At 44.7% G+C, this 62,132-nt stretch overlaps 4 protein-coding genes across 7 annotated transcripts; 1 reads left to right on the forward strand and 3 right to left on the reverse strand.

Moving 5' to 3' along the window:
• Positions 1 to 3,135: 3,135 nt before the first annotated feature.
• LOC142109212 (E3 ubiquitin/ISG15 ligase TRIM25-like) lies at positions 3,136 to 4,805 on the reverse strand. Its single transcript, XM_075193309.1, has 2 exons — positions 4,076 to 4,805; positions 3,136 to 3,858 (listed from the first exon to the last, which is right to left on the reverse strand). Exons 1-2 carry the CDS (start codon positions 4,749 to 4,751, stop codon positions 3,794 to 3,796), a joined length of 741 nt encoding a protein of 246 aa, XP_075049410.1. The 5' UTR covers positions 4,752 to 4,805; the 3' UTR covers positions 3,136 to 3,793.
• A 7,856-nt stretch (positions 4,806 to 12,661) lies between these two features.
• Positions 12,662 to 23,860, reverse strand: SCNM1 (sodium channel modifier 1). Its single transcript, XM_075192036.1, has 8 exons — positions 23,549 to 23,860; positions 22,674 to 22,744; positions 22,046 to 22,134; positions 17,955 to 18,052; positions 17,086 to 17,186; positions 16,180 to 16,337; positions 14,556 to 14,688; positions 12,662 to 13,582 (listed from the first exon to the last, which is right to left on the reverse strand). Exons 1-8 carry the CDS (start codon positions 23,597 to 23,599, stop codon positions 13,483 to 13,485), a joined length of 801 nt encoding a protein of 266 aa, XP_075048137.1. The 5' UTR covers positions 23,600 to 23,860; the 3' UTR covers positions 12,662 to 13,482.
• On the forward strand, positions 23,772 to 29,250 carry LYSMD1 (LysM domain containing 1). The gene is made up of 3 exons (XM_075192037.1): positions 23,772 to 24,237; positions 26,586 to 26,887; positions 28,230 to 29,250. Exons 1-3 carry the CDS (start codon positions 24,067 to 24,069, stop codon positions 28,396 to 28,398), a joined length of 642 nt encoding a protein of 213 aa, XP_075048138.1. The 5' UTR covers positions 23,772 to 24,066; the 3' UTR covers positions 28,399 to 29,250.
• Positions 29,251 to 31,755: 2,505 nt separating this feature from the next.
• TNFAIP8L2 (TNF alpha induced protein 8 like 2) lies at positions 31,756 to 54,597 on the reverse strand. Of its 4 annotated transcripts, XM_075192039.1 has the most exons (3): positions 54,176 to 54,597; positions 49,270 to 49,340; positions 31,756 to 35,098 (listed from the first exon to the last, which is right to left on the reverse strand). In XM_075192039.1, the coding sequence occupies exon 3, from the start codon at positions 35,093 to 35,095 to the stop codon at positions 34,535 to 34,537; it is 561 nt and encodes a 186-aa protein (XP_075048140.1). In that variant the 5' UTR covers positions 35,096 to 35,098; positions 49,270 to 49,340; positions 54,176 to 54,597; the 3' UTR covers positions 31,756 to 34,534. The 4 variants fall into 4 exon arrangements, with proteins under 4 accessions (XP_075048140.1, XP_075048139.1, XP_075048141.1 ...); XM_075192038.1 differs by lacking the exons at positions 49,270 to 49,340; positions 54,176 to 54,597 and adding an exon at positions 46,832 to 46,921; XM_075192040.1 differs by lacking the exons at positions 49,270 to 49,340; positions 54,176 to 54,597 and adding an exon at positions 46,814 to 46,834.
• Between the last annotated feature and the right edge of the window lie 7,535 nt (positions 54,598 to 62,132).

Here is a 62,132-nt window from a genome sequence, read left to right on the forward strand (position 1 = left end):
GTCTGTTTTACCCAGTTTGTTTCTTACTGTGTTTGTCCCCAATTGTAAAGCACTACGGAATATGTTGGCGCTATATAAATAGATGTTGATGATGATGATACGATGTATTAACTAATACAGCAACATCGTATACGTGGTGTGAATTTAACCTGTACGATGAGACACTAGATCAGACAGATATAAGATGCACTTAAGCGAAATAACTATGAACTAGATTGCTGTAAAAAACAACCCTCATCAATAGGATCATATAAAATACACTTTGATACTTATTTAAGATTACCCCATTATGAAAATTCTAGATTACGGGGGGAGAAAATGGAAAAACAAAGTTAAACATACAATCGGTCAGTAGAACTACTTTGTGTAACAATATGACTGGACAAATTAAGTTGGAAAAGCAGGATGTTTTGCTACTATATTTAAAGCCTTGAAAAAACTATACAGCGAAACGCGTTGTTGGAGTTTGTGCTTGTTGCAGCTTCTCCTATCAGGCTGCATTGTGGATGTGTGTGTGTGTGTCCCTACATTTAGGACTTAGAATCCACCCCTAGCAAGTGGGAGGACAGAGCATATTGTATGTATGAGTTATGCATATAACTATATATATATTCTTAGAACCGACAATGAGGGGTCTTTATCTACAGCAGCCGCCTTTCCCGTAGAGGGCAATATTCTCACTGCTACTTGGATGCCCCCAGGACCTGAACTCAGAGTAGTAAGAATTTATCTCAGATGCCAGGTAGTGAAGACGTTTGGAGACTCAGAGTAGCTGGTGAATTGCGGAGGTGCACCAAGGGGTAGACAACGGTTGAGGCAGGCAGCGTACAAGAACAAACAGGAACTAGCCATGGTCGGGGTGGGCAAATGACAAAGGGATCACTAGGCACAGGCAGTCAATCAAAATGGACTCATCAAACAGCAGGCGAACGAGGTGCGAGCGCAGCGCTATAACCGGCTGGGGGGCTAAGCCCTCCCTGATATTTTAATTATAGAGAACCAATCAAAGCCCTCCCTAAGAGCGAGCCCCCCGGCACACTGACAGGGCAATTGCAATCATATGACCTCTGAGGAGAGGAACTAGGTGGATTGGGGTGTTTCTAGGTCGCCACAGCAATGCCCCGATACTGGGACCAAATGGCAAAATTAGGAGTTTTGTGGTGCAAGGACATTTAAATCTCTTTCACGCAGTGGAGAATGCACAATTGGGTGGTGGTGGTTGGGGGGTCCCTAGTTCAGCAAGGGCAGAAGAACGTGAAACGGGACCCAGGAGGGACATTCCTGGAGAGCCGGCCATGGGCCAATTACCCCTTGTATCAATGACAGTCATTTCTGGGGGCATTGAAGAGAATAGATCGAGGATGAGGTTTTAATGCAGATCCCTCAAGTCCCAAAATGTAAAGATAGAAAATCAGTTCTGTTTTGTGGACGGTACTGAAAACCGGTGCACACACAAAAAAAAAAGCTGCTGTAACCCGTAGCAACCAGACATTAACTCTCATTTGCTAAACAAGCTGGTTCCTAAAGGTTACAGTACATTTTTTGCGCAGCTGTGCACCAGTTTTTATGAATGCCTTAACCCCCCCCTTCCCCCGATCCGGGTAAATCTGATTATAACTTTGAACATGAGGTAGAGGCGGCTCCTCATCATATTGATGTCTGTCGTTCTCCATATAAATATATTGGTAAATAAAATACCAATATGTTGGTAAATCTTCAATATCCCATAGCAACCAATGAGATGTCTGCTTTAATTTACTAACCTGTGGCTCTCCAGATGTTGAGTAAACTACAAGTCCCAGCATACCTTGCCAGCTGATGACTGACTGTCTACTGGCAAAGCATGCTGGGGCTTGTAGTTTCACAACACCTGGAGAGGTATGAAAGCGGATTGATGATTGGTTGGTGCAAGTTACTGTCCGATTATCAGGTTTTTTTTATCTTTTTTTTTCACTTTGCTAAGTGGAAAATACATAAAACCTCCGGATTCAGTGGAATTTATTTTAGATCAATAGATGAGAGTTGCTATAATTTAGAAACCCTTTTTTTTTTCCTTTAAAAAGTAACTGGGCACATCTTTTCTCTTACGCCGGCCTATGGCCCGATGTCGCAGCGTGTAGCCACAGCTCAAAGTCTCCGCAGTGCGCCGTGTTGTAGCGTTGCCTCGGGTCTAAAGACCGCCCACAGCGATTGCCCGCGTTTGGAGGAATTGCTAAAATTCTTTATTATTTGTGGACAGTGAATATCAGAAGTGAGACACAAGTAAGTGGAGGGTGTAATGTTATTGTTCTCGGTGCCCACTAGAAGTGAGCCTGCCTTGGAAAAGCAACACAGAAAAACCCCAGTCCTGTTTTTTTCTGTCTATTTTCAAAAACCACTGAAATCCAGTGAAATCATCCAGATCCAGTGGAAGTGATCTGAAATCAATCTTACTGAATCTGGGTGATTTCAGCTGATTTTCCCTGATTTCAGTGAATTGAAGAATTTTGAAGAAAAAAAAAACAGGACGGGTTTTTGGTTCATATTTCCAGTCTTATTTGATTGATTGCTAAAACTCAATTATTTGTGAACAATGGATATCAGACATAAGGAAAGGAAGGTGTGCAGAGGTACATTTGTATAATTCCATCAAAGGAGGACTTTTTAAAGCCAGTCCTGTTTTTATCTGTAATTTTCCCTAATTCACTGAAATCAGGAGAAATCTAGTAAAATCACCCGGGTTCAGTGGCACTGATTTGAAATCAGTGGGTGACAGTAATGATTTTATTTCAATTTGTCGGAAATCTGGATGAATTCAGTGGATTAAAGAAGATTCAAGATAAAAAAAACAGGACAGGCTCATACTTGTTTATGGTGAATTATATTCCCCTAATCCCCAAGTTCCGCTCTTAATATAGGACATGACGTTCCTAAGGCTTCTGTGGAGGATTAATATTATCAAGATGAACACCCTACTAAAAGTTTTATACCTCTTCCTACCCCTCCCAGACTTGCAGAAATAAGTTTATTTAATTTGGGTTGTGAGGACAAACATAGGGAGACCATACAAACTGAACACAGATAAGGTTTATACATAGTAAACTCCAAACAGCTTTATATTGTAAAGAACACAAAATAAAAACATTAACTAGAAGCCAATATTAATAAAATATTTAATACAATATATAAGAGCTAGTAACTGATGCAGCATATACAGTGTAATAAGCAATCATAGGTTCCTAATATCTATTAGTACTTATTATGCAATGATTATTATTTATGTTTCATTAGCTCCAACTCTTCCTATCCCCATAATATACATGGGCAATGCTGCGTGCACTACTGTTAGGTGCACGCAGCTCTCCCTTTTCAAGAAGAGCCGTGTGAAGCGGGAGCAGGGTCCAACCCCCTCAATTATACAGTGCCCCAGGCTTGGAGGGGGTTTCCAGGCACTAGGAAACCCCCCCCCCCTCGGTTTGCCTGTATATATATAATATATATATATATATATATATATATGTCATGCACAATATTTATATATTCCTACCAATCCCGATTATCTAAAACGTATCTATGTACTATAGTATAGTATAATATAATACCAAACATGCATAATAAAAGAAAAGGATATTGAAGGTCACCCATGACCTGTATAAAACATGTGTTAATACCTGGGACACGGATTGGCCTAACCATTTTGTTGTGTGATATGAACACAGATTCGGCCTCTCTCACCAATCGCACAACTAGGTATCAGATGATTAATTAGACTTTTGTAGCAAGAAAATTAGTGACCGTAATAACTTGCTGACCATCAAAGTTGGATCCTGAGACGGCGGCCTCGGTTCTCCCCGTTAGAGGCCAAACCCGGTGACAAGTCTGAAATACAGGAAATCTATGGATTACGTTTTTTTCTCCTTGTCACTAAATATCACCACGACCAGCAATACCAATGCAAAAATGCAAAACTGAATTGGTGTTAACTGCCTTTCATCTTGTCTGTTTATCTTTATATCATCAATCTCCCGAACATGACAAAAGTCCTCTCTTTCCGATTCCCTTTCTTCTAAGACCGCTAAGGGATCGCCCGTCTTACACAGCGAATCAACGTGACGCATCTTCCGGGCCAGCTCGGTACGGGCGGATTCCAGTTGGCGGATTTGGTCGCAGACTCTCTCGTTTTTTGACGTCAACGTCTTCAGGATATTGTCCAGCGTCTCCTTCTTTACACCGGAGGCCTCGTTCAGCGGCACCATCCGGTGTCCCCGATGCTCGTTCCCCAAGGTGCAGTAGACGCAGACGCAAGCTTTGTCCTGAAAGCAGTAATACTCCAGCACCTTCTTGTGAGCGGGACATTTCCTGTTCCCAATAGTGGAGGTGGGTTCAGTTAAGACGTGTTCGACCGACTTGCTGTGTACTCTCAAGTGATTATCACACAGAGAAGCCTCACACAGCACGCAGGTCTTAACGGCAGGTACGGAAGACTGGATGCAGTAAGTACAGAAGACTCCGGTGTCCTCCGGCTGTGCCCGAACATGGCGGAAATGTTCCAATATGTTGTGTAGCTTCATGTTCTTCTTAAGCTGAGGCCGCTTCGGGAACACTTCTCTGCATTCCGGACAGGAGTAATGTCCGTGTTGCCTCTGTGAATCCAGCACTTTTCCAATACAGACCCGGCAGTAATTATGTCCACAGGTCAGAGCTACAGGATCGGTGTAAACACACAGACAGATGGAGCAGCTCAGCTCCTCTCTCATATCAGAAGACGCCATTGCTGGAAAGCAGGAACCGAAAGTTAAACATTCTACTTTCTATTTCCAGAAAACCGGACAGACTTGTTTTCCCATGATGGATCTCTTCTCGGTTTAACTATTTGCTTGGTAACTCTTTAAGTTCCAGCCTGACCTGTATATAAACCTTTGCGACATCATTTTGGGAATCCCAACATTCCAAATCATCCTTAAATCACACATGATATAGATGATAATAGGAATTTGTTATCTATTGTTGTTTTGTTATCTATTGTTCTAACTTATGTCTTCTATTTACAGAAACCAGCCTGACCTGTTTTACATTCCGCTTTTTTTCCTGGTTTAAAATAAATCTATTCCCTGTTAACTCTTTAAATTCCAGCCTGGACTATATTGAGGTTTAAACCATTGGGACCACTACCCGTGGCTCCGTTGTGTGTCTGTATATTTCACTACAAGGCTCGGAGTACAGTGGTAATGTGACAATCAACAGGGAAACTGCAAAAGGCTTCCTATTAAAGGCAGAGGACCCCAAGACCACCAGCTCCAAGATAATGCAAAATTCAAGTCCCTTTGGAGAGTGAAAATGACGGTCAGCCCCCCCCTGCATGACAAGGAACGCAGCTTAAAAATACAGCCCGAATCTCACTCGCAAATAAAGAATATCCCTAATTTTTTTCAGGACAGTCCCTATTTATAGCGCCCTAAAGGGTTCTGATTGGGGGAAAAGGTTTTAACTTAATCCAAAAAGGGTGTTGGTGTTGGTGGGTGTGGCCTAATCATCAGCTATTTCCATAGCGCCACTAATTCTGTGGAACTCAGTCCCTGCCCCTTCGGAGCTTCTTTGGAGCAAAGACCTGAATGGGGATGAGGGAAATTAAACGACCGGCTGTAAGAGCTATATGGTTAGGAACCTGAGGGGTTAAATTGTAGAGCTTTACATTGACCAATAGGGGGTATGGATGTAGTCACACAGTGAACTGTCTGTCGCTTTCTTGGTGGAGACAGAGAGACACCGCACAGCATTGTTGTCAGATCATTATATTTGTGTTATTGAATTTACTTTTATTCTTCTGTTTGTTTTACTTTTCCTTATTTTGCCCCCTCGTTTTTCTTTTCCCTCATATCCTTCTATCCTGCATTTCATTTTATCCGTTTATTTATTACCTCCTCTTTCCTTCTCCCTAATTCTGTTAAATTTTTCTTTGTCCCCCTTCCTTGACCGTTCTGTCCCCCTGTGTTCTGCACAGCGATGCGTCGTCCACAGAGACAGACTCAGCTGCTTACGCCAGCGCTCTTCTCCTTCTATCCCCCCCTTACACCCCCCGTTGGTTGTGATAACTGCGAGGCAGTGCGGATGCGCTGTTGGCCGCGTATCCCGGGGAGAGGGGGGTTCCAGGACCCCTTCTGCCCCCCCAATTGCTAGGGAGAAGTTTCAGGCAAAGGAGGGTAAGTCGCAGACCTTCCACCCCTGCTCCTCGTCACCTTAGCACAACGGCTCCAGACGTCATTCCCGCCAGAGTTAGCACCGCCCCCCTGCGCTCCGGCCGCCAAGTTTTAATCCTACGTCGGAAATGGGCACAATGAGTCAGCATGGTCGGTTTCCTAATCCGTTACCTGTGACCTCTTCGATGCAATGTTCCTCTCCTCAAGCTGCGTTTTCACAGAATGTTCCCCAAGGATCTTATGCAAATGTTCAATCTTTTTCACCTTGGAATCCAAATATATTTGCAGCCCCTATGGACTCAGCTGGTAAATCCCAATTTATACATCGCTTTTATTCCGGGGAATCTTTGGCAGCATCAAGCAGGATCACTGCAAGGTCACCACTTTACAACGCCCATTACGGGTGGTGTCAATGCAACTGTTCCGCGTAGCAGTACTACAGTTTCCCAAGATACGTTAAGGCATTGATTAGAGTATTCGGGGTACCTATCGCTCGTGAGAAAACAGAAGGTCCCAGGGGCAAACGCAGGATTTGTAGAGGGGGGGTTTACACACCACGCCACCAGTGGGCGTGACCAGCATGCATAGGGGCGTGGCTATAATATTAGACAGTGTTTGGCTGTTCTCCAACTCTTCCTATCCCCATAATATACATGGGCAATGCTGCATGTACTACTGTTAGGTGCACGCAGCTCTCCCTTTTCAAGCAGAGCCGTGTAAAGTGGGGGCAGAATGCAGACACCTCAATTATACAGTGCCCCAGGCTTGGAGAGGGGTTTCCAGGCACTAGGAAACCCCCCTAGGTGTGCCTAAGGGTCCTACAACGCGCCTAATTTTTCACCGTCCTACAGAAAATATTGAAAACCTAAAAGACTCAATTTCAATCATTAGAACTTTGGCTAAAGGTTTCTGTTAAACAAGTTCAATCTGTATTGGGGCAGCCCTTGTGTTATTTGGGGCTTCGTTGGCCGGGAAGTGGTCCAGGCAGCGCTTAATACAGGGCGCAGTTGTTTACGTTTAGCTTGGCCGCAGGAATCTTCCCTCTTCGATCTCGTTTCTTTAAGGGGGTCACCTCTGCAGGTGCCCTGGGTATCATTTTAGGAAGCATCACCGTGAGGTCAGAGGGGGGTGGAGTCTTTCTGACGCCGTAAAGTTGCGCTGGGATTTATGGACCGGCTGGCCACCCCTGTAAGGTTGTTCGTAAGGTTTTGGTATCGACTGGTAGCTGCCTGCCCTCTCTTTCGTTGCCGCCATCTTCAATTTCTACAGCATTAAATAAACTGTGACCTTAGTTCGGCAAAAATTTAATCATGTGTCCGTGTAGTTATTTTTAAGTGCTATTATTTAAGGTTGTTATTATTCTAACAAGTTTAACATTTAGGTGGGACGTGTGTTGTGGATTCAGCTTTTTGGCGTTTATAGGCTAAAAAGACTGCCCTACTATGTCCAAATAAGGCAAAGGGGTTGCATGGCTCCGTCCAGTCATGGGGGTTGGGCCAATGATTCAGCCAATGAGCTCTCAACAGCGCCTATAAGACATCCATCTGCCCCTCTCACAGCAGGTATTTGTCCTAAAAGCTGTTAGGAATTAGTATCTAGCTTCTACTAGTTGTTTCTCTAAGAGGCCAAGATCTACCTTTAATTCCCAGGCACATGAGAATTTTACGAAGTAGAAAATACATAAAATCCTCCGGATTCAGTGGAATTTATTTTAGATCAATAAATGATACATACAGGGCTCTTGCGTTAAGAATGGCCTGGTAGCTTAGCGGTTAGGACTTCTCCCTCACAGTGCTGGGCTTGTGAGTTCAATTCCTGACCATGTCCTTATCTGTGTGGAGTTTATATGTCCTCCCCATGCTTGCTATGTAAATAATGACAGTTGCTGTAATTTAGAAAAAAAAATTGTTCCATTAAAAACTAACTGGTCACATCTTTTGTCTTACGCCGACCAATTGCCCGATGTCACAGCCTCGGATTTAAAGACTGCCCACAGCGAGTGCCCGCGTTTGGATGAATTGCTAAAATTCTTGATTATTTGTGGACAATGAATATCAGAGAAGAGACACAAAGAGGTGGAAGGTGTAATATTATTGTTCTCGGTGCCCACCAGAAAGAAGCCTGGCTTGGAAAAACAACACAGAAAACTCCAGTCCTGTTTTTTTCTGTCTATTTTCAAAAATTCACTGAAATCACCCAGATCCAGTGGGACTGATTTGAAATCAAGGGGTGATTGCAGTGATTTGAAATCAATCTCACTGAATCTCGGTGATTTCAGTTGATTTTCCCTGATTTCAGTGAATTGAAGAAATTTTAAGAAAAAAAACAGGACGGGTTTTTGGTTCATATTTCCAGTCTTATTTGATTGAATGCAAAAACCCAATTATTTGTGAACAATGGATATCAGACATAAGGAAAGGAAGGTGCGCAGAGGTATATTTGTGTAATTCCATCAAAGGAGGACTTTTTAAAGCCAGTCCTGTTTTTATCTGTAATTTTCCTTAATTCACTGAAATCAGGAGAAATCTAGTAAAATCACCCGGGGTCAGTGGCACTGATTTGAAATCAGTGGGTGACAGTAATGATTTTACTTCAGTTTGTTGGAAATCTGGGTGAATTCAGTGGATTGAAGAAGATTCAAGATAAAAAAAACAGGACAGGCTCATACTTGTTTACGGGGAATTATATTCCACTAATCTTCAAATTACGCTCTTAATATAGGACATAGTGCTCCTAAGGCTTCAGGGGAGGATTAATATTATCAAGATGAACACCCTACTAAAAGTCTTATTCCTCTTCCTCCCAGACTTGCAGAAATAAGTTTGTGATTTTGTTTGAGCTGGGAGAACAAACACAGAGAAAACACACAAACTCCACACATATAAGGCCATGGTTGGGAATTGAACTCATGACCCCAGCGCTGTGAGGCAGAAGGGCTAACCACTGAGCCACCGTGCTGCTATACTCTAAAGGTCTCTCTCTATCTCCTCCTTGGCTCACCAGGCTCCCCCACATCCCACAGCTGGCCCTACCCTCCAACGCTGGGCTTGTTTGAGGAAACTAAAACACATTTCTTACATATTGTCTCCTCTCACCACACTGACCCACAATCCAAACTTCCCACCAGTACTACAGCCAGGGGTTTTTCCAACTGTGACGAGTTAAGAAGTCAGTCGCAATGGCTCAGTGGTTAGCACCTCTACCTCACAGTACTGGGGTCATGAGTTCAATTCCCATCCATGGCTTTATCTGTGTGGAATTTCTATGTTGCCTACATTTGCAGGGGGTTCAACCCATGCTATTAAATTGACTTTAGTCTCTCTCAGTCTGTGTACATTAGGGAATTTAAACTCTAAGCGACTGATGTGAGCGAGTTCTCTGTACAGCGCTGCGGAATTAATGGCGCTATAGAAATAGCTGACGATGATAGTTGCTATAATTTAGAAACCTTTTTTTTTTTTACCTTTAAAAATTAACTGCCCACATCTTTACTCTTACGCCGGCCAATGGCCCGATGTCGCAGCATGTAGCTACGGCTCAAAGTCTCTGCAGTGCGCTGTGTTGTAGCGTTGCCTCGGGTCTAAAGACCGCCCACAGCGAGTGCCCGCGTTTGGATGAATAGCAAAAATTCTTCATTATTTGTGAACAATGAATATCAGAGAAGAGACACAAAGAAGCGGAGGGTATTTTATTGTTCTCGGTTCCCACCAGAAAGAAGCCTGGCTTGGAAAAACAACACAGAAAACCCCAGTCCTGTTTTTTTCTGGCTATTTTCAAGAATTCACTAAAATCCAGTGAAATCACCCAGATCCAGTGGGACTGATTTGAACTCAAGGGGTGATTGCAGTGATTTGAAATCAATCTCACTGAATCTGGGTGATTTCAGCTGATTTTCCCTGATTTCAGTGAATTGAAGAAATTTTAAGAAAAAAAACAGGACGGGTTTTTGGTTCATAGTTTCAGTCTTATTTGATTGCTAAAACCCAATTATTTGTGAACAATGGATATCAGACATAAGGAAAGGAAGGTGTGCAGAGGTACATTTGTGTAATTCCATCAAAGGAGGACTTTTTAAAGCCAGTCCTGTTTTTATCTGTAATTTTCCTTAATTCACTGAAATCAGAAGAAATCTAGTAAAATCACCCGGGGTCAGTGGCACTGATTTGAAATCAGTGGGTGACAGTAATGATTTTACTTCAGTTTGTCGGAAATCTTGGTGAATTCAGTGGGTTGAAGAAGATTCAACATAAAAAAAAACAGAACAGGTTAAAACTTGTTCATGGTGAATTTTATTCCACTAATCCCCAAGTTCAGCTCTTAATATAGGACATGGTGTTCCTAAAGCTTCTGAGGAGGATTAATATTATCAAGATGAATACTCTACCAAAAGTCCTGTACCTCTTCCTATTTACATCCTTCACAGAAATTAGCTTGTGATTCATTCAGGCTGGGACACAGATATGGCCATGGTTGGGAATCGAACTCATGACCCCAGCGCTGTGAGGCAGAAGTGCTAACCACTGAGCCACCGTGCTGCTATACGCTGAAGGTCCCTCTCTATCTCCTGCTTGGCTCAACAGGCTGCTCCAAATCCCTCAGCTGGCCCTACCCTCCAATGCTGGGCTAGGTTGAGGACACCCAAAATACATTTCTTCCACAATGTCCCCTCTCACCACTGTGACCCACAAACCAGACTTCCCACCAGGACTACAGCCCGAACTCTGGCTATATTTGCAAGCCAGACACTACATCCAAGATAAGACCATCTTTAAGGAGCAGGGAGGGAGCTGACCGTCTTTGTGGATCCTTGTTACACTTCTCAGGAGCCCAGCCACACAATCTCCACTATCTACAAAATATTAATTGGGCCAGTACCCGATGGTCCAGATTGTTGGCTTTTTAACCCGATTTCCCAGTATGAAAATCCATACTTAGGCATCTTTTTCTATACATTGCTTAACGTCTTGTACCCATTATATCTGTATAGTCCTCAATAAAGAAAGATTAAACCAAAAATAAAAAAACAGGACGTGTTTTAATGTCTTCATTCCAGTGGATTGCATGACCCATTATATTATATGCTCAATTATTTTTGAACAACTGATTTCAGGGTTCATACATGAAGAACAGGACGGCTGCAGAAGTATAGCTCTATATGTCCATCTAAGTACAGCCGGATTTGGAGGATTAGCCCCAGTCCTGTTTATATCCGTCTTTTTCCTTAATTCACTGAAATCAGGTGCAATCCCATAAAATCACCCGCATTCGGTGGAATCATTTTGAGATCAATCGATTGGTTGCGATTTCCGATCGTTTTCACCGAATCTTGGTGGTTTCAGTTGATTTCATCTGATTTCCATGAACTGGAGAAAATGCAAACTAAACGTGTTTTATTATCCTCAATTTCCAGTATTACCTTATAACGCCGCTATTTCATGTTCTTAATTCTGTGTAAACAATTCATTTGAAACATAAAGGACAAAGTGAGGTTTTTCTTGAAAAACTCAGTCCTGCACCCCTTAACATTCACCGAAATTAGGTGCAATCACCAGAAAGCACTCAAATTCAGAGAACTTGATAAGAGCTCAATGGATGACAGGGAAACGAGGGTATGATTCATTCCTACTGAATCCAGGTGATTTAAGTTGATTTTGGTGTCTCGGAACAAACGTAGCTTTATTGTTTTTCTAATTTATCACTCTTTATGTTTAAATTAATTATAATCTGATATTTTACTCCCGGAATCAACCAGATTCAGCTGAATTGATTTGAGATTAAAGGGTATATTTACTAAACTGCGGGTTTGAAAAAGTGAAGATGTTGCCTATAGCAACCAATCAGATTCTAGCTGTCATTTTGTAGAATGTACTAAATAAATAACTAGAATCTGATTGGGTGCTATAGGCAACATCTCCACTTTTTCAAATCCACAGTTTAGTAAATATATCCCCTAAGGCTTAATAGATGACATTAGAGATGGTATTTTTCCAATAGCAGATGTATTCTACATCTCAGAATACAGAGAGCCTATTAGTGTGGTTGCATGTCTATCGCCTATCCAGGATTAAATACAATTAAAACCCATACATTTTGTGTTCCGACTTACATACAAAATACTTTTATTGTTACCAGGGGCAGCGCTGGGATCTGAAAATCAATACCTTAAATCCCTCACAGCTTGCTCCCTGCCCCTGAAAGAACACACGACTAGAGAGCAAACGGGAAATGTCATCTCTAGTTCCATGGAAGGATTCTCTACAGTCAGAGCAGGGAATGTGATACCGGAGGAGGTATTCTTGGCAGATACAGCACATGGCCTCAAGGAAGGGTCAAGTATTACGGAAAGAGGATGAACGGGGGTAAATGGGGTCGTTTTGGTAGATGGTAACGTGTCACATTATATGTACCCTACAAGACATTCTGGAGACAAGTTTCTTGAGTAAACAATTTGTTATATTTCGGCTTCACCCAGTACATAGATATTATATCAAAGAATTGTACAACACACACAAGATTGACATTTATTTGAAAATACCATAAAAACCCTCAAACAGACCATTATAAAAATCACTTATAGAACAAAAATGAGTTCAATCCATTTTTTTTGTCAACCTCTATTTTAGATGAGCAGGAGACACTAAGAAATAAATTTACTAAACCTTCAAAATAGTAAAAGTGGGGGTGTTGTCAATAGCAACCAATCAGATTCTAGCTATCATGTTCTATAATGTACCAGATAAATGTTAGCTAGAATCTGATTGGTTGCTATGGGCAACACCTCCACTTTTACTAGTTCAAAGGTATAGATAGGCAGTGTAATATACTGTATGTCTATATATATATAAGGAACCAAAACAGATTTGTGTGTATTTTGGGATAGTCATAAAATACCCGTATATCAGACAATGGTTTACTTGGAAGAGAGAACACATTGAAATCAGTTACACAGGGACAGGTGACATGTTTAATTTCATGCACAAATCTTTTCAGGTAATTTAATATACAAATATTTGCATTGTTATAGGTCAAACTAGGGCAGATTGACAAACACAGCGTTGAATTCCTGAGCGCACAGCGCCCACTAGCGGGCAGTATGATGAACTGCAGGTCGGTGAGCTGCTGTTGGTTAGCATACAATCGTAGACAGGGATGACGAGAGTAGCAGTAATCCGAGTCAGGAAGCTTTTGTTGTCCGTGTCCGGTTAGCAGCTCTGGTGTCTGTGGGACAAGAGGCCAATCTGTGTCCATGACGGGCCTGTATAATAGTCGTTCATATTAATGCCCAAGTCTGGTCAACCCGATGTCCTCAGGGTGGTGGCATCGCAGGGGGCTCTTCTTCATCAGAGTCAAACTCAACAGTTTCATCCTTAACCCACTTCCCCGTGCCATCCGGGATCCAGCCGGAGCTGCAGAGAAAGAGAACGACGTGTGAACAGATGCAGCAGAAAAGGTAACAAGTCATATAGACAAGGTGTGAACCTGTAACAACTCCTCCCCCCACCACATAAATGAGGTGGTAGCTTCTGGACTGCACCACTTCACTGTCTCAGAGGGGGAGGTTGGGGGCTTGGAATTTAAACCCTTTGCATTGAGTGGGGCCAGTCTTACACAATACCTCCTACTATTTAACCCCCACAGTCCTCTTACTGTATCATTCACCTTAGTTAAAAGGCCTCTATAACAAAGAGGGGAGAGGAGCTGGAACACACTTGTGAGTTAGAGAGTATTATACAGCTATGGCATATAGACGATCACTGGGCTCCCCAGGAGACTGAATGGTACTGGTCACTGGTAAAACATTTCCCACGTTCAGGGCTATCTCATTACCTCTGACATGCTCTAAACCTGGACAGCCTTTATCTCTAACCTAGTCCCTCCTACACAGGCTGCCACTCAGTCATGTGTGTCTCTCTTGCACACAGTCCAAGCTCTCTCACTTCTCCACCTCGCTGCTGCTCCTTCAACCTCTCAAACCAGTCACCCTTACCACACCCATTGTACCTAGCATTCATTCATCAAAGTGTTTAGCAGAGCTCCTCACAGTGACTGTATGAAGAAACACTGGACGATCCTGACGGTGTATGATAATATCACCGAACTGCAACAATTTCCTTTCTGGTTTGCAGGTTTCTGGATAAAACATCCCACTACCTGCACCAATTTATTGTCTCAAAGAGACATCAATTATAGGAGAGGATTCTGGTCTTCGCTGATTAAGTTTTACACTGCAATACAGGCAGCATTATTGTGGGCTGGGCTTACTACTGGAGTACATACAGACAGATTGACTGGAAGAATGAAAACGGTTGCATCGGTTTTGCCAAGAACACCACTGCCCGTTTCTTGCCGACCATCGATTCTAAATAGGGCGTTACCCACCTCTTCAGTAACAAGTAGTGTTGCATTTCCCGTCTTCTGTCTGGATCATCACCGAGATCTTCCTTCTTCTCCGAGCTCTTCAGAGTCTTCTTACGTCCGCTGCTTTTCTTCACCTGAGACTGTTTGCAGATACCTGGGCAGGGAAAAGTTTTAGGATAAGTTCACGATTGTTGACCGAACGTACATTCAATGTGCTCAATACATACGCATGACCTACAGAACATTAATGATAAATACTTAGAATACTAATGATCCCGTTGCTATGCAAACATCTACCATTCCTACTGTTGAGGTAGAAGGCTCTTACGTTTTTGGGAAAGTGAAAGGGACCTATAGTTGATGACCACATATTCTATTTCATTGCTCTACTTGAACATGACTAAGCAAAACTAAACATGAACAGTATTGTCCAGGGCCTTAAGGATAAACGTAAAAGTTGGTCCTTACATTTCTTTAAAAACACACCCGATATTGTTGGCCTCAGATCATTTTATGGGCAGCAACGTTTCACCGCTCAAAAGACCGATTGATAATGTAGATAATACGACCACACTATCACAACACTGTAGGACACGGTCTAGTTAGATCTGATCTAAACCAATTAAAGTTGGGTCACATTGGCCGATAAAAAGTTTGGCTTTAATCCTTGAGCTCAGCGCCTCGTTTCCTCCTGGGGATTTACTGTAACATGAGACAGGTTGCGTGATACATTCTGGGGCCCTAAGGTCTACAAAGCCAGGGGTAGTCATTAAACAATCAGGGTGACAGGATTGCCAAAAGCTTACCACACCTATCTACGGAGATGCATGGAACCCAACCCATGATACCAAAGTGACGGGTCTCCCCAAAAAAAATGGTAAATTTTGGCAATCCTATAGTCATGTGTATTCCTCCCTCCAATGAATAGACGGAGTTGGGGGGTGAATCTGCCGTCAGGGCTCTGACAGTAGAAGAGATCACTGAGGCAGTCACTTCCTTTCCCAATGGTAGGCTGAGGGCACCAATGGCTTCCCACATTAAATGTTATAAAGTACTGTATAGGTAGAGATCATTGCCCTGCAGCTCAATGTTAAATTTCATGATGACCGAGACAGAGGTATGTTTTATCAAGTATTCTCTCTCTGTAAGGTACATGCTCATGTTATGGCTGTAGGGCCCAATTTCTTGTAGTTAGGATGTCCATATATACACGTAAACTCCTCCGCTGCCAGAGTGTTGGGCACAGGCGCGGCAGGAGAGCTCAGCCTAAACGGAGTCACCGGAGTTGGCCTCAACTAACAGCACTTAGGGAGAGAGCCTGGACTGTGTGCCCCTTGTGTGCAAGAGAGAGAGACATACAAGACTGTGTAGCAGCCTGTATAGGAGAGACCAGGTCAGGGCTGTCCAGGTTTAGAGCGACACAGCCCTGAACGTGGGAAATGTTTTACCAGTGACCAGTACTATTGGGTGCCCTGTGACGGTCTTAGCCAGTGGGCTTTTAAAGTAAGCCCCACTTCAGAGAGGGAGACTCCTGACCTGGGTGAATTGTGAGGACTGTGAGCAAAACGAGGCTTGGGCTCCTACCGTTGCTCCACAGATAACCCTCTGTATACAAATTCTAGGCGTTATCACGGTTGGCCTTCACCTGAGGAGCTGCTCCCTGGCTCACCGCCGGGTGTCTCTGCTGTGGCTTCTGGTGGGCAGGGTCGTGTGTTCATCGGATGGTTGCTCTCGGTAGTCAACAAAGGGGCAGGAGAAGGACGTATCTCAGAAGAGCTGTCCTTCTTTCCAGCATCTCCTGGCCTGGAACAAAACAGGATAAACCACGGTGGCAAAAATGTACACTCATGATTGGACATTTATATATGACCCTGAAATAATCAATGTGATTACTGTTCTCTTCCCTTTGCAGACAGTTGCCATCTTTAAAAAGCTACTTTGTACAACAAAGCTCCTCTATCTTGCATCATTTTGGGGGCAATGTTAATGTTAAATTTAAACAACTTTGTCGCAGTCTTCTAAAAGTGACTAATTTCCGTTTATATGTTGCCTTCACCCTGAATCGGGTATGCAGTCTCATAGGTAACAAAAATGTATTTCTTGAATAGAAGTAATTTAAGGGATAGTGTTTTGGTAACTATTAGAGTAGTTAACATCCCAAACATAAAATGTTAATGGTCAACAATATAAATTATATCAAGACGTACAATTGGAGGAGTCAATTGATGGAACATTAAACAGCAACGTGACCTATATTGAGAACAGGGCTTCCAAACAAGCATTCATCCCTATGAGGATTCAGGCTTCAGCCCACCAGCCCTCCTTGTACTCCCCATTCCAGAGTGATAGGAGATAGAGAAGCCCCACCAGTCTGCAAGGGGATGGGACAAATAGCATGCAAGGCAGATTTAGTTATGACTAAACCTTAGTTAATTATGGAATATATTGTATATATAGTCATTTCAAACACCACCTTTACCCAGTGCCGGACCACATGCACCAGACAACAGTTGGGCCTCTAGTGTTCTCACTCCCAGCCACAGGTTGTTACCTCTTCCTAGAGCAGCAGCTGTTATATGGCGCAGCCTTCAGCAATGCATGCTGGGTGATCTTCCTGGTCTGTGCAAGCAGAGGAGCGGGAGCCTTGGGGAGCTACAGGAAGAGAGAGAACGGTATATTATCTATATTGTATACAGGAGATGAGTGCATGGATCATCTAATACAAAGGGCTCTGGAGTGTCACAAGGGACAGGAAAATAGAGTTAAATTTTTATTATATATTTTTTTTTTTTAACAACTCTTCAGTAAAACATTTAATTAAATTTTTCTTGGCGTCTCATTAACTATTTTGTTAATTAGTAACAGCTGGTGAATAGAGTTTTCACAGTAAAGTGACCTTTGCAGAGACTGAGGTGTAACCAATGAACAAGGGAGGACACAAACATACATTCCAAAATCACTGCACAAAACAAGCACGTTCCGTTACGTGTCCTACTTTGATCTTGGCCAGGACTTGCCGAGTTTACGGATATGTTCACTTAGACATAACCAATATTTACACAAATTAAAAGTTATGTATAAGGTGTATAACATTTTTTATTTATTGTTTATAAAACAACAACCATGCCAGGCTTTGCACAAATATGTTTTGACAAGTAGGAGTTGGAACGGCTACTAGCTGGAGGGGTCTAATGGAACGTAGCAATGTAACACTTCTCCTTTCAGTAGAGGAAGTAGAGAATTATTTCATCACTCCTGTATGTTTGTTAACAGCTGGAAGAGTTTTTATTGTCTTATAAATGACAAAAACAGAGGATTAAACCGCAAATCCCAAAACATTCCAGCCACTTATAATCCAGAAGCTGAGTGTAGAGCTAGTAACCCTGGATGTACACACTCCGCAACAGACTTGTACCGAACCTGTTCTCCTGCCTCTTCTGCACGGACATACTCCTGGTGCCGACGTTTCTGGATCTCATTCCTGTGATTATTCTTCTTCCCATAAAATCTCTGCATACCTGGAGGAGAGGGGAGATCAGGGGGGGACAGAGAGTAGCCCTGGAGGAGAGGGGAGATCAGGGGGGGACAGAGAGTAGCCCTGGAGGAGAGGGGAGATCAGGGGGGGAGGGGACAGAGAGAGTAGCCCTGAAGAAGAGGGGAGATCAGGGGGGACAGACAGAGTAGATCTGGAGAAGAGGGGAGATCAGGGGGACAGACAGAGTAGCCCTGAAGGGAGAGGGGAGATCAGGGGGGGACAGACAGAGTAGATCTGGAGAAGAGGGGAGATCAGGGGGACAGACAGAGTAGCCCTGAAGGGAGAGGGGAGATCAGGGGGGACAGAGAGTAGCCCTGGAGGAGAGGGGAGATCAGGGGGGGACAGAGAGTAGCTCTGGAGGAGAGGGGAGATCAGGGGGGGACAGAGAGTAGCTCTGGAGGAGAGGGGAGATCAGGGGGGGACAGAGAGTAGCCCTGCAGGAGAAGAGAGATCAGGGGGGACAGACAGAGTAGACCTGGAGGAGAGGGGAGATCGGGGGGGGGGGGGGGGTGGGGGTGGGGGTGGGGGGACAGAGTAGACATGGAGGTGAGGGGAGATCAGGGGGGACAGAGAGTAGATCTGGAGAAGAGGGGAGATCAGGGGGGACAGACCAAGTAGACCTGGAGGTGAGGGGAGATCAGGGGGGACAGAGAGTAGACCTGCAGGAGACGGGAGATCAGGGGGGACGACAGAGAGAGTAGCCCTGAAGAAGAGGGGAGATCAGGGGGGACAGACAGAGTAGATCTGGAGAAGAGGGGAGATCAGGGGGACAGACAGAGTAGCCCTGAAGGGAGAGGGGAGATCAGGGGGGACAGACAGAGTAGATCTGGAGAAGAGGGGAGATCAGGGGGACAGACAGAGTAGCCCTGAAGGTAGAGGGGAGATCAGGGGGGACAGACAGAGTAGATCTGGAGAAGAGGGGAGATCAGGGGGACAGACAGAGTAGCCCTGAAGGGAGAGGGGAGATCAGGGGGGACAGACAGAGTAGATCTGGAGAAGAGGGGAGATCAGGGGGACAGACAGAGTAGCCCTGAAGGGAGAGGGGAGATCAGGGGGGACAGACAGAGTAGATCTGGAGAAGAGGGGAGATCAGGGGGGACAGACAGAGTAGCCCTGAAGGGAGAGGGGAGATCAGGGGAGACAGAGAGTACACCTGGAGGAGAGGGGAGATCAGGGGGGGGGGGGGGGAGACACAGACCAAGTAGACCTGGAGGAGAGGAGAGATCAGGGGGGAGGGGGGACAGACAGAGTAGACCTGCAGGAGACAGGAGATCAGGGGGGTCAGAGAGAGTAGACCTGGAGGATATAGTAGATCGGGGGGGGGGGGGGGACGACGACGACAGAAAGAGTAGATCTGAAGAAGAGGGGAGATCAGGGGGGACAGAGAGTAGCCCTGGAGGAGAGGGGAGATGAGGTGGGACAGAGAGTATCCCTGGAGGAGAGGGGAGATCAGGCGGGGGGGGGGGGGGGGGGGACGGGGACAGACAGAGTAGACCTGGAGGAGAGGAGAAATCAGGGGGGGGGGGGGACAGAGAGAGTAGACCTGGAGGAGGGGGGAGATAAGGGGGGACAGAGAGCAGCCTTGGAGGAGGGGGGGGGGGACAGACAGAGTAGCCCTGGAGGAGAGGGGAGATCAGGGGGGACAGACAGAGTAGCCCTGGAGGAGAGGGGAGATCAGGGGGGACAGACAGAGTAGCCCTGGAGGAGAGGAGAGATCAGGGGGGACAGACAGAGTAGCCCTGGAGGAGAGGGGAGATCAGGTGGGACAGAGAGTATCCCTGCAGGAGAAGAGAGATCAGGGGGGACAGAGAGTAGCCCTGGAGAGGGGAGATCAGGTGGGACAGAGAGTAGCCCTGGAGGAGAGGGGAGATCAGGTGGGACAGAGAGTAGCCCTGGAGGAGAGGGGAGATCAGGTGGGACAGAGAGTATCCCTGGAGGAGAGGGGAGATCAGGTGGGACAGAGAGTATCCCTGGAGGAGAAGAGAGATCAGGGGGGACAGACAGAGCAGCCCTGGAGGAGAAGAGAGATCAGGGGGGACAGACAGAGCAGCCCTGGAGGAGAAGAGAGATCAGGGGGGACAGACAGAGCAGCCCTGGAGGAGAAGAGAGATCAGGGGGGACAGACAGAGCAGCCCTGGAGGAGAAGAGAGATCAGGTGGGACAGACAGAGTAGCCCTGCAGGAGAAGAGAGATCAGGGGGGGCAGAGAGTAGCCCTGGAGGAGAGGGGAGATCAGGTGGGGGGGAAACAGACCAAGTAGACCTGGAGGAGAGGAGAGATCAGGGGGGGGACAGAGAGAGTAGACCTGGAGGAGAGGGGAGATCAGGGGGGAGAGAGAGTATCCCTGGAGGAGAAGAGAGATCAGGGGGGACAGACAGAGCAGCCCTGGAGGAGAAGAGAGATCAGGTGGGACAGAGAGTAGACCTGGAGGAGAGGGGAGATCAGGGGGGACAGAGAGTAGCCCTGGAGGAGAGGGGAGATCAGGTGGGGGGGAAACAGACCAAGTAGACCTGGAGGAGAGGAGAGATCAGGGGGGGGACAGAGAGAGTAGACCTGGAGGAGAGGGGAGATCAGGGGGGAGAGAGAGCGGGGGACAGACAGAGCAGCCCTGGAGGAGAGGGGAGATCAGGGGGGACAGACAGAGCAGCCCTGGAGGAGAGGGGAGATCAGGGGGGAAAGACAGAGCAGCCCTGGAGGAGAGGGGAGATCAGGGGGGAAAGACAGAGCAGCCCTGGAGGAGAAGAGAGATCAGGGGGGACAGACAGAGCAGCCCTGGAGGAGAAGAGAGATCAGGGGGGACAGAGAGTAGCCCTGGAGGAGAGGGGAGATCAGGTGGGACAGAGAGTAGCCCTGGAGGAGAGGGGAGATCAGAGGGGGGATGGGGGGGACAGACAGAGTAGACCTGGAGGAGAGGGGAGATCAGGGGGGACAGACAGAGTAGCCCTGCAGGAGAAGAGAGATCAGGGGGAGCAGAGAGTAGCCCTGGAGGAGAGGGGAGATCAGGTGGGGGGGAAACAGACCAAGTAGACCTGGAGGAGAGGAGAGATCAGGCGGACGGGGGACAGACAGAGTAGACCTGCAGGAGACGGGAGATCAGGTGGGGACAGAGAGAGTAGACCTGGAGGATATAGTAGATCGGGGGGGGACACAGACAGAGTAGACCTGCAGGAGACGGGAGATCAGAGAGAGTAGACCTGGAGGATATAGTAGATGAGGGGGGGGGCAGACAGAGTAGCCCTGGAGGAGAAGAGATCAGGGGGGGACAGAAAGAGTAGATCTGAAGAAGAGGGGAGATCAGGGGGGACAGAGAGTAGCCCTGGAGGAGAGGGGAGATGAGGTGGGACAGAGAGTATCCCTGGAGGAGAGGGGAGATCAGGCGGGGGGGGGGGGGGGACGGGGACAGACAGAGTAGACCTGGAGGAGAGGAGAAATCAGGGGGGGGGGGGACAGAGAGAGTAGACCTGGAGGAGGGGGGAGATAAGGGGGGACAGAGAGCAGCCTTGGAGGAGGGGGGGGGACAGACAGAGTAGCCCTGGAGGAGAGGGGAGATCAGGGGGGACAGACAGAGTAGCCCTGGAGGAGAGGAGAGATCAGGGGGGACAGACAGAGTAGCCCTGGAGGAGAGGGGAGATCAGGTGGGACAGAGAGTATCCCTGCAGGAGAAGAGAGATCAGGGGGGACAGAGAGTAGCCCTGGAGAGGGGAGATCAGGTGGGACAGAGAGTAGCCCTGGAGGAGAGGGGAGATCAGGGGGGACAGAGAGTAGCCCTGGAGGAGAGGGGAGATCAGGGGGGACAGAGAGTAGCCCTGGAGGAGAGGGGAGATCAGGGGGGGGGGGGCACAGACAGAGTAGACCTGGAGGAGAGGAGAGATCAGGGGGGGACAGAGAGAGTAGACCTGGAGGAGAGGGGAGATCAGGGGGGGCAAAGAGTAGCCCTGGAGAAGACGGGAGATCAGGGGGACAGATGATTGACTCACAGGTTATATGTTTCTTTCCAGACCGATGCACAGTCAGCATGTCAATAGTGTCAAAGACAGGTCTGTGATGACACACGGTGCAGGCGTACCTAACAAAAAACACACATCACCATCACACTCGACAACGACAGTTTAGTCACGTCATTTTACAGAATATTAAAGACACAACCACAAGTGACAATTTAGATTCATGTACTATTATCAGAGCACATCCTGAATATTTAAAAACTGCACGGTGGGTGTAGTACCATAACACAAACCTTATAAAAAGGAAAAGTGCAATGTATGCCCACAGCAACCAAAAAGATTCTAGCTATCATCTTCTAGAATGTACTAGAACAGGATAGCTATAATCTCATTGGTTGCTATGGCCAACACATCCACTTTTTAGAAGGTATGACATATCTACCCCTTCCTCTTGTCTTCATAAACGGTCATATATGCAACAACAGTAGTAAAGTGTTGATTGTTTCTGTCTCTGTTCTGTTGAGCGATAGGCATCAGCCTCAGACAGGGCCAAGAAGCTGTTGCGAGGTCCAATGGTGGATATAGGTTTTTTTTCTCTTCTCATTACAGTAATTAGAGTACCCCTTGAATCAATTTATTTAATTCCAAGATTATTACATACCTTCCATTTTTAAGAAGCAGGGCTTCATCTGTCGGTATGAAACTGGACAGCAGGTCTGCAACCCTCCTTTTCTGGGTGAATAAAAATCAAGATAATGGGTTAGGGTGTTTCCTGTCCATTAGAACACCTATCAAGAGGTTGTTCCGTCACCTCCAGTCCCCATCACCAGGGGTGATTTGGAGTTACACGTATATGCGTGGACATGAGCTAAATACAACCTCCCACATTTAGAGTTGTGTTCCGCTTAGGCCCATCTGAACTCTAAACACAGACGTACCAGACAACGCAAGGTTCTACTTACATTACAAGCATGGAATGTGCACTTACTTTATATTACACCCCCAGAAGTCAGATGGCACTAATACTAAATGTATACTGCAATTGCACGCGCCTTAACGCCAGTGGCAAATACATGCACCAGTATTTGGAGCTGCACAGCGCAACATGGTTTGCAGGACAGGCAAACGCTCTGGCGCCCTATTATTATAGCAGTACAGGACAACCCATCCCACTGTCCTGGACAGGCCATGTTTGCAGGATAACCCCTCCCATAGCAGTGCATGTCTTCCAGATCTCCTTACAGGAACAGTGACTCTGCTAACTCACCTCTGTGCTGCTGTGGGGGGGGGGGGGGGGGGGACATCTGGAAACCATGCACTGCTTTGGGGGACTAAGAGCAGTGTCTGTCAAACCTGTGGCTTACTGTGGGACTACAAGTCCCAGCCAGTTCAAAGGCTGGGCCTTGCAATTCCACAACAGCTGAGAGAGAGCCTGCTACAGGGCATGCTGAGACCTGTAGTGCCACAAGGCACAGTAACTCCCTCCCTGGGTGCAGCACCCACCTCTAAGTCACTTATTTACTGCCCCTTCCTCACCTTCAGCACGTTCAGCTGGCTGCTGTCGTCCCCATCCCGTTTGAACGACATTTTTAAACGCCTGCCGGCCACCGTAGTCCGCGCGCAAGGGTTGTCGGGAGCTGTAGTTTTCTCCTCCTGACCTAGTTATTCAACTCCGTGGGCTGCGCCCCCCGATGCATGCCGGGACATGTAGTCTTTCCTAAGTCCAGTTCCCTTGTTCTCTACGCACCCTGGGGACTTCATATCCCAGCATGCCTTGCTGCTGTCACCTCTGTCCAGCTGTTATTGCCTAGTCCAGGCATAAGAAGGGAGCTTCCAGCAAGCTGAGGTCTGGTCTCTTCCTAATGGGAAGTGATGAAAGGGTTGGGACATCTCCCCCAGCCACAGTCATGTGATGCAGAACATTTCATTTCTGGTCTCTCTCTCTCTCTCTCTTTGTGCAATTTGATTTAATTTGCAGAAGCACTGTGGAGTGTGTGCACATCATGTGACAGGGTGAAGGAGCCTCATTGTGCAAGGGGTCCCTGCAGAACCAGATGGCCTCTCCTCCCAGGCATGGGGACCCCGGGCTGCTCCATGGCTCCAGGACCCGCTCTTACGGTAGCCTGGTCCAGTCAGCCTACTCACCGGCCAGGATCAGGAAGGTGGAACATCTGGTCCAGCCAGGGGACACGCTGCCGGGCTTGTCACTGAGATATGGAGTCACTGTGAGTATAATAGACCAGGGGCTGGGGCAGGTTCATGTGCTCTCCACAACTTTCAGACCAGTGCTTGAGTCACTCTGCTGTGTGTTTTATATAGGTCTTATTTACTGTACTATATACAGCGCTGTGTAATCAGGGGCAGGAGGACATCCGCCCCCCCGGGCTGGTCCCATGGTGAGCTAGCTTGGACTTGGTCTCTGGGCCACCCTTTAATACGTTCCTAATAGGCTACTGAGCCTCCCGGGCTATAATTTGCCAGCCAGCCCCTGTGTGTTGTATGTTTCTGTTTTATAAAGTATAATAATTGTTTTTATACATTTTCTTTCCCTTCACTTTCTTCTTCATTGAGGTTGTAGTCTTTCAGGGGTGTAACTTATCCCCTCTCTGCCTGTGGCTTAAAAAAGATAGCTGCTATCTCATACTTGATATACCATATTCTGCACTGCTATGCCATATTCTGCTCTCTTTAATTCCGGGCACGTTGTGTTGAACAGTTGAATGATATACGTTCTCTTTTCATATGGACAGCGAAGGAGCCAGGTGTGTTGTCCTGTACTGCTATATACTTATACTATAATATAGCGAAGAAGCCAGGTGTGTTGTCCTGTACTGCTATATACTTATACTATAATACAGCGCAGGAGCCCGCTGTGTTGTCCTGTACTGCTATATACTTATACTATAATACAGTGCAGGAGCCCGCTGTGTTGTCCTGTACTGCTATATACTTATACTATAATACAGCGCAAAAGCCCGCTGTGTTGTCCTGTACGGCTATATACTTATACTATAATACAGTGCAGGAGCTCGCTGTGTTGTCCTGTACTGCTATATACTTATACTATAATACAGTGCAGGAGCTCGCTGTGTTGTCCTGTACTGCTATATACTTATACTATAATACAGCGAAGGAACCCGCTGTGTTGTCCTGTACTGCTATATACTTATACTATAATACAGCGAAGGAACCCGCTGTGTTGTCCTGTACTGCTATATACTTATACTATAATACAGCGAAGGAACCCGCTATGTTGTCCTGTACTGCTATATACTTATACTATAATACAGCGCAGGAGCCCGCTGTGTTGTCCTGTACTGCTTTATACTTATACTATAATACAGCGCAGGAGCCCGCTGTGTTGTCCTGTACTGCTATATACTTATACTATAATACAGCGAAGGAACCCGCTGTGTTGTCCTGTACTGCTATATACTTATACTATAATACAGCGCAGGAGCCCGCTGTGTTGTCCTGTACTGCTTTATACTTATACTATAATACAGCGCAGGAGCCCGCTGTGTTGTTCTGTACTGCTATATACTTATACTATAATACAGTGAAGGAGCTCGCTGTGTTGTCCTGTACTGCTATATACTTATACTATAATACAGTGAAGGAGCCCGCTGTGTTGTCCTGTACTGCTATATACTTATACTATAATACAGCGCAGGAGCCCGCTGTGTTGTTCTGTACTGCTATATACTTATACTATAATACAGCGCAGGAGCCCGCTGTGTTGTCCTGTACTGCTATATACTTATACTATAATACAGCGAAGGAGCCCGCTGTGTTGTCCTGTACTGCTATATACTTATACTATAATACAGTGAAGGAGCTCGCTGTGTTGTCCTGTACTGCTATATACTTATACTATAATACAGTGCAGGAGCCCGCTGTGTTGTCCTGTACTGCTATATACTTATACTATAATACAGCACAGGAGCCCGCTGTGTTGTCTTGTACTGCTATATACTTATACTATAATACAGCGCAGGAGCCCGCTGTGTTGTCCTGTACTGCTATATACTTATACTATAATACAGCGCAGGAGCCCGCTGTGTTGTCCTGTACTGCTATATACTTATACTATAATACAGCGCAGGAGCCCGCTGTGTTGTTCTGTACTGCTATATACTTATACTATAATACAGTGAAGGAGCCCGCTGTGTTGTCCTGTACTGCTATATACTTATACTATAATACAGTGAAGGAGCCCGCTGTGTTGTCCTGTACTGCTATATACTTATACTATAATACAGCGCAGGAGCCCGCTGTGTTGTCCTGTACTGCTATATACTTATACTATAATACAGCGCAGGAGCTCGCTGTGTTGTCCTGTACTGCTATATACTTATTCTATAAAACAGTACAGGAGTAGTGGGGCGCGATATTCTCTGTATAGTCTAGTACACTCCATGTGTTGTGAAACTACAAGTCCCAGCATGCTTTGCCAATATATAGCAGCTTATTGCTGGAAGGGTATGCTGGGACTTGTAGTTTCACAGCACCTGGAGTGTCCCAGGTTAGCCAACACTGGTCTAGTAACACCCCACTGTGTGTTTGTCTATAGATGGAGCAGATCAAGCGAACAAACCGATTGTACACCAATGACTCCATCTTCCTCAAGAAGTACCTCAGCATCCCGGTCCTGACCGAGCAGCCTGAGCTGTCCAATGGGATGTATTCTAAGGAGGATTTGGGTGCAGAGGGCACTGCCAGCCAAGGTCAGTCGGAGAGAGAGGAGGAGAAGAGGCACCATCGCAGCACCCCCAAGGAGGAGGCCTCAGTCAGTGACTTCATGAGCAAGCTCGACACCAGAATCCGGGTGTCCAAGAGAGCCGCTGTAAAGAAGATTCGGGAGGTGGAGACCCTGTAAGTACTGAGGGAGATGTTGGCTTACTTTGGTGCATGTAATACGCAGGTGCTGTAACCATTAGCAACCGACGAGATATTGCCCCTGAGCCGTCTAGTGCCTCAGTAATGTCACCAGCCCCTGGAGAATCTATAGGCTGTATATTGGTTCATCCCACAAAATGGCTGCCTCCGCTGTGTGAAGGGAACGTACCCTTTAAACATCCCGCAGTCCACGTCCCATTCGGCTTAGTCCATCCGTAATGTATCTGCTGTTGGCTAATGTTACCCTCGCCCGCGCAGTGCCACCCTTATGACTAGTGTTCACTTAGGAAAACCAAGATGGCGCTTGTGCATGTGACCTAATCCGCTATTCACACAAACATACACAAGAGGCGTCCAGACTTTGGTAGCCCCTGTTGTCATCCGAGATGCAGAGAGTTGTCTAATTTTGGGGAGTGCAAAAATATTCAGTCCATTAGAATCGGTACATTTAGGAGGTATGATAGCGGGAACGGTCTACGTTCCACCCACATTCTTACATGCAATTCTCAATCAGGCCGCAAGTGTCGTAGTTGTCTTATTGACCAGCGTGGTGCCATTTTGTGGGCTGCACCAGTACTCGTGAGAATACAGCCTGTCCGGTTACTAGGAACTGATGATCTGACTGAGGAAAGAGACATTTTGGCTTAGCCATGTCCCTAGTTTTCTAGTGAATTCAATGGCTGAATATAGGTTCGGTCCACAAAATGGCTGCTTTCAGCTGGATCAACCCACAAAATGGCTGCCTTCACCGTGTGTAGTGGGACAGACACACATTAATCTGGCACTGTGGCCACTACACACAGGTGATAAAAGACCTAAGCGAATTCATGGCCTAGATATTGAAAATGGCCGCCTCCACTCACAGCCAAGTTATGTAAGTATGTATGTAAACTATATATAGCAGGAAGGGACAGAGTGAATAGGGAGAGAGATATTTAGAATATCAATATTAACAATATCAATAAACAATAAAACATTCTAATTAAAATATATATTTCCAGGTTAATTGGAATAAAATATATTGGGTTAGTCTCTAAGACTGTTTGCAAGTGATTCCTCTTTTTGGAGGAAGGAAATGCAAAAGTTTGAGTTAAGTCAGCTATAAAAAGAAGATTTTAACAGTCGCTGGAGTGAGCGTGGTAATAGCACAATATTCTTCTTGTAATTTCCTGATGTTGTAAAGTGTAACCAAGTCTCGTAACAAGAGAGAGACCTCAAAAATGTTACGTTGCATGCGACAGGCGCAGTCATTTGGACACTTCCCTAAAGTCACTAATTAATGTTAATCATTCGAACCCTGTTTTTTTTGTCCCCCCAGGACGCCAGAGGAGGACACTGCATCCAGAGTAGCCGCCGGCTACCAAACCGCGTCCAGAGAATCCTCGCCACAAACTCAACAACGCTCGTTGCTGGGCCCCGTCCCTCTCACCATAACCACGCGGGCGTCTACTGTCCGAGATCACGAGGATGAAATATTTAAACTCTGATTTCTACCCTAAAACTTTTTTTTTTTTATATAACTTTTTAATGTTTTTATTTTTCTAGTGATTACTAAAAATGTTTTTGTTTTTTAAATAGTTTTGAGATGAATTTGCTGTATCCCCCAGTAAGTCTGCTGTGTGAGGACCTTATCTGGATTAACAAACTTTTTGTTGTTGTTGTTGTTGCAAGATGCGGTTTTAGAGAAAGAGAGAACAGCTAAATTTTGGGTAATTTTTGTTTTCTTTTAATCATTGTGAAACCAGGCGGCCGGAGGTTTTCAGCGACCTGTTCCTCTCGTCGGCCACAGGGGGGAGCCCACGCTCAGTGGAGAAAGGTTGCTGCATGGTAGCATCGCTCCTATACGATACACCAGGACATCACAGGCTTAAAAGGACTACAAGTCCCATCATGCTCAGCAAGACATATATATCATAAGGACTATTATATTCTACAAATAGTATAGGGTATAGCTCCTTCTGCTGTAAGTTGATTGTTTAACTAATGCAAGTCTGGTACAATTTTTTGCACTAATTCTCCTGCCAGGGGGCGCTATTCCCCTGCTCGATGGAAAATTGACAGCTCATCACTCGCAACCAAGTTACTTTCAATGACACCTCTAAGGTTATCGCCCCATATGAATTACTGAACATTTTATCATAGGATGTGTATTAGGTTTTAAAGTTCTTTTCCCTGATTTACAAAGGATTATGGGATTTGTAGTTTTGCATCAGCTGGAAAACCAGATTGCAGAGCTGTTGACTAATTTGCATTAAATAGCGACTTATTTATTTTTTATCAGTTGTTAATATTATATTTAGGGAACATTGTTGTAATATAAATAAATGTGTTCAGCTATATTTTAAACACCCGTAGCCTATCAAGCAAATAGTATTGGCGGTATAATCCAAGTACAGCAATCTGGAGAAGTTGACCGTTTAAGACGAGTTGACATCTAAAGCCCTGGAAGTTAGGTGGTTAATGTATCCCTGTCCAGTTATTCATGATATTAAACTTTGGACTCCACTCCTAAAATATCCAGACCACTACAGGTTTGGAGTGTTACAGAGTAACTATTAAAGGTTCGAGAGTCCAACTGAGAAATATATCAAACCAGCCTTCTATGAAACGCGTTTCGCAGACTTTGTACGACACTGGCTAAAAGGAATATGGGGTGGTATTAAGAATGTTTCTTCTGTACAGTGTAAGTAGTCATCTGCTGGGTTGATGAAATGGCCAGACTATTATGATGAATAAAAGTGATTTCTCGTAGGGCAGCAGTGATGCTGAACTCCATCAAAAAATATTATCCGCACTTGCCGTAGCTTCCATCCCATCCATGGTATCCAATACCCAGGTCCCACGCGTTTCCGGAGATACCTATCTCTTGCTACCAACTCAGCTCATGATACTCCAGGTTCATACCCTAATTGTGGGGTTCCCTTCCTCTGGCACCTACATCGTCTATGCTGTAGGGGTTCCTAAGACGTCCTACCCCATCACGTCTCTGCTTCGGCCCAACAGTCCTAGTGCTATAACGATTGGCTCTGATTCGGATGCCATAGCGACATGACGGGGATATGAGGTGGGGTAGATGTAGGACACTCCTTTCTTGGGGCCAAAGTTCTTCGGGGTCCCCTACAGTACAGAGTATTGGGATTCCAAAGAAGGAACCATCCGTGTGTTTGCACCAAGAGGATACGACAAACAATATTTAGAAACTTCGTTTTACGCAGGTATTTTAATTAGTCCTTTAAGGAAGAAGTTCTCCTTTAACGTACCTTACAAAAGTGGGACACACTTGGTTACCTCGCCAATCTTCCTGAGCTCACCCCCTTTTCCAATGGTAAATTTGGGATACTCCCAAGAGCAAATGCCGATGAGTATATGTTAATATACAGGCTTTGCTCTTTACCAAGTAGCGGTTTTACTGGCTTGTAAAATGTACATTATACACTTATTTTGCATATTTCGATAGCCTAAACACAGATACGTCAAGTACCTCATTGTTATTAATGCTGCAGGGGAGCAGCCATTTTGAGGGCAGACCTTATCAAGATGGCTGCCTTGTAGTCAGGTTGTGCACACCTACTCATTTAACGGTTATTAACCCTGTTAATTTATAGTAACATTGCTTTGCTATGTGCTGTTCAAACACCAATCAATCGTGAAAACAGCAGCTACATTGATCTCCAGGTAAATCATAGACTTGACGTTGCTGTTGCTCACCTTCTGTATATCTATAGATCTTCAGCTACAGGCTTAACCAAAGCCCCGTGTCCGCTATATATCATTGTGCGCTACTGAACTTGTAACTGGCCTAAGCCTTGATTTATCTCCGGTTTTCCTGTTCAGCGTTAACGATCCATTTGTCATCGTCTATTGATTTGACTTCACTGGTAATGGAGGCTGCGTAGGAAATATTTATAGTGCCGGCTGTCAAGATGGCTTCTGGCTAACTAAAAACATTTCTGCCCTATAGAATCTTTATATTCTCCTTACTCTCTGAATTTTATGACAATCTTATCTCGAGGTAGTCAAAAGACTATATCAGAGCAGGGATGGAGAATGCAAAAATGTTTCCTGAATAAACAGCTCTCTGAGCCCGGAAAAGTGAGGTCAACGCGTTTCACCACACCACTGTAAAATATTTTCTTGATTAGTTTCACTTTTGTTTTTGTATAGTATCAGTGTGCTATGAATATCAGTTCTGAAACTTCAGCCAGTATTTTCTCATCCCCCTCCAGACAAATTATTAAAATTGCTATTTATTCCGTCCGCATTTCGCACCAAGGAGACACACAAACACAACCTAACACAAAGAACAACAGGGCCACACCCGCTCTTAAATTTCTAGACGTGTTCATCCCTCGTTCCCTTTTAATCTGTTCTTTCAGACTGCAAGGCAAATATTCTATACCAGAGGAAGAACTGAAGTTCACTTGGGTGCCAGACTGTCCATCTTTGCTCTCGAAATTCTGGAACATGTTATTGCTAAATTTCTTCCACTTCTGCTAAATGATACAGTATATAATGAGTAAAAAGCCGGTGTCGATTATTTAACACCACAATAAAACATTACTTTTTTAGAATACAAGTTAGGTAGTCCTTCTCTACGCATTTCGCTCCCAAATGAAACAACTCTCCACAATAAAAAAACATTCTGTCTGAAGACAATAGAGAACAATTAAAAAAAAAAAAACCATGTATTTTCTTCATAAAGCACAGGGAAAAACGATATTAAAGGACTAGAAAGGGATGGGTTTTTATAACTTGCTAATAGTGTGTCCTGGCATCAGAGCTACTGTTTGTACGTATAGGTGACAAGTGCGTAATACCCTAATAATTGCAAGAAATAAACAAAATTCCACATCACATTGCAAAGTTTATTCCAGAAATGAAACAATACAAAACATTCCCATTTACATGACGTAAATACAAACGTGCTTAAGACAAAAAAAATAATAATAAAAAAAAAAATGATAGAGTTTTGATCGTTTCCTTTTTAAGTAATTTTATTTAAGTATTACTGACGCCTTTGTAGAAAACCCTAGCGGGGTGATTTTTGCGTGATCAGGACAAACACTTGCTATGTTAATCACAACACAAGAGCATTGTGTCATAGGACATAACAAAAATACCCTACACGATTATCGTTCTGTGTATGACCACAGAAACAAATCTGATTTACTTCCCTGTATAATGTATCTGCTTAATACCTTGTCTTGGTAAAGTAGAAGTCTCATTTTAAAAATAAATTATTTGGTTCTTGTCTAAAAAAAAAAAAAAGGGACCCGTTGACCGTAACAGCGCTGATCCCTACAGGCGATAAGGTGGTACTACACCTCATCAATGTAAAACGTCATGTTTTAAATGATTAATCTGTGTAAATAACATTGTTTCCTTCAACAGGAAGAGCAACATTGACTAAAAAGCTCCTTAAAATAAAAAATAATACTTTCAATTTAATCAATAGATTGCTATAAAGTGTCTGAAAATATTTTCAACACGAGAATCGAGGGCTGAGGGTTTAGTAACTGGGAAACACTTGCATAACATCATAACATGTCTGGGAAATAAATAAAACTATAAAGGCTGTACCATAATTCTACCTAAAAAAAATGCCGGCATTGCAGACTAAGGCTTAGTTTTGCTTTTCTTTGCAACTATTGTACGTTTGTTCATATTTTTTGATAAGAATAAAAAAAAATATTGGACAAGGGCTAATTAAAATGAGGGCGAAAGATCTTGTTTTTGAAACCGGCCCACGGAATTCTGATCAGGAATCAGCAACTTATCTTGTATCTGGAATGCGGTTAAACAAGTTCAACTTTTTACACGGCAAAAAGCTGAACATTGTCAGAAATGCAGAACGTCTCTTTCTAAAGCAAAATCAAGACGAGACTTTGAATAATAAAGTGTTTTGTAACTGAACGATTTCTAGGACTGGTTTCAATATTAGCTTATGACCTCTAAAATCAACATACACATTACAATGCGTTTCCTCTTTTTTTTTTGGAAGGGGGGGAGAGTTTCAGTGTCTTTCCAGCTGAGGTTGCAGTAATTAGACACATATTAACACACTGTGGACACAATTTCAACAGAAAAAGGGATACAAGCACCCAGCTGTTTTGCAATACTTATCTCGACTGGTCAAGGTACATGGCTTTTTGGGGACCCTGGGACATCCAATCATTTTCCAATACAGTGAAAGCACAAATGAAAGCAGACTTCTGATTGGTTGCCAAACCTTTCTTGTACACTTCATAGATGTTCCACTCTCCAGGCTTTTATTGGGGCATTGAAAGGGGCAAAAAGACAAAACAGGCTGTTGATCAGATAGAACAGACAACTTTGAGATAGGGTACGTTGGTCGTAGCGGTGGGCATTTGTTTTGTGGAACAGAACCCCTTTTAAATTCAGTTTGACCAATCCGCTTTTTGCATTACAAAAGTTGTAGGAATCTATCCCATAAACCCTGTTGATTTATGCGAGGATTCATTCTAGGAGCAAGACATTATAGGAAATCTCCGCTATAAAAATTCCAGTTTGGACAACGGTGATTGTTCTGGAAAAACCAGAGGCCGAGTCATGTTTTGACATAGAGTGGTATCGCCCACCCTAATAGGAGAGTGGATGGGTCAGGAGGGATGCGGGATCATTAAACCAAGCAGCTGTAAACATGACTTTGTTCTGGAAGTGGCTAATATTCTGTGGTCAATGTAAGCATGAAATATCAAGACACAAATGGTGGACAAAACAAAATACACTATCTCTGCCCAACGCAAGGACGCTTCCCTGGTATAATTCTGTAGCAATGGCAGCACTTAGGCGTCGTTTGGGCTCCATTATCAACTCCACTTGGCGCACCAACGATGTGTGTCCAACCCGCCATTATTACGCAATACATGGTCCTACAACCGACCACGACGGTCAACGGCCACCGTGTGGCCGTAATACGGAAATCATCATTATTAAAGATCAACGGGCACACAATCCGCAACATCAAGGTGCAAACATTACGTTATTTCTGGTCTAGGCGGTCTGCGATCTCTGCCGAGCACCAACGGTAAATGTTGAGCCATTGCCGGGTGTGTACCAATTACTTGAAAGTAACGTTGCTACATAAAATACTTTTGCTAGGCAGGCACCTGTTGTGTAAACTCATCTATGCAGACAAACTTTCGGGCGCCGGGATTAAGGTGCGGTTGGGACACACGCAGTTAATATACTGCATAGGCACGGTGGGGTGAATGCAACCACACAACAACCGTACAATGTAGACAAAGATACCAGTGATTTTCACCGGTAAAGCACTTGTTTCATACTGAAGCATCTGCAACTTGGAATCAGGTCAAGTCTGTATTTGTTCAAAAGTTTGCAAACATCCTCTGAATAAGAGAAGTGATAGAACAAATGCTCCTTGGAAGGTCACTTCTCATTGACCAAGTTTTTTGGAAGGTCTATGCAGTTGACCATAAATATTTCCCCGATGGAGAATGGGATTCGTGTTACTAAAGCCAGGCTTGTTCCATTGGCGGTCCTCAGAGATCCACCAATTCACAGCCCCCCAAGGTTCATACCATTCTGGGGGCAGAGTCCTGGTTCATGCTCCTTCATTGTCCACGCCAAGTCCTCCCTAGCTCACAATTTCCCCTCATCGATCAGTTTGTTCATTCCCTGACAGATCTTCTGTAAGTGAGGCTTCATGGAGCCATCGGGGTTGTAGAGTTGTCCGAGCATCTCCTGGTTGGCGAAGTGGTTGAAGACATGTTGGATGCGCCCATGGGACTTGGGCGTCAGGTGCTTGTCAACGAGACGGAGGAGCAGGTTTTTGCACTCCTTGAGGATCTCCGGCAACACGTCTTTCTCGTAAGTAAACTCGACTTCGTAAAAACTGATGGCAGTCATGGCCCCAGTGTGCAACTTGTTCTTGAAATCTTCCGCCAGGACCAGTTCCTCGGGGCTGAAGCGGTTATGACGGTACAAGACGGCGATCTTCACGGCGACCTTGATCAAATTCTTAATGACCTTTTGGGACTCTGTTTTGTTCTTGGTGAATTCCTTCGACACTCGGTAGAGCTCGTCCAGGACCTCGCTGCTCGTCTCGTCAATGAACATGTTGGCCATAGATTTGCTGGCCATGCGACTCAAAATCTTCTTCTGCGCCTGAAGGGCGAGATCTTTGGAATTGAAGGTCTCCATGGCCTACAATGTAACGAGAAGGATACAGATGAATGTTATGGACACTTAGACAGCTCAATAATGACGTTAGATACCTACTGGTAACCTAAACGAACATTTAAGGTATTATATTAAACACAGACTCAATGCTAACACACGTAATAGTGTTTCAAAGTCCCAAAACCAAGAGGTATCAAGCAGGTACTTTCAAACATATAACGTCAGTGGCCCGGATTGGTGCAATGAGAAAGGTGGACCTAGGAGAGTGACTGGGATCATTTTTACAAATATATTTAAAAACTGTAATTAACCTTTAATTTACCAGAGGCTAATTCAGCAAATTGAAATAAGTGATGTTGCGAGCTCTGCTCTTATCTCAGCGTACGTTTGCGCCTTGTATTACAACACAGTTAGCTCCACTCGCACAAATACTAGTATATCGGAGTGAAAGGCGTAATAATTGGTGGGCCGGAAATCGCACTGTCCTGCTAACTCCATATTATAATAGGTTGACATTGTATAAATGCTTGAATAGTAATAGTAATACTATCAGTCAATGCAGGTTTAAAATTACTGTACAGCCACGTGCTTTACTGAGCAGTTATAGAGAAATATAGCAAAAGTAAACCCTGCATTTACCCAACAAGACCATGTAGGCTTGTGTTTTTGACCATAGACTGTAGAGGGCAGCATTGAGCAATAGCCCAGGCACCAATCAGCTCATATAGGTCATGGCAGTAAGAATTGTGCAGATCATCTAGTTCAGCCACTAGACCAGGCCTGGCCAACCTGTGGCTGTCCAAAAGTTGTGCAAACTACAAGTCCCAGCACACCTTGCCAGCCAGCGGCTAGCAAAGCATGCTGGGCCGTGTAGTCTCACACCTGAAGAAACTTGAATCAGTCCATTGTGTCACTGTATGGGCCCGAAGGCACAGTGCATTCCATGACCTCACGATGATGGGATGATTGACGGGCTCCCTCTCTTAGCCACGGGCATGGCTACTCCACCCTCTGCAGAGTTCTTTACCAAATGCAGGTTTTAATTTTTAAAATAGACATTAATCTCTTAATTTAGCCTATTAAACTATTACAACAATCAGTTCAGCTTGGTCCTCCCCTGGGCCGCAGACGTAAATCAATCTGTGGCTGCTGGCAGCTGACAGACCTCCTGTGAACGCCAAGCGTCCGGTCCCGACTCCGGGGTATCTAGAAGACAGTCAGAGAATGCTCTGCAAGGACTACAATCTGGTGGCTTGTGAGAGGGCGCGGCACCGGGGGAAAAGGGACTAGTTGCAACACGTCTGATCTTATGGAACGTTCATCAAAGTGTAGCCGTTGCCTACGGAGGCTGCTAGCTTGTGCGATGAACCAATATTTAGCCTGATAATTCACTAAGAACTAGCGGAATTGGAGAACTGTCACGAAGATAAAAACAAAATCAATAAAAGCCTTTATTTAACAAAAAAATATATATTGTATAACAGTGTAAAATATTGTACCCGATATTAGAACGCTGTAAATGGATTTTATATTTGCATATTCATTACCCGTCAGTTATCATACCCTCTGCTAAGCTGCTTGTGGATTAGAGTTGATACACAAGTCCTTACAGAGTCAAGGCTCACGTGCACGCTTCGTGCACACTCCCCGGCACGAAATCATCAAGCGTCACTGAGAACATCTACTGTCCTCTTACGCTCTGGCTTTCAAGAAACTCTTACAGTCATAAGAGGGGTCTGTCACATAACTGCATGTGTTTTGGTTTATAATATTTTTTAGATCGCTATGTGAATCGTTATGGGAACACATTATACAAAATGTACCTGCCATTGTTCACAATTTAGAGCAGTGAAAAGGGGTGTGGCTTGTTGGGGTGAATGGGCGTGGCTTCAGTGTGGTTTTGGCATATTTGGCAAATGCGGCCGGTGAACGCAGAGAACCGCTGTGCGTGTAGTCTTGAGCTTTGGAACCACTTAGCTCGAGGGCTGAATGTCCGAATATTGTCCAATTTGGCCACCGAAGCTTGTGGTCAAATTACACTCGCACAAGGCCGCAGGATGGAAACATAACATTTTGACGGCAGATAAGAAACGCTTGGCCCATCTAGTCTGCCCATTTATTAACCTATGGTAACCTCAAACCCTATTTGATCCTTTATTCTTTATAAGGATATCCTTGGTATAGACCAAGCATGTTTAAACTGCTCTAATGCATTAGCCTCTACCACCTCTGATGGGAGGCTCTTCCACTTATCCACTACCCTTTCTGTGAAGTAATTTTTCCTAAAAATTTCCTTTGAACCTCCAGTTTCAGTGCATGTCCTCCTGTTCTAGTCTTTTGCCTATTTATGTAGATCTCTCACATCTTTAGAAAAATGTCAAAAAGCCGCTACAGCTAGGACGCAGTAGTAGAGTGGGCAACTGTCAGTAAATTAACTGTCAGTCAGTAACGAGAGAATGATCATCAAAAAGTGCAAGTGAGCTGCAATACATAGCAACCGATCAGCAATCAGCTTTGATCGATCTGGTGCAAGTTACACAATTAAAGCAAGCGTCTGATTGGTTGGAGTCGACCGGTATCCTCTAGAGACGGCGGAACGAGTTAGTGCAGTTCGTGAAATAAGCAAACGACACCATCCAGTCTGTGCGGCCAGATCTCTTATGTGAATTGTTGTCAAGAGGCAAAAGGCAGATAGACTTTAATGGAACACGCTGGGGGGGGGGGGAATGCAGATGTGGAACACGTTTTCCTTTCATTATCGGCAGAACTTTGTGTGTTGTTCTGCAAATGGTGTTGCCTAGACAAGACACGCCATATACTGTGCAGGATGCAGGAAATATTTCCTGTTCAATCAGAATAGAGAGGACTGTTCAAACAGACGGACGATTATGTCTGACACGTTGCAATTAGCACAAGTAGCTTACAAAAAAAAAAAGAATGTAAAAATCCGCCTATTGTGTTTGTATCAGGTGCACAGATTCAGTATTTATGTATCAGATTTCCTACCTGGTTTGACCAGCGCTGCCAATTATAATTCAGAAATCTCCCTCCCCCTGCACAATGCGAAGGGGTGTCTGCAGTACTAGGGAAGAGAGCGAACGTGAGCCAAAAAATAATACTAGCAAGATTTGCTTTGGGAGATATCCAGTTAACCCCTCTTGTGCTAATATTACTGAACATTATATGTTAATATGCTAACAAGCGGCAGAATCACGGAATAAAAAACAAACATTTATTTTAATGAGCTTCGATGTGATTGTGTTGACGTCTCCAAAAACAGGAGAGCAAGTGCCGAGTGGGCTGCGCAAAACCAAGGCGAATTGCGGCGTGCATTTTAAGAGCTTCATAAATCGCATCCATTGCGTCACTCAATACAGAATCTGCCAACTGGATTTCAGGGCAAGGCGCAGTAGGCAGTTGCCTTGGGCTCCAGTTTTAGAGGGGCAGCATGCTTCTGGGATTCTCCACCAGCCAACAAATGGTGGGAAGGGGATTTATCTACGCCTCTAGTGAATCCCTTCCACCCCCATGAATTAATCTTTGGCTTTTACATAACTTGTCATCTTCCAACGATGGTGCTGGAACTCCGGCTAAGCTATGACAAGAGGTGCAGTCGTCATGAGATTAGGAAGAGTATATGGTTTAAAGATAACATAGGGGGGTTCTAATTACTACAAGGGGCGAGCGGAAATCGCGAGCATATCATCATCCTTTATTTATATAGTGCCACTAATTCAGCAGCGCTGTACAGAGAACTCATTCCCATCAGTCCCTGCCCCATAGGAGCTTACAGTCTAAATTCTCTAACACACACACAGACTAGAGTCAATTTGATAGCAGCCAATTAACCTACCAGTATGTTTTTGGAGTGTGGGAGAAACCCACGCAAACACGGGGAGAACATACAGACTCCACACAGATAAGGCCATGGTTGGGAATCAAACTCATGACCACACTGCTGTGAGGTAGAAGTGCTAACCACTGAGCCACTGTGCTGCCGAATATAAATAATGTAAAAAAAAATGTATTAAAAAAAAAAAAAGTTCTACATTTTCACGAAAAGTTAGAGACCAATCACAACCCTGCTGTAACAAAGATATCAGTAATTGGTGAAACAGGACAGGCAGTGTGACAATAAATAGTACTGATAACAGAGACTTCCTCTAGGCCCTTCCTAAGATTGTACAAATTATCTGGGCGACCCTGTCTCTCCATCCTACAACGTTCGCAATTAATCTCAGATCATTACCCTCTGGGAATTTACTGGTTAAATACACAAACTAGGACTCCGCAGAAAGCAGAAACCGTTGCACAAAAACAATCACTTCCTTAGACAGAGCGAAGAGTTTAAAGCATAAAGGCTCGTACATATATGAACGTTCTTTAGAACAGGCCACGACTTGCAAAAAAAATATATCTATCATCTATCAATGCCTTCCATGGATGTACACGCTGTACGATATCACCGTTTGCTCCTGCGGGATAGTAAGAAAAATGGCCGTGATTCAACAGAGATAAACCTTCTATCTGTTTATAAAGAGACTGATGGAAAGAGAAAGAAGTGTCTCCATCCTGGAGCAGTTATCTACGGGTTTTTGACAAGACTGACAGAATCCGGCAATGTGGGGATTTTTCAATAGTGAAAACACAATTAATGAACAGGGGACGTAGTTTTATCTAAGACTGGAAAAGTGAACAGGTCGTGGCCCGCGACATAACAGTTTGGTGGCGGAGGATGGTTTCAGATGTGTAGGGGAGGACGGGAGTGAGATTACGTGGCAGAAGTACCATGTATGTTACATGACAGAGCAGATCATGAGGAAGGGGCTTAGAATATGGGTCTGCGGACGTGTGCTGATAGACAGATATGGGGCAAGACACATGCAGACCTCCACGGGGCAAGACACAGGCAGACCACCACGTTACCCATCACGGATACAGATAGACAGGATACGACTCCATAGGCAAACCGAGGGGGGGTCCTAGTGCCTGGAAACCCCCCTCCAAGCCTGGAGCACTGTATAATTGAGATGGCTGGACCCTGCCCCCGCTTGAAAAGGGAGAGCTGTGTGCACCTAACAGTAGTACATGCAGCATTGCCCATGTATATTATGGGGATAGGAAGAGTTGGAGAGCAGCCAAACACTGTCTAAAATTATAGCCACACCCCCATGCACGCTGGTCACGCCCACTGGTGGCGTGGTGTGGAAACCCCCCACTACAAATCCTGCGTTTGCCCCTGGACTCATGCCCATCAATTAATTAACAAATACATTTTAAACTCTGCTATACTAGATGGAAGCAACCCCGGCTGGAAATCAATCTTCCAGACCTGCAGCGTGCCCATGATAAACTGTGCCAGTCAGGTTTACGCCAACGCCTGGCACCTCGGTTTATACAACGCATGATGAATGTCACAAGAAGACAACCTGGGTATAATTGGCAACTAAACAGCACTTGTGAGATTCACAGACTTCCCCATTGCCTCTCATTCAGGTCCCAAAAAACATATTGATGTCCCATAATTAGGAAATATTAGGTGTTTATCCGACCGAATCTACTGAGTTACTGAGCGGAATAGATGTAGTAAACCTTCTAAAAGGGAAAATTATAGCAACCAATCAGATTCTACCTATCGTGTTCTAGAATGTACTAGATAAGTGATAGCTAGATTCTGATTGGTTGCTATGGGCAACACCTCCACTTTTCCTGTATACACTACTTATACTACAATATACTTTTCCTTCATACAATATAGACTGCCCTTTTGTGAAAAACAAGCCATTATTCATGAACATACATCAATTCATTTAACTAGTGACATCACTGAGGTGTGAGGCCTTTTGTGCTTCACGCCTCACTTAACTCACCGATTCCTAGTGTTTAATAGGCCGAAGATAGGCTCAGCCCACAGAATGATAGCCTAAAACGTGACAAAGTCATGTATCCATCCAAAACAATCCAATCTGGATCAACTGGATCCAACTAGATTGGATGTGATCACATTGGATGTAAAAATCAAGCGATTTTCCAAAGACTCATAAAAACACCACTGAAAGGCCACAGGTTGACTCGGAAATAGTAATTTAGCATGTGCAGTCAGTTGTCATGGCCAGCCAATCTGATCTGTGCAGGTTGCAGACAAATTGCTGTCAGATCCCATTGCACAGATCTCATTGTCCAAAATCACATCAGATTGCGACGTTTATGGTCAGTACAACAACCGACAAGATGATCTGTGGCAGCTTATAAGTTGCAATGACACATCTCTAACTATGGTGATGTACAGAAGCTTCCTTTGCACAAATGGCACGGTGGCTCAGTGGTTAGCACTTCTGTCTCACAGCGCAGGGGTCATGAGTTAGATTCCCGACCATGGCCTTATCTGTGTGGAGTTTGTATGTTCTCCCCGTGTTTGCGTGGGGTTCCTCTGGGTGCTCCGGTTTCCTCCCACACTCCAAAAACATACTGGTAGGTTAATTGGCTACTATCACAAAATTGACCCTAGTCTCTCTCTCTCTCTGTCTGTGTGTGTGTGTGTGTGTGTGTGTGTTAGGGAATTTAGACTGTAAGCTCCAATGTGTCAGGGACTGATGTGAGTGAGTTCGCTGTACAGCGCTGCGGAATCAGTGGCGCTATATAAATAAATGATGATGATGATGTGTGTAGGCACACATTTGTTGTACAAGTATTAAGCATGTAGCCAATGGCCCAGAGCTGCATTAGACCCACTGTAATAGAATATTTCCAGTTAGATCCCCATTAGTCATCCATCACCTTGATTTGTGTTTAATGGGCTTGTAAGGCAATGAGGTGGTTGCCTGCCGGACACGCTCCGCTAAGCCTTAACCTCTTCCCTGCTCTTGCCGACATTACGGAGGTGCAGGATTAATGCATATTCTTATATGCACATTTCCATTTAGTGTTTTATTTTTTTTTGGCTTCCTAGGGATTGTGTCTGCTTCACTGACCAAGCCTGACTCATCCCCGGGATAATTTGTGTTTAGCGAGCAGAGTAAACAGCTTCAGCTATAAGTGCGTTGTATACAAGCGTGCGTGCCTGGCGAGAGAGCGAGAGAGAGCCGCACACATCAGTCAATTTTCTTTGGTTTAAATGAAAACACTTAAAAGAGCGATGGACGACCTACGTAAACCTGCTCTCTGTCGTGTCACTGGTATCTGCTTACAACCGCACATAAATCCGCCAGCACAGCGCAGGTCGGAACTTGTAGTTCATCGAGAACAACAGGTTGGCCAAGCTTGGCCCAAAGTAATTGCTTGTTAAAGGAAGCATTCAAATAGTTCTTATACACTTTGTCCACCGGGGGCAGCGTTCTGTCGCAGTCGGGGCTGAAGCCTCTGCAAATATTTTTTTCAGCGCAAATTGAGTTTTACCGTGGAACAGACCGCTGCGCAGAAGTGCGAAGTTCAGGTGATATGATCTTCCTGCCGTTCCTGTAGAATAGCCATTTTGTGGGATGTACCAATAATTCCGGTGTTTGTGATGTCATCATCATCATCATTTATTTATATTGCGCCACTGATTATGCAGCGCTGTACAGAGAACTCACTCACATCAGTCCCTGCCCCATTGGAGCTTACAGTCTAAATTCCCTAACATACACAGAGAGAGAGAGAGAGAGAGAGAGACTAGGGTCAATTTTGATAGCAGCCAATTAACCTACTAGTATGTTTTTGGAGTGTGGGAGGAAACCGAAGCACCTGGAGGAAACCCACGCAAACAAGGGGAGAACATAAAAACTCCTCACAGATAAGACCATGGTCGGAAATTGAACTCATGAACCCAGCGCTGTGAGGCAGAAGTGCTATCCACTGAGCCACCATGTTGCCCCAATCCAATCATCGGTTGCTAGCTGCATTGGTCCAGTTCACTGTGAGTAGTCCGTTCATGGTTCTCTATAACTTATATAACTTACAATGCTTCTTTTGCCAAAACTGATCTCCCAAAGCACTTAGATCATTAGGGTCCACAACGCCGTACAGAGGACACACAAGAAGACCGTACAATGTATAACAGTACAATACAATAAACAAATAACACTACAACTCTCAACGCAGTCACTGGAGTGCGAGGGGTCTATTCAGAGCTCAATACTTGAACAGAATAAGAGGATGATGACCAAACATTTGGCACCTGTTAGAGAGCACTATTTGATTTGTATGCACTAAGCAAACTTCAGGAGTGACCCAGTTTTCCATTTACAAACAAAATCAGGGCCCTGGGTTATCGGCTTCCTTACAACCAGAGGGGAAAAAAAAAAAGACATTCGACATCGGTCCTGGCTAATCTCTTCAGGTGTTGTGAAACTACAAGTCCCAGCATACCTTGCTAGCTATCGGCTAGCAAAGCATGCTGGGGTTTGTAGTTTCACAACACCTGGAGCATTCAAGGGCTGTGAATGTATGCGTCACCCCCCAGCTCTGTGTGCAAACAAAGACTGTAAAGGCGTTGGCGGAACGGGGTGGACAGATCCCTCAGTCACGGTGCCGTACCTGTACTCTGTATAGGCACAAAAGGCTGGGCAGGGCCCCAAACAGGTGTACCTAGTGACACACCTCAGCCCTGACCTGTCCTCCGGCTTCACCATCTTTAGACTACGTGAGCTGCCATCGACTGCCCGGAAATATTAATTATAGCCATTAAGATTTATTTAATTCATTACTGTCGATTATGTGTTTTTTTTTCAGTCACCACTGAAATATTATCATCATCGTATATTTATATAGCGCCACCAATTACGTGCAGAGAATATGAGTCACATCAGTTCCTGCCCCATGGAGCTTACAGTCTAAATTCCGTCAAACACAGACACACAATTTTGTCATTAGCCAGTTAATCTACTAGTATGTTTTTGGAGTGTGGGAGGAAACCCACGCAAACACGGGGAGAACATACAAACTCCACACAGATAAGGTCCTGGTGGGGAATGGACCAGAGGCAGCAGTGCTAACCACCGTGCTACCCATTATTACACTATTAAATGCCAGTTCGAGCGATCAGTGCAGCAAACCAGACCCTGGGGATATTTTTGGGAAGAGGTTTTAATTAACGTATAACACTGCTTTACTATTCTAAGCTACACCCATCACTAAACTGGCAATAATATAGCGGAGGAAGGTGAAAATCAGGTTATATTGGATTTGGGGACCAAACCGGTATGTCTGGAAGTCTGATAACGGGTTTTATCAGTAATAGATTTATCAGCGGTGCTGTAATATAAACAGGATAAGTTTCTGCTCTGTCATTACGATTATTGAAAATAATAATTGGCTAATCTACCACGGGATATATTTACTAAACAGCGGGTTGAAAAAAATGGAGATGTTGCCTATAGCTACCAATCAGATTCTAGTTATGACAGCTAGAATCTGATTGGTTGCTATAGGCAACATCTCCACCCGCAGTAAAGTAAATATACCTGCAAGACCCTCATCCACTGATATTATTCTGTGAGTTGTTGGGAAACATTAAGTGTCTGAGACGGCTCTTTAAAGGCAAGGCGTGACTTTTAGAGGGGTCCACCTGTGTGCTATTTAGAACCGGTTACCCACCCAGCCTCTGCTGAAGGTTAACTTCTACCTACGGCCGGGATATTCCTTCCTCACCAATAGCATACAGACTCTGTACATCAGTGGGTACCAGTCAAATAGTCCTGACGTTAGGACTCCAACTGATCTCACACTGATGCACCGCTACAATCTAGAACGCTGTTGGAAAGAGCTAAGCAAAAAAATGATGCTGTCTCTCTAATATACGGCCATCTTCTAGTTCTCTGTAGCCTGGTTGCCAACGTTTTAAAATAGGGACCGTTTGATGCTAAACCGATGCATCCGAGCACATCACCCGTGACATTGTTTCGGCAGATCTTACACTACAATCCTCATCATGTCTGGTTTCCTTAACACTAGAGATGCTCACTGACCCCCGTGAAGTGGTTTTGGTATTGGATCTGGATTAGCTTCGTGTTTTGGTTTGGGATTTTTTTGAGAAAAAAATCCTAAAATATGCTAAAATCACATAATTTTGCTCTTTTTTTGTTCCTACATTATTACTAACCTCAATAACACTAATTTCAAGTTATTTGCAGTCAATTTTGACCACCTCACAGGTCACAATATTATTTTCATACACTTTGGGACAAATACTGCAGCGACCTGGCTGGATGGTAAGCGACAGAGCAATGACACAAACACACGGCAGTTCCTAGCACATCTAGGGCACATTGGCACACAGCAGTGGCAGAAAAGAAAAATGGGGGTCCGCTTGTCCGACCTCCCACCCCCACTATGTTGGATCTTAAAAAGGAATACAAAACTCGCAAGATCCGATGACGTCACAATGACGTTTAGCCTCGTTTTTAATTCCGAGGGCACGCGACAGTACCGAGCCGGCTCGGATCCCCTAAGTTCGGTTGTGTTCGGTTCTTCAGGAACCGAGCCTGAGCATCTCTACTTAACAAACTCTTTTGGCATTTGAATAACTGCTCTTGAATGAACACCAACTCATAAAGCGAAATAAGGTTAGATGGTAAGAACTGGCATCTAAGAGGCAGAAACAGAGGAATGTTATTGTGCATTTGGTCAATATGGAAAAACAAGGGGCCAAATCTTCGAACTATTCACCGCCCCTGGGAACCTGACGATGCTGTCGTCTCAGTACGGCTCTTGTCACTCACACGCTGCAGAAAGGAGAGGGTTAATGGAAATGGCAGTGTTGCAACATGACAGCACATCTGCTTCCTGCTCATCTTCACACTGGTGATGACTGACAGCTTTCGATGGCCCAGAAACCTGTTTACGCTTTCCTGTCAGTAGGTCATTGCCCCTTCAATGTCCCACTGCTTCCCCCCCTCTCTCATTACCGGCCTCTGCTACCCCCCAGACCCACCATTCTGGACCAAAGGTGCAAATCTCACAAACAAACACACACACACACACACACACACACAGCAAGTTTGGCAAAGGAAGGAAGGATATATAAGAGAAAGAGGATGTTCGACTTCTGGTGGTCAAAAGGTTGATGGACACCAAGTAGGACCTTCGAAATCTCCCCAAAGAGTAGTGGACTCACGGATCTGCCTTCCAGCCCAGATGAATGCAACAGTTACCTGCTGGGCAGACACAGACCAACCTACTTATATAATGAAGTTCAGGGCCAAGCAGGTTTCACTGCAGATAAGGGAGATCTGTGATCTTATCTCCTACCTGCAATGAAGACGGTCTCTGCTGTCAACCCCATTGCAGCAAACGGATGACCCATCAACCCAGATCTGCAAGAATACGAAGCAGGAATTCCCCAATCCCTTTTATTTTCTTTCTAATAAGAAGACTTTGGGATGTGAGAATTCCTCTCTGCGTGCCTGTACAAGATCTGTTCCCTGCTAGGTCCCTTGCACAAAGCCAAAAAGCACTTAACCCTGTCACTGCCACCTCCCCCCATGTTCTCCCATCAGCATGCTGAGTGCCAGCCATCCAAATCCAGGGTACCAGAGCAGGACCCGAATGCTACATTGTGTTCCTAAGACAGTGATTGCAACTTTGCAAACTTCCTTTTCTTTCTGATTTTTTTTAACTATGTGGCTTAATATGAAGAAAGGAGCCAGATGTTTGCAACATGCACAAGAGACAGAGAGGGAGAGAAGTGTCACCCTAATCCTGCCAGCCCCCCATTGCCCCCCCCCCTTGGTCCTCTACCCCCCCCCCCCCCCCCCGACTTACTTGTGCAGTCAGACTCACCTTGGCTGATAGACTCCCGCCTCTGACAGTCTCACAAAACTTCTGATATAATAACTTCTCAGGGCAACTTCCTTGAGGAACTTGAGCCCTGTCCCGCCCCTCAGCCGGGGAGGGTGGAGGGGGGAGAGGGCTGCACAGCCTTATTCTGTATAACCTGAGCTCTTTGTTATGGAGATCCCCTAATACCTGGGCTAGGGGAGGCAGATGTTACCTCAGTCCCCAGCTTAGGGGAGGGGGGATTCCAAATATCCTCATTAATACAGATTATTCTATATAATACTACACCTGGCTGATGTGAGGTGAGAACAGAGCTCCTGCTGATGTACTAAGCTGAGGGGGAAATATCATATTAAACAGGGATCTGACATTGTCATAGGCTGGGAGATGTCCTGCAGATCACTGAGGAAACATCCATTTATCTGGTAATGGGGGAGACATGTCTGGAGCTTTGTACAGGGAAATATGGTTCTGTTACTCTAATGTACAGAGAGGTCATGGTACTCACTTATATACAGAGATAAATTGGTATTCACTTATATAGAGAGAGGAATGGTTCTGTATCCTCTTATAATGAGGGATAGATGATTCTGTGTCTCCTATACAGAGAGGATATGGTCCTGTTATGGTGCATTAGGGGAACAAAGCTGATTTTTGGCTGCACCTCTGCAATTCTGCATGTTGTAAAGGACATAGTGGAAATGTTTTGGAACGTTTATATACTAGGGCGGTGCCGTGTAAGTATTTTATGCTATACAGTAATATATACAGTATGTAACACATATAGTAGGTTATATAAAGGTTAGTCACAGCAACCTTAATATATGGATGACTTTACACATATGGCAGTACACAATTTAAACAGATTCTTACAATATCCACTATATAAGACAAACACATTATAGAAAATAATCAGAATTAGGTAAGTACCCAGAAGTGTTAACAATCTAATTCAAAACATAAGCCTAAACTCTTGTCACTGCCCCTGTCACATGCAGCCCTGTCCTCACTAACACATCACTCATCTCCTGATATACTCTGTGCTGCTGGGGAGCCTGCTCTTTCCACTATATAACTCTCAGTCTGTGGCTTCCTGCTGCCTCCATTCCCCTCCTCACATCATGTCACTGCCCCTGTCACATGCAGCCCTGTCCTCACTAACACATCACTCATCTCCTGATATACTCTGTGCTGCTGGGGGACCCTGCTCCTTCCACTATATAACTCTCAGTCTGTGGCTTCCTGCTGCCTCCATTCCCCTCCTCACATCATGTCACTGCCCCTGTCACATGCAGCCCTGTCCTCACTAACACATCACTCATCTCCTGATATACTCTGTGCTGCTGGGGGACCCTGCTCCTTCCACTATATAACTCTCAGTCTGTGGCTTCCTGCTGCCTCCATTCCCCTCCTCACATCATGTCACTGCCCTTGTCACATGCAGCCCTGTCCTCACTAACACATCACTCATCTCCTGATATAATCTGTGCTGCTGGGGGACCCTGCTCCTTCCACTATATAGCTCTCAGTCTGTGGCTTCCTGCTGCCTCCATTCCCCTCCTCACATCATGTCACTGCCCCTGTCACATGCAGCCCTGTCCTCACTAACACATCCATCATCTCCTGATATACTCTGTGCTGCTGGGGGACTCTGCTCCTTCCACTATATAACTCTCAGTTTGTGGCTTCCTGCTGCCTCCATTCCCCTCCTCACATCATGTCACTGCCCCTGTCACATGCAGCCCTGTACTCACTAACACATCACTCATCTCCTGACATACTCTGTGCTGCTGGGGACCCTGCTCCTTCCACTATATAACTCTCAGTCTGTGGCTTCCTGCTGCCTCCATTCCTCTCCTCACATCATGTTACTGCCCCTGTCACATGCAGCCCTGTCCTCACTAACACATCACTCATCTCCTGATATACTCTGTGCTGCTGGGGACCCTGTTCCTTCCACTATATAACTCTCAGTCTGTGGCTTCCTGCTGCCTCCATTCCCCTCCTCACATCATGTCACTGCCCCTGTCACATGCAGCCCCGTCCTCACTAACACATCACTCGTCTCCTGATATACTCTGTGCTGCTGGGGGACCCTGCTCCTTCCACTATATAACTCTCAGTCTGTGGCTTCCTGCTGCCTCCATTCCCCTCCTCACATCATGTCACTGCCCCTGTCTCAGACTACAGCCTTGAGCTTTTATAGGGTAACGAAACTTGTCTGTGACTTTAAATATATTTATATTTCACAATCAGCATAAACAGACGACACATTACATGTAACACGAAGCATTATCACTAGCCCACACAATATTATAGACGGATTGTACTTGCCAAGTCGGTAGTTTGATGTGTCCCTGTATAGGTGCGTTTATGCCTCCGACCTCCTGAGACACAGTACGCGGGCACAGCGTTAATAAATCATTAGGGGATCAGCTTACCTGTTAATAATACGTCTCCCTGACTCTTGACTTGTTCTGTTCCCTGCATTCGCACCTGTCCCGATCTCCGGCTATCGAGAGATGAAAATAAAAAAAGACATAAACATATATATTATATATTTTATATGTCAGACAATTAGTAAACCTTCCAGCCAATAGTTACACTACAAAGTATAACCCTGAATTTCCTTTACTAGAACAGCAACCTACCTCCAAATCTCGCCAACGACAGAACAATCTACTAACAAATGAAGTTTTTGTTGCCTTCTCAGACGTAGAAAACTTCTGCAACCATCTGTGTTCACGCAGTCATGATATACAGCTAAAAATGCCACAAAACGCAAACATTTACAAAGCTACACAACGTGGATAGTAATAATTTAAACGCAGGAACCAAACAGGTGCCATTTTGGCGTTAAGGGATGAATCTAGGCATACGAGGGGATACAGCAATCCACAAGGAGGGACAGGCGGAATATTTGTCTAGGGGCGGTTGTGTGCTGAGAGGAGAAACGTTTTCTAAACTGTTCTGCAAAATATTTGGCGCCTTACGCATTTCGCCACAAAAATTTACCACGCCTCCTACTCCAGTCACACCGTGAATTGTCATCAGCTGTATTTAGAGACTATAAATTCCACCAAATGTACAAATACAGAACTTCGCAACTCTTCGAAGCTGCCTGTTTCGCTGCAAAACTGGATTTGGGCAAAATTTTGCCGCTAATTTGCTTATGGCTAGTTGCGACGTACTGTGTGTTTCAACACTGCTACACTAAACCAGTCTCCAACTGCACTGACAACACCAGACACTGCCTACACTAAACCCTCAAGAATGCTGGGTAATACGCTCATCCATGTACCGCCTACGCTTAATTTAATGCTTTGTTATAGGAGAGTGGATCTCTATCACACTAAATTAAATATATATATATATATGTCAATAATGATGTTAAAAATGATTAATGATAATGAACCGGAAAAAAGGGCAAAAAGGTGAAATAATTCTGGTCATGAGGGCTACACGACACCCGTTTGAGGGCCCAATGCAACCCCAAGGAAGCCAGTTGATCAATCTTGGTCTAGACATCACCATTAGGCAAGGTGTGTATGTGCACCTTGTACTCCTGTTTATGGCCGAGGTGATGTCAGAAAATGCCAGGATGTAGCCTGTGACTCACTGTCTCATTTTGGCTGTAAGATATATATTCTTGACAGCAGACAAGTTATGGGGGGGGGGGGGGGGCATTAAGGAAAACTAGTGCACAGATAACTATGCAAAAGATGTCGTTGTAACCCCCACATGCTAAACGGAATCTGTTTACAACACAGTTATTTGTGCACCAGTTTGTAGAAACATATTGTTTTTGGGTGGGTACAGAACACACAGAGATGGAACAAGGGTGAGGCCTCACGCTGCCACCTGGGTTGTTTTCTACAACCACAGGGACCACCGCAGGGCTGCCCCCTTTATCAGCCCACCTCCGGAGTGCTTCTTGTGAATAACGCTTCTCTCGGTATCACATCCTCCCCACACAAGGCAAAGAAACAGGAAGCGGCCAGGAAACCAAACCAAACAGCTCCGCTTCCTCTCGGCCAAATCTGTTCTGTCGCAAGGCTCCGTGAATGGGAGGGATGTGTGGACCGCACGCGCCATTGTTACAGGCCGGGCAAGGGCCATCTATCACAACAACAGCAGCTGTGGCTCTGCGGGCAGCTGTGTTATTATTGCCATTAATTAATATACTGCTCTAATAGAGTTAGAGGTTCCCCCTTGCATCCGCCCTATATTTAGAACTGACACTGCCCTCTGCATTGTCATTGATTAGGGGCCTGATCCTTAAAGATCTTAACTTCAGAAACTTTTTATTTCAGTCTCCTGGACAAAACCATGTTACAATGCAAGGGGTGCAAACTAGTTTTCTATTTTGCACATAGGTGAAATACTGACTGTTTTTTCATGTAGCACACAAATATCATATATTAAATTTCAGTGTACAAATAAGCTATCAAGTATTTGTGTGCTACATGAATAAACAGTCAGTATTTAACCTATGTGCAAAACAGAACACTCATTTGCACCCCTTGCATTGTAACATGGTTTTGTCCAGGAGACTTAAATAAGAAGTTTCTTAAGTTAAGATCCTTAATGAATCAGGCCCTAGACCCTGAAATCATTATTGCTGACCCCACGTGGTCATATCCCTTTATTCAACACCCCCGTTCTCAATTATAGTTACCTGATAAAACAGCAAAACAAAGAAGATGATAAAAACCCTGTCCTGTCCCATGGACACTGCTGCCTTAGGCTTGTGCCTAGATAGCCTATAAATACAGCATCGGGGCAGGGGCGTGGCCATATCACAAAGGGCGTGGTCACGTCACAAGAGGGTAGCGCCCCCACAGGTGCTGCCTAACACTGTGCAGAGCAGGTATAAACGGAAGATACCACCTAGCATTTTAGTACCTGACATCAGGAAAGGGGGCGTGGTCACATAGCAATGGGGGAGGGGGGCGGGGTCACATCACAATGGGGGCATGGTCACATCACTATGGGGGCGTGGTCACATCACAATGACAGAGCTCAGCAGCATTATTGATCAGGACGGGGGCTAACATGGGGGGGGGGGGCTCACAGGGGAATGGGGGCCCCCTTAGCCCAGGGGCCTCCATTCCCTTAATCTGCTTGCCCCCAGCACTTGTAGGTAGCAGCATACTTGCCTATTCAACCGGAATGCCTGAGTAAGTCACAAATTTTGGATAGTTCTCCATCCCGGATCAGCAACAACTTTAATTCAGAGATTCATCGCCTATGGGGGTCTTTTTGCCTTACCTTCCGGTGATTACGCAATCACTGCACGCTGTGCGGTCAAGGCCACAATGATGCCATTTTCGGCACCACTCTCCTCTGGCACTTAGTAGGCATGAGTACATATAAGTTCCAGATCAGCCTTTCCCGGTGCTCTGTCGTCCTATACAGGTAAGGGGTGACTGCTGGCGATGCCTTTGCATGGGGGAACCTATTTGCCAGGTAGAGAATTTAGACTGTAAGCTCCAATGGGGCAGGGACTGATGTGAGTGAGTTCTCTGTACAGCGCTGCGGAATTAGCGGCGCTATAGAAATAGCTGAAGATGATGATGATGAAGTATCACTACTATCCCACCATCGTGTTAACCGAAACCCTAGACTGAAAAAAATATTTTATTGCTGCAATCAGTTTGTTTCAGACAGGAACAATTTAACAATAAGTTTACTGTTGATACCGTGTCGGAGTTCCGAGATGGATACTTTGACAGCCACCCCCCTACAACGGACGCAGCAGGATGCGTCCAATACCTACGTGGATTATAAATTCGCAAAAGAACGCACAGGAAAATAAAAATAAATCTTGCAATTTTGTAACCTGATAGTAAAGGCATTAATGTTAAAACAGCAAAAAAGTTTTTTTGTTATTTCCCCCGCCTCCATGAAATACATTTCTTAGGATGTTGTTAGTGTCTATTGAGCGTAAAATACTTTTATACAGTTGCTCGTAATTGCAAACACATGTTAGAGCATGCAAACCAGACTGACATCGCTACAGGACTTAGACTAGACCTGTAGCTCGAGCAAGAGATACGGCTGATAAACAAGTAACTTTGACGTGTGTAGGGCTTGATTCAGATATGGCTGCGTGTGCTTGAGTTTGGCACGCTCCTATTGTACACTGAATACGGCAAAACGCCCAGTTCACTGCCCAAAATCGTAGGCTGTAGCAAGTGTCCTTTGGGCTACCAAGCGCATGAAATAGGAGTGCGTTCACTGACTTTTCTGCCCGTTCTGAGTGACTTTGGGTACGATACGCTCCAAATCAGCAGATTTGGTGCCTTGATGTATCAGGCTCTAGGTGTCTAATGGTAGAAAGGGCCCTACAGAGAAGGGCTGTATAGGTGCCCACTGTTAGATAGAAAGCTGGACCACAGCCATGTCAGAGGCAGACAGGATAGAGAGAGGAGATAGGTCTATCATACCAGAATGTCAGCTCCTGCGCCTAGAGAAGTAAAGTGTTCTAACATGCGCCATAACTAACGTTCCGGAGCGGAATGCTGGAGGAAGCAAATGAAAATGAAGCAAAGTCATTTATTTAACAGAAGAGAGAAATGGTCTAAAGCCCATTATTAATTCACCGTCAACTTGTACTCCGCTACGCTTGTTGTTTCCCTCACACCTGAAACGCGTGGTTACCAAAGCTGCGAGTGCAGGGGTACCAGCTGCCTGCTCACCCAGGGGGACCTGAGGATAAAGAGGGTGAGCTACAACCTATGGCAGTCCCCAGGGTAATAAAAGGGAAGAGTCCATGAGAAACGCACATTGGTGGGAATACCGTCACTGCGCGGTGTCTGGCTACCGGGGCTGGAGTGGAGGGGTCCCGCTAACTGGGGCTTCGTTACACAACTTTCATTCCTGTGTATTCTCAAAATAGAACCCCTGGAGCGCCCAGGCATGGCGTGTTCTGCACCAGCGACACTCACCAAGCAAGCGGGGGCTTTATGAAAAATAACAGAATCTCATTGGTTATGCCATCGTTTTGCACAGTGACCCGTGCACCAGTTTTTATAAAATGTCCCAATGTTTCCCAAAAGAATAGGATAAGTGGGAATATTTTCCTATAAACTGATCTACAATATTTGGGCAACCTTCAGGTCAAAGTTTTAATATTTCCGAATTATTGGAGTCCTAATCAAATCACCTGCCAAAGAAGGTTGATGGAGTAGCGTTAAATATACCAAAGTGATCGATTTCATTTGACCAAACTGCGCTAGAACATTGACGTAAAGCAAAACTGGTCATAAATTCTCATAGAAACAGGTTTAAAGGATTAAAGAAAAATGTACTTGGTATATTGCAGACTTATAATTCTATATTTACCTTTGTTGTAGCTTTGTCCGTCTACCCTCGCCATCACTGGCCTCAGAAGATGACGGACCACAGGCCAGGTTGGTGGGGGGCTTTATACAGGTAGGTGCCCAGGAAGACCCCCAGTCCTGGAGATGTCATTTATCTCTTCTATAATCACATTTGTGAAGGTTTCCGGGCTGTCAGTCACTCTTGTGTATTACCGTCTCCTCTGCAGTCTTTTCCCCACTAACTTTATCTTCTAACTGGGCTAGAAGCGACTTTCTCTCGTTCAGTTGTTAGACTCAGGCCTTCTAGCCGAGCTGGAACTTCCCCACCCAGATCACAGGAAGTTTAAGCATTGACCCTTGGGTCCCAGTGTTTCAAAACATCTCCGTCTGACTCTCTAATCTCCGTCTAAGCAGAGGTTCACTCTATTGCTCAAACATTGCTGTGATAGTATTACCCAGCATCGTTGCCTTCTACAAACCAGGATCTGTCTTGTCTGAGAGCTAAGGATCCCAATAAAATATCTTTACCACATAGTACTATATAATCCCTGTACTAAACTGTGATGTGTAATACTGTACACCAACATTACTTACTGTGATAAACAATAGAGCTGGTCTATTAGCATTGCATACACTGTAGGTGCAAAATTTGCACCACAGCCAATCAGACGCTTGCTTTCATTGAGTAGCTTGTACTAGACAGATACAAGCGCGTTGCTGATTGGTTGCTGTGGTTCAGTGCACATTTCGCACTTAAATGCGATGACAGCAATCCCCAGTGATGTAGGTGAATTGTTTCGCACCAAAACACCACTTGGTAGGAGACATCCGAGTGCTAGAGGATTGCTACGACTTTCGGTGAGGCGGATAGCGTAGCCCATGCTTGTCGAACGTGACATTCGGCAGCGGTCATACCGGGAATCAACAATCAGTCTCCCTTTCATGGGAGACTGGCATTACTGGGTTACGGTTTTGGCGTTCACATTGCGTTCAAATATGAATCAGGCCCATGTACCACCATTGCACGGGCAGCCATTGCCTCTAAGGGTGTTTGTGCTTCAACAAGAACCAGCATGCCCTTTCTATCAATGTCTGCCAGTGCATGCTGGGACATTAGCTGGCAAAAGCTTTTATTAATTAAGGAAAAAAACAGCAAATCACTGCTGCCCACAGTCGATGTTAAAGTTCCGGGTCCAAATACCCTACGCGTTTTGCACGCGGCCCTGCGACCAGTCAAATCCACTGAATTGGGCGAAACACCAAGCGTGATAACTGGAATTGAAAAATGTTGGTCTATTGCCAAGCAAAGCTAAATAGTTCCCCTTATCACGCTGGATCAAATCGGACACTTAGTATTGGATTGGTTGCCATAAATTACAGCACCGTTTTGCACCACCAATTTTAACAAATTCTTTGTTTTTAATATATTGAATATAAAATAATATAGTACGGTTCCTTATAATGTCACTTTACTCTTTTCGGTCAACGTCAATTACAGTAAAGAGAGCCCTTAATTCTCTACGTTCCAAGAGAACGTTCACCAACAGATACACTGAAAGGTCCCACGTCCCCGGCAGATTTGTGTCATCCAGCTGAGAGCTGAAATTAAACATTTCAATGACCGGACGCTCTGGAGGTTAAAGACCCCCTTATCCCTGACAAACGCTTTTAATAATTGATGGTCGTGGCAGATTTTTCTAAGTTAGGTGACACATTACTCGTACTCATGTATAGATGTTTATGTTTCATTACAGTATACAGTAGCATCAGCTTCTACGGGATTCAGGAACGTATTGATACTCTATTATAGACGCTGTGAACCAGGTTATAAGAGACCTTTCGAGTAAGAGATTATATCTGAATAGTTGAGGTTTCCTACCTCTCCCTTCCGCTTGTACTGTCTGTGGTTCTCTGCTGGTTTTTGCATTGTGGTATGATTCTGTGTACATGCGTTTAGCTTGTATAATGATATTGGTTTTTTTTCGTTTATTGTGCATTTTGTTCCCTAGTCATGTCACCATACTGACCATGTGCCACGTGCGATGCATGTATACATTTTGAATACTGTGTCACCACGTTTACACGTATGCTGAATTATCAACTTGCTTACGTGGAAATCGTAACATTTCCAGTTTTTGCAGGTACAGAGTTAACTTTCTCTATGTAGGTTTGTTATTATATATTTTATTGAAGACGTTGAGTGAGTGTCTACGCTGTGCAATGAGTAGTCCTTTTTTTCTGTCTGCATTTGATGTTTGATGATTTGGAAAAAATAGGGAGCCTCTCTCACTACCTCTCTAAATCAACCTGTAGCCAATCAAAGCATTGTAAAATTTACAGGGCTACCCCAACTTTTAGCCAATCAGAGCATTGGATCCTTTGCAAGATTAGAACGATGTAGCCAATCAGAGCATTAGAACATTCACAGGACTTGGCTAACTTGTAGCCAATCAGAGCATTAGAATGTTCCCATGGATAGACCAACATTCAGCCAATCCGAGCATTAGAACATTCACAGGGCTAGACTAACTTGGAGCCAATCAGAGCATTAGAATGTTCCCATGAATAGACCACCCTATGGGCAATTAGAGGATTAGATCATTCCCATGGATAGAACAACCTCCAGCCAATCAGAGTATTAGATCCTTCTCAATGTTAGCCCAATGTAGCCAATCAAAGCATTAGAACATTCACAGAGCTAGATGAACCTGTAGCCAATCAGAGGATCAGAACCATGACAGAACCAGACCAATCGCAGCATTAGAACTTTTCCATGAATAGACCAACCTTTAGCCAATCAGAGGATTAGAATTGTCAAATTGATGTTAGAACCTGTAGCCAATCAGAGCATTAGAATGGTCACAGGGCTTGAGCAAACTTGCAGCCAATCAAATTTATTTATTTCAGATTGATGCAAGACAGAGAAGCCCCCACCTCTCAGCATAACTGTTGACAGGTTAACTATCAGCAAAGTCTAGTGAAGATTCTGTGCTGTATATCTTCCATTAAATATAAACACTTCACTTATTTCAGGAACATTATTAAGCACATTAGTAAACAGGGATATACATAATAATGCTCTATAATGGGTTTAATTGTGAGAAAATAAAGATGTTGAAGAAATTCAAATAATTGAAAGGTTTTTGTTTTGTACAAAACTCAGACGGCGAGGAGTAGGACCACAGTCAGATAGGGTTAAGGGATGAGATAACAAACACTGTATATGAAAGGAAGGTGGAGCCATGCAAGGACTTCACAATTAATGCAATGTTGGAGACGTGACTTTGGCAATGGACAGAAGTAGCTTGTCACTAAGTTATAAATAGCATAATCCCTAATATAAACCTTCAGTAAGTGCCAAGATAAACATCTCGCTCTGCAGCCCGCAATACACATTGCTCTAGAGGGTCGACTCTTAGAGGTTATCGCATCAGTCCTCTGGTGAATACAATAAGTCAAGTCCCTCTACACCATCCCGACCTTTCTCCCGGGGTACGGAGGTGGATGACACTAAGCATCAAGGACAGCAGATGGATTCATACATCACTGATTCCCATCATGAAGAGTGCCCACATCTAACTGTGACCTACTGGGGTAAATGTAGGGTATACTAGTAAATCGGGCAACATGAGTCCACTATAGAACACAAAAATAGATTGTGCGCTGCTCATATATTGAACGAAAGTTCTACCAGACTGCTGATACCAAATATAATTTTTGGGCATCACCCTCACTCTTATATAAGGTACTAGTGATCATTGGGGACCATTGCAAAACTGTTATTGTGGCAACAACACTTATTGGTCTGCAAGAAAATATATATTTATTCGGGCGCTACCAAAAAGCTCTATATATCTCTCCGGGGGAGTTCATCCCCTTAACAAAGTTATCAACAACGCTACAATCTCATAAATGAATCAGGGAACTTAGCTCTCAATGCTGCAGACTCATAAGTCACCTATTTTGGCTGAGCGCGGGTTTCCGTTGCATCTCACATAATTTTTACTATGTGAATGGAGCTGGGAGGGTCAATCCATTCTGCCGTGCCGTTTGGTTGAAATAGGACTGGGAATGCTTAATGCCAAATTCCACAAGCGAAATGTGAAAGATTTTGCAGCCAACTGGCGGAATGAGTTGAACATTCTGCGGAACAGCTACCTCGGAGCGCAGTAGTTTTTAAGTTTTCCTGGGATTAAGGCCCATTGGAGTATCCTTTTGTGGTTTTCATCTAACCAATTCCTTGCATTATTGTACGTTAGATGCTGCTGCCCTCATCACTATTGTCGCTATCTGTCTCACCCCACGCGTTTTACAAGAGCATGCCTGCTGGCTAAGTAGGCATGTTAGTTCTGTGGCTTGGCAACAGTGGTTATTTTCCAGTCATCTGCTGTTATTGTTGTTCTGTATGACTGCTCATTACCAAACCAGTTTGCCCTTGACTATATTTGTTGCCCAGTCCCTGGTCCACACTTTGATGCACAGCTGCCAGCTGAGACCCTCAGCTCGTCCCAGACTATGTCTCTATCATAGTGATGTCCTTTTGCTCTTCTAAAACAACCACTTTTCCTTTAGAGCTTTCAGACTCGCTGGCATTTAGCTGCCTGTAGGCTTTAACCACATAGCTTCAGATGTTCCTGGATGGACGAGATAGACAATCAAATAGGGTACAGGTAGCAGTACAAAATCAAAGCACGGAAACAAAGTCAGCAATCAGCTGAGGTCAAGTAGAAAATCAAAATACCAACGTACAAGAGAAAATCATGATTATGAGACACAAGCAGAGGTCAGGAGATCCAGCAGCCCAATCCACGAGCAGACATTAAACAGTACAATAATCACATTCAGGAACAGATCCCGTACACAGATAATGAATGTATCACGATGCTGATGTCTGGTCTGACAGCTGATAAAGCACAGAAACAGAGTCCGTACGCTGGATAAGAAATTTAGTACAATACAGTAGGAGATAATCAGGCGAAAGCCAGGTTAGGACACACAGATGGTAGTCAGATGCAAGATATGATGGCACAGGGCGGGTAGACAGAGGTTAGTCAGGTTGGTACACAGAGCTCATGACCCCAGTGCTGCGAGGCAGAAGTGCTAACCACTGAGCCACCATGCTGCCATATCCTGCAATCAACCCCACCTATGGCAAAATTTTGGAGGGGGAGATCCTGGTGATGTATCACTGCACTGGAGAGCCCCACTCTACTCTTCTGAGGATGGGGGTGGGGGGAGTATGGGATGTCCATGAGCAGAGGGGCCCTGTTTGATTTCAGCACTAATTTGATATCCACAGTGATATAAGTGGTATTGAAAAGGGCACACAGAGCAGTCGCATAGGCTCCGCTGGTGGTAGTTGCGCCCCTGGTCGGGGATCCACAGGTGGTGCCTATTTATAGTCTGAAACACCTAAAAGGAACCACGATGGATTAAAAAGCAGTACGGGTTACATGGAAGTTCAAGAGCAATGGCGACCTCTAGTGGCTGAAGATGGTTTATCAGAATCTGTCCTTTAAAAGATCATTTATAGGCCTGGGGGTAAATGTATCAAGCTGAGAGTTTTCCGGTGGGTTTGAAAAGTGGAGGTGTTGCCTACAGCAACCAATCAGATTCTAGCTGTCATTTCGTAGAATGTTCTAAATAAATGAGAGCTAGAAACTGATTGGTTTTTCAAACCCGCCGGAAAACTCTCAGCTTGATACATTAACCCCCTGGATTTAAAGGCGCTGCACCTAGCGGCAAAACATAACTATTATCTTTTTATTTATTTTTTTATATCGTGATCGCATGTTCTGCAACACTCTCCAATCACAAGAAAGTATTGAAGTATAGGGGCAAACTTTAAACATCTTTTCATTATAGCAGTAAGAGGCTCCCCTGACGTTAGTGGCATCTGAGATACCACCCCACAATTACAAATCATAAATTGGGACACGACCCTTCCGAAAAAGGGATGTGACCGCATTACCTTACGGACATTTGCATGGCCACGCCCCTGGGTTTGTGTCTGTAGCTTCTAGGCTGCCCCCAACAAAGCACTGTGCACACGACAAAACACCATTAAGTTGCCGAGTGCACCGGAGTACCTCCCAACTCTCGATTTATCATCAACATTTATTTATATAGCGCCAGCAAATTCCGTAGCGCTTTACAATTGGGAACAAACATTAATAAAACAATACTGGGTAATACATACAGACAGAGAGGTAAGAGAACCCTGCTCGCAAGCTTACAATCTATGGGGCAATGGGAGTTTGAAACACAATGGCATGTGCTACATCATATTGCACAATGGACCAGCTAGAATGCAAAGGTAAAAGTACTGAGTGGGCTGTGTGTGTAGCAATGTTGGTCAGAGGGTTGATGTCTTGTGTTAGCTGTGTAGAGGGTGGTAATAGGGTAACCTAGGGAGATTAAGATGGTGGTTGAGGAATATTATAAGCTTGTCTGAAGAGTTGTGTTTTCAGAGAATGCTTGAAGGTTTGGAGACTAGAGCAAAGTCTTACTGTGCGAGGGAGGGAATTCCACAAAGTGGGTGCAGCCCCAAAAAAGTCCTGTAACCAAGAATGGGAGGATGTGATGAGAGTGGAAGAAAGACGCAGATCTTGTGCAGAACGGAGGTGTCAAGTTTGGAGATATTTTAAGACCAGTGAGGAGATGTATGTTGGTGCAATTTTGTTGACGGCCTTGTATGTTAGTAGAAGTGTTTTATATTGGATTCGTTGAAATACAGGCAGCCAATGTAGAGACTTACAGAGTAGCTCAGCAGAGGAAGAACGTTTTGCAAGGAAAATCAATCTAGCCGCTGCGTGCACAATAGATTGTAGGGGTTCAAGTCTGACTTTGGGAAGACCAGTATCGAGGGAATTGCAATAGTCGATGCGGGAGATGATGAGTGCATGAATTAAGGTTTTTGCAGTGATTGTGTGAGATATGTGCGTATTCTGGAAATGTTCTTTAGATGAATGTAACATGATTTAGATATAGATTTCAGCAGGACAGTCCGAATCCTACACTCTGTCCCTCATGTTTGTCCCGCGAGTGAGAATGTTGTGGGAAGGGAGATATCTAATGGGCATCCTAGTGCTTTGCTGCGCTAGGTAGCCCTCTGGGTGTTGTGGCCAAGGCCCACTGAGCTGTGGTCCCGCCCCCTGCCTCGCTACCGGGCATATTGATAGGTGACTCCCGCAAGATCAGCAACTCATCTCCTGCTGCTGGCAGGATTCCAATGGTCTGATTGGTTACTAGTTTTATCCCCGCCCACTTCAAACTTGATGCGCAGAAGATAAAACTAGACTATATAAAGGTTCTCAATCCCTAGCCCAACACACCTTAACCATTTAGTATTCCGGAGGCAGCCCATCTAATCCTGGAGCCATCAGGATAGCCCGAGGGACCAGTGACATCAATAGAAACGACTTCCAAAAGTAAAGCACAGCGGAGTTTTGCTGGCACCTCATTAATAAATGCACATAGATAAATAAAATATCTAAAAATGACTTGCTCCTCGGACTATTCTCTAGTGCTCCATATATCTAAAACAGAACAAAGACAGGGGAGCGCCCATGGTGCAGGACTTTCGGCTTTTCATTAGAATAAGAATATTTAAAATTATTTAAATAAGAATACGAGAATCAAAAGCCAAAAGTTCTGCACCACGGGAGCAGTCCCTGTCTTTGTTCTGTGTTAGATGTGTTTCTGTCCTATGGAGATCGGGTAATTGGGAGGGGGAGTCACAGAGGATCAGGATGGAATCTGGACAACTGAAATAATTTGATACCAGTTTTATCTTTTGGGATTTTAGTCACAATTTATGGGTGAATGGCACGATAGTTACATAGTTAGATAGATAGATAGATAGATAGATATGAGATAGATAGATATGAGATAGATAGATAGATATGAGATAGATAGATAGATAGATAGATACGAGATAGATAGATAGATAGATAGATAGATAGATAGATAGATAGATA

Source organism: Mixophyes fleayi, chromosome 12, assembly GCF_038048845.1.
Source record: "Mixophyes fleayi isolate aMixFle1 chromosome 12, aMixFle1.hap1, whole genome shotgun sequence".
Classification (NCBI taxonomy): Eukaryota; Metazoa; Chordata; class Amphibia; order Anura; family Limnodynastidae; genus Mixophyes; species Mixophyes fleayi.

Coding starts and splice junctions, on each gene's coding strand:
- LOC142109212 (XM_075193309.1), bottom strand. CDS start 4,751: ATGGCGTCTTCTGATATGAGAGAGGAGCTGAGCTGCTCCATCTGTCTG. Junction 3,859..4,075: donor GCGTCACGTTGATTCGCTGT/GTAAGACGGGCG, acceptor CCTGTATTTCAG/ACTTGTCACCGGGTTTGGCC.
- TNFAIP8L2 (XM_075192039.1), bottom strand. CDS start 35,095: ATGGAGACCTTCAATTCCAAAGATCTCGCCCTTCAGGCGCAGAAGAAG.
- SCNM1 (XM_075192036.1), bottom strand. CDS start 23,599: ATGTCGTTCAAACGGGATGGGGACGACAGCAGCCAGCTGAACGTGCTG. Junction 16,338..17,085: donor AGCTGCTGCTCTAGGAAGAG/GTAACAACCTGT, acceptor GTTTTGTTCCAG/GCCAGGAGATGCTGGAAAGA. Junction 13,583..14,555: donor CACTACTTGTTACTGAAGAG/GTGGGTAACGCC, acceptor CTTTCTCTGCAG/CTCCGGCTGGATCCCGGATG.
- LYSMD1 (XM_075192037.1), top strand. CDS start 24,067: ATGGCCTCTCCTCCCAGGCATGGGGACCCCGGGCTGCTCCATGGCTCC. Junction 24,238..26,585: donor CACTGAGATATGGAGTCACT/GTGAGTATAATA, acceptor GTTTGTCTATAG/ATGGAGCAGATCAAGCGAAC. Junction 26,888..28,229: donor ATTCGGGAGGTGGAGACCCT/GTAAGTACTGAG, acceptor TTGTCCCCCCAG/GACGCCAGAGGAGGACACTG.